The following is a 69158-nucleotide window of genomic DNA, read 5'->3' as shown; positions in this document are numbered from 1 at the left end:
TTGAAGAGCTACGCTCACTCGTTCCAATACTGGAGCGAGTGCCTATCGATGGCAGAGTTTGCCATTAACAACTCAGTGCATGCCTCGACCGGGCATACACCGTTCTACGTGAATGCCATGCGGCATCCACGCCTATCGAGTTTACTCGGAGTGATGGCTCCCACTTTAAGTGGGGGAGGATCTACGACTGCAATGCAGCAGCCGCAGAAAACCGCTGACACTTGCACAGTGTCAGCTGCAACAATGGACAAACCACATGAGTCTGCGCAGGGCGCTGACTCCCCCAACAACAAGGCCAACGACCACGGGTCTGCGCAGGGCGCAGACACCGCAAAGAACCACGCAGAGGCCGGGCCTCTAGCGGAGAGCGAGCTGAATGACTTCAGCTCGGATGCAATCAGTTTCATCACCAAAAGACAAGCCGTAATTCGGTTTGTCCAAGACACAATAGCAGCTTCTGTTGATCAACAGAAGCTGAACGCAGACAATGCGGGCAGAGGCAACACAAATGAATTTAAAGTTGGTTCGTTAGTTTTGTTAGCTACACAAAACCTGCCTAGACATGCAGTTTCGGATTTCGGAGCAAGCAAGCTTGCGTCTAGCATGCGCCTCCATCCGACCTTTTACGTCGGACGGTTGAAGCCATACCTGCAACACGAGCCATCTAGCTCGGCTGACCCGAAGCCTCAGCAGGAGCCGAGGCAGAAGCGGAGGACTTGCCCTCGGCGACGAGCAGCCTCTCCTCCAGCGCGTCCGCGCGCTGGAGCAACCCCTTCATCTGGGTCCCCAGCTCGACCTGGATGTTCGAGGCGGTCTGTGAGACCGCCGCGACTTGGGCCTTCTGGTTCGCCAGCTCCTGTTTCAGGGCGGCGAACTCAGCGCCCTGCAGAAGCTCCACGGCGGTCACCCGGTCGTGGAGAGGCGCCTACTGATCAGCCCGGGGCTGATCATACCCGGGGCGTGTTCCCACCCCCGCCACCGCCGATCCGTGACGCCCGCGACTCAACCCGCTCGATTGTTGAGCGGATTGTTGACCATAGTATCCCGAAAACGAACCCTCACGGGGCTCGTTTTCGTATTCGTTGGAGAGGATTTCCTCCCCCATCAAGATACATGGGAGCTGCGGAACGTCTTGCTGGAGGACCTTCCGGAAATGGTGAGGGCGAACGAAGAGCAGTACGCGCTGGCGCAGCGGAAGTAGTGCGAGCGCTGCGGTCATCACCAGCGCCCGAACCCTCACGTGCTAAGAATTTAGCACGGAGCTCTTTGAGACTTTCGGGCACACGGAACGACGTGTATCCGTTCAGGTCGCGGTCGCCCAAGCGGACCGCGCCCGGAAAGCACTTCGTGCACTGAAAGCCCTCGGGCACAGCGCACGGCACATTTGCCTCCTCAGCAGCAACATGAAGTTGCTCCAGCTTTCCACGCTTCGAGTATGTCTCGAAGCGATCACGCGCTTGCTTAATCCGATCACGGTAAGCACTCGGCCTCTTGTTGAAGTTTTCAACAAAGGCGTTCCAACTTTGACAAAGTGCCTGCCACTCGGGCACTTTGCTGCGAGAAGATGTCTTCTTGCTTTGAAACCATCGGAACTCATGAAAGAGTCCGATGTAGTAATCGCGCCTTTGATGCGTTTCCGCATCAAAGTGCAGCTCGGCAGCCACAGCGTCATCTTTGATGGCGCTGCATACGTACAGCGGTACCTCATTCGGAGGTACCGAGTTCCCATACCGGTCCGCGATCTCGGACGCGGACGGCATCCACGGATCGCGCGCTGCAGGTGCAGCGCGCGGAGAGCCTTGAGCTTTAACATCACGCGCTGCAGCAGCAGCGCGCGGAGTAATGAGAGCCCCAGCGGAAGCGAGTGGGGTATCGCTCTCAGTACGCGAACGCTTCGAGCTCGAAGCGTCCGATTCGTCCCCTTCACGCGGGCGAATGTTCTTCGCGTGAGGGTCGAGCGATTCACTCGACACTGAGTCTTTGCGCTTTGAGGGAGAGTTCTCCTCGCCCTCCATATCTTCATCGTCGTCGTCGAAGTCGACGACGTCGCCGTACTTCGCCTTCTGGCGTTCGGAGTAGTCGTCGATGGAGAGATGACTTCCCACCGACGTAGAAGACTTCTTCTGAGGCGCGCTCATCGTTGAATGAGCGCGGATTTCTTCTCCAAACGCGGAGAATTGACGAATGGTCAATTCCAAAAGATTTACGTGCGGGGACCCCGCGCGTCTAACCTTAAGGGGGGGATGGTGTAACGGGGTTACACGCACAAGTGGCTGCAAGCCACTTGTGAATTTAACAGATAGGTTATCTGTTAAACGTTTTGGATACTTCCTCACATTGGTGCAAGACACACCGATGGATACATTGAAGTGGACCACCACAGTAAGTGGTCCACACCTACCCAAAGATCCTATTGGTAGAAAGCAGCATCTTTCTACCAATCAGAGACATGCATATTAGCGGGGCTCTGACAGCCAGCCGCTGCCAACCCTTTCATAGATGATAAACAGTTTTTAGCAGATTTTAGAGGAAGATCAATTTACAAACAATACAGTTCTCATTTTACCTAATCTAAGTCACTTGGAATCCTTTCTTACTTAACTTATATTTGTGTATTCAAATATAATTAACCTAAGTAATTACTCAGTACTTACGCTTCCTCATACACGTTGTGCAACGTGTAAGCTAAAGTAGTGAGTCAAGTTAGACCCACTACACCTGCCGTCCTAAGAAAGGACAAGAAGCTGTCTGCTCGTGCCGTAAAGTGCCGGTTCCTCGGAATGTCGGAGGAAACGAAGGGTTATCGACTCTGGGACATGTACAACAACAAGCACATCCAATCACGAGACGTGCTGTTCGATACGACCAATGTAGCCACCATGGTCCAGCGAGCGTTTGGACAGACTGATGAGGCCCTCACAATTGAATCTGCCGCGCGAGAGTTACCCGCAGCAGAGGGAGTCGATGCACTTGCAACCGAGTCTACGGGAGTAGTGGGAAGAACCTGTGGGAGGGTCTACTGGTGCAATGGGAACTGAAGAACCTGCGCAGGCCAGTAACCCAGCAGTGGGAGCTAAGAAACGCCGACGTGCGGGACTCGTGGATACGCCACCAAGGCGCGAGCCCCGCCCACGTCGAGAGGCGAAGAAACCGAAGAGATACTCGGACTATCAGTGCTTCCAGACAATGTTAGAACACAACGTTGCGCAAGACATTCTACACCACGATCGCTCAAAGACGCGTTGAGTGGGCCTTATAGAGAGCAGTGGAAACAGGCTCTGGAACTTGAGTACGACTCCTTGATCGAGAATGGGACGTGGAGACTCGTACGACTGCCACCTGGGCGTAAGGCTTTGCCATGTCATTGGGTACTAGTTGTAAAGTATAACGCTGACGGGACTGTCGAGCGGTTCAAAGCACGCCTCGTAGCACAAGGCAACCACCAGGAGTTTGGGGTAGACTGTGACGAGGTATACGCACCCGTGGCACGATTCGAGTCACTGCACCTAGTGCTGGCGATTGGAACGATATTGGACTGTCATATCCATCAGATGGATATCCATACGGCGTTTCTGAACGGCACGATGGACGGAGAGCAAAAGATCTATATGAGGCAACCTCACGGATTTGCGAAGCGAGGCCATGAGCATTTGGTCTGTGAACTTCAAAAGAGCATCTATGGCCTGAAGCAAGCCCCACGCATCTGGTATCGAGTTTTACATACCTTTTTGACGTCGATGGGTTCTGCACGCTGCCACAAAGAGTTTTGCATCTACGTGCAAAAAGTGGGAGAAGAATGGATCATAGTCGTGGTATATGTCGATGATCTGACGATCATGTCGCGAGACATGCGACTCATTAACAGGCTGAAAGCCGAATTGTCAAACCGGTTCAAAATGAAAGACCTGGGCGACATTCATTATAGCCTCAAGATGGAGGTGCACCGCAATAGAAATCAGCGTGTGATGATGATCTCACAGCGCAAGTACCTTGCAGAGCTGATTACAAAGTACAAACTGGGCGATTGCGCGCCAGTAATGACACCACAAGTGTCTGGCCTCGTACTCGTACTCGAGCCCGAGACGAAACTAAGTGCAGAGAAAATTGCTGCGCAGCCCTTTGACTACAGAGGTATTGTTGGCTCACTCCAATATTTGGTCCGAGGCACACGCCCGGATATCACCAACGCGGTTAGAGAATTAAGCAAATTTCTATCTTGCTACAACCGCACGCATTGGGATGCAGCTAGGCGGGTACTCAAATACTTGAAAGGGACGTCAACGTACGGTCTGTTTCTCGATGGAAAAACGAGAGACGTGACTTACGAAGTGTACACTGACGCGAGCTTCGCGTGTCAATCAAAAGAACGTAAATCCGTAACTGGGTACGTGATCCAAATGGCCGGAGCGAGCGTGTCATGGTGCAGTAGCAAACAGGGAGGCGTGTCACTCTCGACTGCTGAAGCTGAACTTATCGCACTAAGTGAGGGAGCCAAGGAAAGTGAGTGGTTGTGGAATTTGATGGGAGAAATGGGATTTCCTCAAAAGGTACCAGTGCAGGTATGGTGTGACAGCAACGCTGCCATCAGCATTGTGAAAAAAAACCTGGAAATCACAAAGCAAATAAGCACATTGAGATCCGCTATCTGTTTACGAGGGACCTTGTTGAACTCGGTCGCCTTAAGATAGCCTATTGCTCTACAACGGAGATGACAGCGGATATTCTCACTAAAGCTCTTCCCACAGAACAATTCCTGAAACTAAGAGAGAAACTAGGCGTTCGCGAACTGATATTGTCCCCTAGTACTTAGTGGGAGTGTTGAACGAGGAGGCGCGCAGCGCGCGCCCCGCTCGTAGAATGGCAGCAGGCAACGCCTGTCTGCCAGTCGAGTAATTGAATAATGAAAGAAAAACCTCGTTAAGTTGTTAATGTTTATATTAGCACGTACGAGAGGAAAATGTTCGGATCGCCAGCTGCGATCTGGATTGTACAGGCAGAGAGCTGCCTGCCATCCATAGTGCGATGACGACAAGAGGCCGAGGAGTGAGCTGTCGAGGACGCAGTCCGAAGACGAGCTCACTTCCTCTTTTGCCTCCAGGTACCGAGCACGGACCTAGAGTAGTAGGCATAGGAATAAGAGGTTAAGAGTAATATATTGTTGAGAGTTACCAACAGTATTCTGTTCATTTTAACATGAACTCCACGCTTGCAGACGACACACGGATCGGTCGTCGTCAACTCTGCGAACGAACAGTCGGGTTAACACACGTCATGCGGATGAAGGGGGACAGGTCGAGAGGGTTCTTGGTCGTTGCTGGCGGTTCTGGTGTTGCTGAAAACTTGCAGAATGAGGGGTGAAAAGTCTGGATCTGCAAGACTGGCGTCACCAGCACGACAACTGGCTTGCTCGTCTGACGATTGAGGTCTTGGAAACGCTGCTCGGACGCAGACACCCCACTCGTCGCCCTATCCGTCTCCAATGAAGTAGTGATTCACATGAGCTTGCGTGGGGGGGGGGGGGGGGGGCGAACCAGCTTTGTGGAAGCGGGGGATTGCCACACGCCTCTGGATTTCTTCAAGTGCGCGACAGTAGTTTATAGTAATTCACGGGGTCGATCTGAGTTACTAGTTACTACAGTAGTATCAGATGGTACCTCGTCCCAAATTACAATCATTTTGAGCATCATTTTAATATAGGTATCAGTGGAGTAGTAGTTTTAGTCGAATTACTGCCAATCCCTGGTTGTAGGTCCGGTGTGTTAACTATGGGGTACAAGACATCCCCTACTAAGTACGTTCATATAAGCACCGACATCACAATATCTCCCTCCAGGACGGCCGACGGAGCCACCTTTGCACGCTTGTTTCTCTGCTTCGGCGCATGATCCAACTCCTCATCCTGCGCGCGGCAGCTTCTGCCTCTTCCATCCAGCTTAGCGTGCGATTTACGCCCTTGAAAATGTACATTGGTGGCATCCGGACACCAGACGCACTGATGCAAGCCATAATGCTGGGATTTTCGCGGTCGCTGGCAGCCTGGACGTTGGCTCGAAGCCCTTTAGGGCAATTAACACGCTCGCCACCGTACCCTTGTGGCTTGTAGGCTATCTCAAGCAGCCCTCGGCCGCCGCCTTCTGAAATGTACAAAAATTGGGGTCCTGTACGAGCGTCTACAGAGACGAGGCCCTGGTAGCGCTGCCTGAGTGGCTCCCTAGACACACCGTAGACAGCGGCTGCCTTTTTCAGCGGCATACCGCTGTTGACTACAGCGAGCGCGGCCACCCAGGTGTCGGCTGAGACTTTCTTTCGCTTGACCTGCTTATTTGCCGTCTTCGTCATAAAGGGGGTTCTTCTTGGGGACGTTGTGCAGGCTACTGAGGTCGGAGAGATTTGCGGGATGGCTCATTTGAAAGAGGATTTTCCCGCCTTTTCGTACGGTACGCGCATCGACGGATATCTGGATGGTTTTGGATCTACTGGACAACAACTTTGACGCCTTTTCGTCCTTATTGACTAGAATTTGTATGTGGAGGCATGAACTTGAAATGTGTCTGAACCTGAAATATGTATTTCCCGGATACCACGCCAACGGATCTCTGTGCTTTCCTGACAGCGGTATCAAGACGTTACTGGCACAGCGTGTACTACCTGCACATGTATTGTAGTTACGGCACGGGCCCTGTACTTGCAGGAACTGAAAATGCAAACTGTAATCTCCAAAACTTTCGCACCTTATTTTTGTACCATAGTGTGCATTAAAATAGCCTTTTGGGTGGTGCAAATTTCGGATTCGCTGTGTGCTCGCTCCAAATTGGGAGTGCCTTCACGCTGATAAACCGCTTAGCAAGGTGTCGCGTTTTTCGACTCCATAGTATATTCTGATGATGGCGGTGTGTGGGTGTGGGTGTGGGGGGGGACTCGAGGTGTATCATAATCAGGGTTTGGTAGTAGTCTACAGAATAGTAGCATTAGTAGAAATAATATCTATACTATTACTACTAAGGTAGTACTGGGGTGCACACCGCCTCCCCACTTTGGAGACCGAGGTGCGCCAAGACTTGTGCATGCTTGAACAGGCACACCTGGACGTGAGTATTTCAGCTCATAGCAGTAGGCATCCGACATAGGTTTGGTTGATTTGCCGGCTTAACGACCGGCTCGGAAATTAGGATTCTCTTAATTAAGTAATCCAATATACCTCAACGTAAAAATAATTATATATAGTACTGGGGTTGAGGTCATTAGTAGTGCTAACTGAATAGTAGCCAAAAAATCATATATAGTAGTGCTATTATCACTACTACATTATCCATACTTATTATCGTGACCTCCGCTGCTGTTAGAACCCTTCATCCCTCGATTTCGCCACTAGATTGCCATATCGGAGACCTCTCCTTGTTCTGTGCTACCACTAGACAGCCACGAACCGCGTACCAAGGCAAGCTAACACTAATGCTCACAGTCGCTTCTGGTCATGATGGTAGTACGAAGACAGTCAACAACCAGATGCAGTCGCGCGTGTTTTCGTCAGGTTTTCTGCATAAAATGCTAGTGATGGACACAAAGGGGGCATGGTGCCTTGCACTTGCGATTTAGGCTGCACTGCTCGCAGATGAAGACGGTTTGAGCGAAATGGCGAGTTGGGCGCCATGGATAACGCGGAAGTTTCTGCAACTACTCGTGCTTGGTACGACCAGCACTCAGTCGCACCACACAATACCACCGCAGAAGTTGCTTTTTTAAAAGGAGGAGATGGGAAAGGATGAGAAGTCGTAGGAGGTGGAGGAGGATGGCAAGGGGAGGAGAGGTGGAGGAAGAAAAAGAGATCAGAGCGTGAGTAGTTGACTTACACAGCTCAGACAGAAGTTGATATGCTTGCGTCTACAAGAAATAGAGGTGTAGAACCGACAATACATTAATGTGCTGCGAGGTATACCACATTTTGACGGCGTTGGGCATATCGGCATGCCTTTATTACTACCACGGTGAATAAGTAAGTTTTCCACAGAGTAACGGAAATTATTATTGCAGCATTTACCAAGCCAAGAGGCACTAGCAAAACCAAGCATAATACGCCAAGAAACTAGAGCTAACGTGTGAAGATGTGATTATTAGATTTGTTACAGGCCCTTTGTAGGTCTGCTAGATGTAGCTCACCGATTTCGCTTTACTCGCGCATAAGACAGTAAGTTTACCTAAGATGGTGGAGTATTGTCGAGTAGGAACACGCCCTAAATTATATATTGGCACATTTTCCCCACCACCAACACCCACCAAGTCACCGAAGACTCAATGGGCTTGTTAGGGTTAGAACCTGAAGGCCCAGGAACTTTCCCTTGCACCGGGTTGATGTTTCCCCTGTGTACCGAGCTTCCGCTAGTCGACCGACGGAAGACTCAGCATCACTAGCCACGAGCAAAGGCTAGCACGCTCTCACACGCAAAATATACCTCGCAGGCCCTCAGAAGGAAGGGTCCCGGCCTTTTACGGCGTGATACGAGGGTGCCGGAGCTATACTCCGGCGGGAAGAAATAAATGGAGTGCGCTCTCGCTCCTCCAGTTCCTGGCGACGACTCGTCGCTACCAATACACCGGCCACTACTCTCTTGGCCCTACCAGGGATGAAAACACGCTACACTAGTAAATGTGCCCACCGACAGTCATAATCCTACCTACCAGGTTTACCTTGAGCTGCAGGTCGTTCACTGCAGGCACCGGTGTCGCCCTTGCGTGGTTGGGAGGAAAGTTGTTCTGTTATTGTTGCCCGAAGACTTATCTTGCCTTCTCTGAAGTTTCCTATCGATCAATACAAATATCAAGTATAAACGCGTCCGTTTTTGGACCGCCAGTTGTAAATCACGACTCGTCGGCGCTTTTTCTGCGCCGTGGTGGCGTTACCGACGAGTCAAACGGCCGCTGAAACGCCACCGACGACTGGGGACAGCGCCGACGACTCATAAGTTCGGATCTTGCCAGTAGGTTCGCACCGTGCAACCGCCCATGATCGACTTGGGACCGTCGACGAGTCATCGTCGCCGACCAATTTAGGCCAATCAGCGACCGGGGCGTTTGGTCGAATGACTGGCGATGGGTTGTGACTTGCCAGTTGGCGCCGGCGCCTCGAGTCTTCTTCGTCCCTTGTCTCGGCTTTGGGTTTTGGCTTCGGCTTCATTTCCCGATACCACAGTATACCAATAGATGAGGATGCAAACGGCCAAGAATCACACAACACATGGTGCAAAACGATAGAAAGTAGGCCCCACGTCAGCGATACCTAGGCCATCGTCCAGAACTTTGATGTAGGCAACACGCGCCGATCCTCTGAGTACTCTGAGCATTTATTATATTCGCGCTTTTACTTTATCTCAGACTTCGGTTCTGCGGATAGTAGACTGTGGTGGCCATATTCGCCATCCGAGTTAGCGCATAGAGAAAGCCGGTGTACGAGTCCGAGTTGGCGAACTGTGGCGTTGCAGAACACACAAATACCATCAGATGTGGATTCCTTAGCACAAACCACAACAATCGCCGAGTTAGGTCGGCGTTTGTTGGCCTGCGCAGGGGTTGCCCCCTCACGGTTCGGCCCAACCGGGACAGCGGGTGTCTCGCCTCTCGCCGACACCTGCCAACCAAGATTCACTCTTCCGGAGATCCGCCGAGCTAGCGGACCCCGTTCATAAACTCCTGTGCCCTCCACAAAAGGATGGACGGCGGCGCGCTAGCGCTTTTACAGGCCGCCGGGGCACAAGCAACCCGACTTGAAGAGTAATGGCACCCGGACTGTCCGGCGTACCGGCTCGCTGAGTTAGTGAGACTTTTCCTTCGCACTTGGCGAGCACCCAACGCCCAATCCCGGGCCGACCTAATCACTTGGCGCTGCCAGTCGAATACCCTACAAGCTGTGCCTCTCGGGTACCGACGGCAGGCATAATCCGACCCCGTGCAGAGACTTACCGGAAAATGTGCACGTGTTGTGGCCTAGAAAATTCTGCTCTGTTTGTTCTTAAGTCTCCTGGGCGCCCTGAAAGGGCGCCTCCACTATTCCTAAGGTCCTATACAAATATCAAGTGAAATGGAGTGGTTTCGGATCTTAGCCGACCCTTCACCCTCGCTCAACGCCACGACCTCGGCAATGCCGGATAAGCTGTCCGGATAACCCGGCGAGCTCCACGAGGAAGTCTCGCCGACTCGGCTGAGCGCTGCTGGGCTCGCCGGGCTCACGCTTGGTCCTCTTGTGCGGCTTCCGGCCGTGTCTCGCGTCGTCTGGGCGGCCGGGGGCTCTGTTCAGCCGAGCTCAGGGCCTGGAAACTCCCTTGAACTCGGCTGAGCGCCTCCTAGCACTCCCCGCGCTCGTGCCGTCGTACGTGCGTCTCCCCATTGCGTGGCGCCACCCGTCCTTGGTCTCCGGTGCTCTTGGATCCTCGTCAGTCGGTCGCAGTGCGCCCGTGAAGCCTGTGAGCTCGGCGAGCTCGGCGGACTGGCACCATGTACCCATCCACCTGAGTAGTACCGTCGATTCCGCCTTTAGGCGGATTTGGTACACTGTTCCACTTGGGTGCTCCACAAAACTGATGTTTCCTACACCACAGAACTGGAAATCATGCCCCATTGATGTGTTTTCGCAACCGTTGTTTTCATGATGACTCTCCTAATGTCAAAACTAACGACGAACTAGCGGTATCTTTTTATTTACCACAACCGAGTGGAGATAAAGCGTATGGAGACAAGCGCCAGAAATGGTACAGTGACTACAGTAATTAGGCTGGGCTCAAAATTAGTCTGTCTTCTAAATTAGTCAGGACCAGACATTTCATGTGCTACAGAAATCAGGATGTTCATATTTAGTCTGAGCACAAATATTCATGTCTGAACTGGGCTCGTCTTGGTGAAGTGGTATGATTCATGACATGGGCTCGAACCCCCGCACATGATGGTTATTCAACATAGATGTTCCGCGCCGAGGACAGACGTTTCTTTCTTTCTTAGATGTGGGGTAGATAGATGTCGCTAAATAAGCAGGCGGTTATACACAATAAGGTACTTATTTCTTCCCAAATTTGTACCCGTTTCTTTTTTTTTCAAAATTCGGATCCATTTCTTTCTTACTTCCCAATTATTGTGTCTGTTCAGTATTTTATTTTTGTGAGGCACTTGTGGATAGCTCACAGACCATGTTTTTGTCAACATCGCTACTTTTCCCTCACTTACAGGAGATCACCAGAAGTACCCACTGAAAACGAAGGAGGTCGGCGACACAGCAAATGAACAAGAGCCGATCAACGAAGACAAAAGTGAAGCTAGCTGCCGCATAGAGCGAGCAGAAACCGACATCCTCGACGAAGCCATCGTTTGATGTTTACTTAGAACACTGAAAGCGACAGTCTTAACTACATAGATACACGTTCTCCTTACCACCAGCAGACTATTTAGGTATTCAAAATTAGTCAATGTTCAAAATTAATCTGTCCCTTTTGAAGACAGACTAATTGTTGTGAGAGAGAAAAATCGAAGTTCAATTTTAGTCTGGCCAGACTAATTACTGTACTTAAGTAAGTACTGTAGTTCGATCTCAGTGATATCAGTAGGCATATTAGTAGTCATATTAGTACCGTCGATGCATCACTACAAATAGATATAGTATTATAGTATTGCCCGAATTTGGATAGTAGTAGTATGACTACTAGCCGAACCCCACTATTTGATAATATATTATATTAGGGAAATTCCAAGTTGCGTCACCAGGCGTGTGTATTTGTACAAGGTCGACACAAATTAGGACCACCCCCATCCCTATACAAAATCCAATATTAACCGAAACCGTATAACTCGGGCAAATCACTAGGTGAAACGACAACCGCATTGCAAAGCATAATACAGTATACAGTATATATATATGTGTAGAGCTCAAAAATGGTGCTGGATAAATGCAAATTTGTAGGAGCTACGATAACGCCAGTCAGCAATTCATACGCGGAGAATATCTGGCCGAGCGCTGGACACTGTAAGTGAACTCAATACGCACTTACATTACTTTGAATGACAAAAGAGAACTATCGCACGAAAAATTTGGATGACTGGGTGGCTAGACAATAGGGTGCTGCGGCCCTCTGGGGTGGCGAAAACTTTGTCGTGAATACGACGCGCACATGCAATATTCATTAACCAGAGACCATTACTCCGAGCCCACCGCGTCAAATATTTCATTCCCAAACACCGTCAGCTTCGTCTATCAATTCAAGTGTCAACATTCGTAATTCTTCGTTGGATCGCAATAATCTCATACTCGTTGTCTTGCGTTGGTCCGCCAGCTGAGACCGCTTTCTCATTGCTTCTCCCACTTTCCTCGACAGTTCATGTAACTCCTGGAATTGGACATCACGGGTACGAGAATCAGGTTCCAGCCTATTGTTAATATGAAAGGCGTGGATCTCTTTCTCGTTGCTATCCAATCTCATGTGTATCGCCGCTAGTGTTTCGTGAGAAGCGCTCGAGGTTGCGTCGGTATGTTCTTCTAGGAGTTGCGCCAGCCTTTCTTGCTTTCCTTCCCATTCTTGCGTGAGTACAGTAGCTAGAGCCGTGTCACGACGTCGTTTCGCCTGATTGATTATCACCGCCAACTCATCGATCTGTTGTAAGTTCTCAGCACTTTCTACCTTGTCAAGACGCCCATTTATCTTCACATACATGAGAGCATCCTTCATGGCCAACTCGTTGAGCGCAATGTTCGTGTAGCGTCTGATCAGGCACTCGTCAGGACGGTTTGCCTTCATTTGCTTCACCTTCGAGAGCATAGCTGATATATTTTCAGTTGTGCGCTGCCAATGTTGATGGGGCAAGTTGCCTCCGCTGGCATGAGTTCGTTCACTTTTGTCACCGTCGTCAGCTCATCTGTGACGGATTCATGTAACTATGCATGATTCGTCAATTTCTTCATACGTAAATTGTCAATTGGTACATTTGGTGTACACGTCAATTGATAACTGGACCAATGATAGTTGAGAAGAAGTTCTTGTCAATAGTTTAGCGGACGTAGCTACAACAGGGTAGTGCAGCAACATGCTAGCGACAGTTAAAACTTAATGTCACTCTTCAATTTTCCATCGTGAGCGCTAGTACCATTACATCATCCGCAGCATCGGGGGTAGCCTTTAGACTATTGTTGCGTGCATGGATAGCTACAGCAACGTCATCGCTCACGTTAGTCCGTCGATATTTTACACTGTCCTCGAGCTCAGACACACTCGTACTTCTCTTCCGGCTCCAAGTGAGTGGCAGTGCATCGAGGGCCGTCCTAAAACGTTCTCGCCTCGTCAAACTATAAGCTCTGACTCGCGCGAAGCATTTTCGATAGCGTCGCTTTTTTTTTTTCAGTTTCGAGCATATCAATCGATATTTGCTTGTTTGCTAGCCACCGCTTAAAATTGGCCTCGTATTGCTCAACCGACTCGTAAGCATTCAAGACAATTGAGATTTGTCTCAGCCGCTGATTGACCATCACCCGACCATTGAGCCCTTCATCTTCAATAGCCTGGAAGTACTCCTCGCTGGTCATCACGTCAGTTGCCAGTAGTTCTGTCCGACTTCGGATCCCATATTAGCGGCTCCTGGTTGGTATTTTTTCGGGTTTGAGGCGCTTCAAATTTCTTCTGCTTGCGCTGATACGCTTGTGCGACGCTATGACGTCGAAGCTCCCATGCTCTGGAGTCTGCAAAGTCAAGTCGAAATCGACGCTCAACGTCCGGAGCACACAGCAGCATAAATGCCTTCGTCAGATTTCATCTGAGCAGCCAACTCTCGAATTTTTCCTCGTAGGCGGTAGTTGTCTCTCCAGGCAGCAGCAGCACAGGGATCGGTCGGAATGGAGTCCCCTCGACGCCTTCCACAGCCATGACCTCTTCTTCGAACAGAAAATCATCCAATGTCATGATCCGGGTCGCCAGCACGTTAATGCCGCAGCGCTGGTTATCTCGCATCGGAGGAGATAAACGTCGCCGCCTCGATCTCGAGTAGCTTCCATTTCTCATCGTGGTAACCAGACAACAGCAAAGCGAAAAGATTTATGACCTCTAGGGCGTCCATTCACAAACTCATGAACGGACAGGAAGATCTGCAGCACTCGAAGATCACACAGCCACACACGAGATATTATGTACGTTAGGAAACTTATTACATAGAACCTTGGCAATGCTTGGAAATCCTAGCTGATGACACTTACCGAAGTATGGTTAACTTCTTCGTTCCACTTCATCGCTAGCGAGAGGACCGCTCATTCAGCAAGGACCTGGCGATCAACTCGGTTGTCAGCTTGCTAACTCTTGCAGGTCCGAAGTTTGTCCATCTTTGTCACTGTTTTCAGCATTCACGGAATGCAATCGGGCGTTTAGATGGCGTTGCAACGCCGACACCTCTTCAGTTTTCTGGTCTTGCTTGCGGTGGATGGACGTCGGCTTTTCGTGGAGAGAACGCGGGATATTTTTCCCGGCTGAGCATTGCAAGAGTCGACCCAGCTCCTTCTGCCTCCCCATTCACAGCAGTTAGCGCAACGCCTCGACGCCGGTTTTCTGCCTTGAGCGTCTCGGTCAATTCCTGGATCTGGAGGACGAGACGTCCACCTTGTACATGTAGATGTCCATAATCGTTTTCGCGTAGGTCAGCGCGTCATCAACTGCGATTTCGTTCAGCGTTCTCAATTGAATAGCGTTCACGACTGGCTCAATGCGGTGCCGCATTCTGCAAACACAAAACTACAAGTACACAGTAGCCCCGAAGGTTGAAAGGTTCCAGTGCGGTCACCGCCCCCATCAAATCCAATATGAAGCGGTGATCCTTCAAGTCGCCGACGGAGCTGTCCCCCACGGAGCAGTGTAGTATAGCTACGGGCAAAATTTTGGGCGCTCAACCGCAAGTAGTAGTCGGTGAGACGCTTCTTGGCTGGGCCGTTCGCCTTTCTCCAGGATTTCTGTCGCGACTTGAGCTGGAATTCTTCCGCCTTAACAACCGGGGGAGATATCGACGGTAAGGATCGGGATCCGGTTCAAACGGCACGTAATGCACATATCGATTCTCCTTAGCTTCTATGGGATTGTTTTGTGAAGTGTTGCTATCATCAGAAGAAGATGGATCATGTGGCGAGGTAGGTACGAAATGTGGGTGCACCTTGGCCGGCTGAAGCACCTCATGCTCCATCACTTCCTCAATGGCCAACACATGACCAGCCCCAGTGTTTACATCCCCAACCACAAGACTCCTGATTTCTTGCTTCAGCGCTTCACAGCGGGACTTCACTTGCGTCTTCAGCTGTGCCAGATGCAAAATCATTTTTTGGGTGATGTCGTGAACAGGCTGAGGTAATGAACTGTCATCAGTTGGGATCGAGGAGATTTTTGCGCTTTATCGGCTTCTTAAGGCGTTTCTGAGCGCGACCGTGTGCGCGCATCGTTTGCCGCTCAGATTTTGGTTTTTGGCTGTTTGAGTTTTCAATAAAAAAAAGTTTGCCGTGCTCACTCCATGCGTACGTGATCCATTGCTCCGCAGTACGCAAAACCCTGAAGGTAGCTTACTTTCTGGGGCCGCTGGGGGCCCGTTGTTCGCCGATTTTGACAAACGAGGCCCTGTCGACTTGTCCGTGGAGAGTGCTTTCTCTGCGGTGACCTTCATTTCCGATTGTTGCTCCAGCATCGTCTTCTCCACGTGGGATCAGTCCTCATCGGTCTGAACTGCTGACGGATGCTGGTGCTGCAACCGCGCTGCGTCTGATACGAGACTTTCCTCGACTTGGCTGCACCCTGCGTGGACTTTCAGGGAAAGACGACGGAGCTCTCCTACCAAAATGCCCATAGCCTCGTCACACGTTGCACCTCAACACTTCCAGCGCCGGTCTGTTGCTTGGGGTGGAGTCTCAATGCGGGTCGAACTAGAGTCGGGTTGTTCGTCTGAGGTACTGTTTTACCTGGGTTCGTATTCCACCTCGTATCACCTCTGCGAACTGGAATTTTTCCGCTCACGACAGCAAAACACGGGAGAGACTGACTAAGCGTTCGGGGGTCCTAAGATAGTAAGTAAGGCATGAATTATGTGATAGACTCGGCCGGTATAGTGTAAAGATGCAGCGTCGAAGACGTGTGCAGGGTGTTCATTAATACCAGCTTTTCACCTTTATTGGCTATTGAGTGGATCGCAGTGAGGCGTCGTACTGGGCTTCTTTGATCAAACTGACCGTCTGCATCCTGATGCTTTCGTTTGACTGTAGCAAGTCCATGCATAATGCTTGACGGCACTCTTCCATCCGAGAGAGCACAGATAGCGCAGTCACCAACTTGTTCGACAACTGCCGCAGTTCCTGAAATTGGGCTTCTCTCCCCTGGTCGTCAGCTTTGAGCCAGCTCAATCGGTTCTTCAGTTTCACCTGTACCGCTAGCGCTTCTTCTCGTTTTTGCTGTAACTTCACGAGCATCGCCAATAATCTGTCGTGAGAGGCGTTGAGCTTCCCAGCTCTGTCAAATTGCTGTACAGCACGAAGCAGCCCTTCGCTTCTTCCTTTCCACTCATGAGCCACCATAGCAGCAAAAGCTGCGTCTCGCCGCCTCTTTTCTTGATTAATCAACACCGTCAGTTCTTTGATCTCAGTCAGCTGCTCCGTCGCTTGGGTTTCGTCAATGTTCATGATCGCTTTGAGATATGCGAGCGCATCATCCACCGCGGTTTCGTTCAGTGCTATTTGGTCGCAGATGTGAGTGTAGGTATCGTTCAACCTCTTCCTTGCGAGATCGGCATCCACTCTCCCAGTAGTCCTGAGAATCTCCGCCGATGCAAAAACGATAGCGGCATTTGTTGGATGCTCCTCATTCTTCTCTTCGCTCCCAAAAGTACTGCTAACGTCAGCTTGCTTAAAGCTCTCCTTAGACGGTGAATTATGATTATCACTGCTATTTTGCGTTCCAACTTGTCGGTCCAAATTTTTCAAGTTTCGCTTAATGTCTTCGAAGCGGCGAGTCACAAGGTTTTCCACCCTTATCATGAGTTGAGGAATCTTCTCGGTGCAATCTTGAGATGTATCAACACTGGAACAGGATGTTTGGTCGCTCGATGCAGGTGCCGACTCAGCTTTCTTTTTGTCAGGTTCGACTCGGGGGCGCTTCACTTTTTCACCGCGGCCACCACGAGTCGTTTCTCTTGAAGGACTTCTCTTCCTTCTCTGTCGACTCTGGCTTTTGCTTCCGCCCCTGGATTGCACTTGAACCGTGGTGTCCACACAAACATACGTGAAGCATTGGCGATAACGACGTTCCTCCTCCGGGTCCTTTTCCAGCATCTTTAGCGTGACCTGTCGACCAGCGAGCCATCTCTTGAAGTTCATTTCGTACTTCTCAGTCGATTCACCAGGTCGGAGAATTATCGCGATGGGTTTGAGCCTTCCATTGTACATAGCATCATTGGGGCCGTAGACTTCTAAGGAATCCTGGAGTTCCTCCGCCGGCATCACACACGTTGCAAGGAGCACGCTTCGACTGCGACGGCCGTGATAAATGTGCGTCTCGGGTATTCGGTCGTTCTTGGACAATGAGTGATGATGTTCAGTCTTTCTTTGGTGTTCGAGCGTCGAGTTCCGGCAGTTGGAGATGATTTCTTGAGCGATTTAGTGTCCTGTCGGCGGGACCGAGGACGTGATGAAGATGGCGAGGAACCTCGCGATCTCGAGCTGGTCATGACACATTGGGACGTACGATCTTCGCCTCGATATTTTGAGTGGAAAGCATTTATTCAAGTAAGTTGAAACAGTCAATCACAAGTTGTGATTGACTACAAGTGAGATGCTCTTAATGCTAGTTGTTAGAATTTGGTGCATCGAGTACTGCATCTTCACACAGCTCGATGACCTGCGCCCAAATTCCCTCGTTAGACTTGAGAAGATCGACACACAGCGCCTGGCGTTCGCCTTAGATCTGCGACTTTGCGGACAACTCCGCTGACAACTTGCTCGACACCTCCGATAACGTCAGAAGCTGGGCGTCGCGTTCAGTGTCTGTCGCCGTCAGGCGGCTCAATTGGTTTTTAACCTTCGACTGCAACCTCAGCAGCTCTTCATTTTTCTTGCCCAACTTGCTTGGAATCGAAGCCAACTTGATGTGGGTTGCAGTTGGCGCCTCCGGGGATAGTGGTCGAGCGAGAAGTCGATCAAATTCCTCTCGATTCCCACCCCACTCGCCAGCTATCATAGCAGCCAACGAAGCATCACGTTGTCTTTTGTCCTGGTTTATCGACACGGTCAGCTCCTTGATCTCACCCAGATGCTCTGTCGCCTTGGCTTTGTCAATGGTCATGATTGCTTGGACGTACGCCAATGAGTCTTCCATCGCTGTTTCGTTCTGTTCAATCCGCTCCGTCAACCGCGTGTAGTCTTCGACCTGTCGCGTCTCCGTACGATTGGTGCCGCCTTGCACGAGTTTCGTCAGAACCTCGGTTGACGCGAATAGTATCATTGCATTGCGAGTCTGCTGTGCTGCCCCCTCAGATAACGAGTCGACTGAGAAATATGAAAAGAACTTCAGGCGGTGGCTTGCTGGTATGAACTGAAAGACCCCGAAGAGGAGCGTCGTTATCGGCAGCGTTTCGCATACGTACAGTCGATCGTTTGTCGTGTAGGAGCCACAGTCCCCGGCGTTCACCTCCTCGCCGCTTCTCACTGAGTCGAAGCCGAAGACCAAGTCAAAGCCAAAATCAAGAGCAGAGGCGAAAGCGAAATGCCAGAGGAGATCCCAGTGGCCAAGCTGCCAGAAAAGATCAAAAACGCCGTCGACTTGAGGCAGAGGAGGATAAAACCCCACAGCACTAGAAACAAACTCACAATGTTGAGCTTCGCCGAAGCAATCATGAATCGAAAGACGAGTACTCGCAACACGTGGCGAAATTTGAGCAGCTGGCCAGCTCTCAATCGAGCACGAAATCGAGAAGCTGCGCAGCCAAATCGCCGATGCCGGCATCAGTACGATGGGAATCGGTTGCAGAACTCTTGAGTACATGGGGCCATTTGGTCCGTAAGCCTTCGAGACCCGTAGAACAGCCTCGGCCGTCATTATGCAAATTGCAAGAAGTTCACTTCAGCTGCGACTACCGAAGTAGAGGTGCCTCTCAGGCAGATCGCAGCTGTCGGTAACACTCTTCGACAGCGATGCAAATCTTCCACCTCGACGCTCTAGCTGGGCTTTCTCTCGGTCGTCGCCCTCGTCACCACTGGGTATGTCAATTACGACTGCCCTGGGTGTTTCTGTTTCCCTCTCCTCGGAAGACGAATCCAAGGGAGGTCTTGAATTCCTCCTCGTGCTGTAATGACGGCAACCCCCTCGTCGACCACGTGCACGTCTTGGGGGCTGAGAAGAAGGGCATCGATTCTCCCTTGGACCTGACGGATCCACGTCCATGGTCCGTTCGCGACGAAAGGTTACACAATCTTTAGTGACTGTACTTGGCCTGCCACCGTGTGATTGATTTGGTCACGACAACCAAAGGTGCGCTTCTTCGATCAACTCCACCGCGAGCTGATATATCGTCTCATTCGACCGCACCAACGGGAGGCAAACCATTTGCCGCTCATTATCCAGAGCGGTTCTTTCGTGTAACACTGTAGCCAGACTGCTGGATAGCCCTTCCAACTCTTTGAATTTGGCGTCTTTATCAGCGTCACCATCGTTTAGCTAACTGAGTCAGTTTTCTTAGCTTAGACTGGAGAGCTAGCTTCTCTTCTCCATTCCGGCCAAGCTAGCTGTAAGTTTCCGTCAGCAGTTCATGGGATGCCTGTGCACTATCTCCCGGATCCACTTGCTGTACAAAACGGTCGAAATCTTGCTTTCCTTTCCACTCCTGTGCGATGACGGCTGCATGAGCCGTCTCACGTTGCTGCTTCTCACTTTTAATCAACACATTCAATTCGTTCGTCTGGCTTAAGTGTTCTGCTGCCTCCGCCTCCCCAGCACCTTCCAGCGTTTTAACGTACGCCAGTGAGTCCTCTCATTCACAGCGACCTGATTGCTTAAGCGAGTGTAGTCCTGCGCAGCCTTTCTTCACCGTCTCCGTTGCCACGCTGAGAATATGTGCGTTCTGTAGTTTGTAGTCGCCACTCTTCGTGCCAACCGGTATCGCAGCAACCGATCGAATTTTAGTAGTGTATCAGGTTGTTTGTGTGGCTTCGACACTTCTGCAACAGCCGCTGACGATGCAGCAGCAGCAGCAGCAGCAGCATCGGTCTGCTTTGCAGCTCCACCCCGCGTCTTCAAACCCTCCACGTCTCTCTCAGGCTCCCGCTTAACCTGGTCTTCCAGCTTCGCCACATTCTGCGTCATCGTGTCCGCCCAGTCTCGGTCATATCTTGACTGCTCTGCAACACGCTTCGCCACCGACACCTCATCCACTCGTGGGTCGTGGCCGCTTCAGGCTTTCACCCCGACTTGCGGAAGTGTAGCCATGTGGATGGATGTTGACACGCATAGATGTGGTCCACATGTATAATTGGTGTACAGCACGTAAAACTATTTTCAACCAGCCAAAAGTCAGTGGCCATTCGGTCGAGCGGAAGGTCAATTGAGCTCTCGGACTCTCGGCGCTGTGACGCCCGTAACTTACCATGCCGCGTAAAGGAGGCAAGCGCGTACGTATGATCTCGACTGCCTCGATCGGTCACGTGCAACCGTGCAAGAGTCTCCCTCCGACGCGCTCTGTGGGCGACAATGATTGCAAGAAGCTGGTAGGCTGACCTGTTCATTGATTGATCCATTGCAGAGGAAGACCCGCACCCACGTGGTGGAGGCCCCGAGCGTGGAGAAGGATGACTCGCCCATGAGCTTCGTGTTCAAGATGGGCAAGGTGCCCGGCGTCGTGAGCACGCTGGTGCAGGACATGCGCCGCGTCATGGCGCCCTACACGGCCGACAAGCTGCGCGAGAAGCGCAAGAACACGCTCAAGGACTTCGTGCACGTGGGCGCGCCCATGGGCGTCACGCACTTCATCTTCTTCACCAACACGGAGGCCGGCACGAACCTCAAGATCGCGCGCATCCCGCGCGGTCCCACGCTGTCGTTCAAGGTGACCAAGTACTCGCTCATGAAGCAGATGCACCTGGTGGTCAAACGCCCCGTGGACGCGTCGCAGGCGCTCAAGTCCAAGCCGCTTGTGGTGCTCAACAACTTCACGGCGCCCGACGACCACATCAAACTGATGAACGTGACATTCCAGAACATGTTCCCGGCCATCGACGTGCAGACGGTGGCGCTGTCCGAGTGCAGGCGTGTGGTGCTGTTCAACTACGAAAAGGAGACGGACACCGTCGAGTTCCGACAGTACGTGATTCGCGCGGCGCCGCTTGGACTCTCCAAGAGTGTCAAGACGATCGTGAAGGCCAAGGTGCCCAACCTGAACAAGCTCGAGGATATCAGTGAGTACGTGTTGGGCAACGGTGCGGGCGTTGGATCCGCTTCCGACAGTGAAGTGGACGATGAGGCGTCCCACGTGACGCTGCCGGACTCGTTCCGTGGACGTGGCAACCGCAAGGCAGAGAAGAGTGCGGTGCGGCTAACGGAGATCGGCCCGCGTCTCACGCTGAGCCTTACCAAGGTGGAGCGCGGCATCTGCGAGGGTGACGTGCTGTACCACGCCTACAAGACCAAGACGCCGGAGGAGTCTGCTAAGGCGAAGGCGAAGCACGAAGCCGCCCTTGCTCTCAAGCGCCAGCGCCGTGAAGAACAGGAGGCCAACGTCGCCAAGAAGCAGGAGGCCAAGGACGCGAAGAAGCAGCGTAAGGCCGAGCGCAAGCGTAAGCGTGAACAGGGAGAGGACGACGATGAGTACGATGAGACCACCGCCAAGACTGGTGGCAACGACGACGACTCGGAGCTCGACGACGTGGAGTACTACCGCCAAGAGGTTGGCGAGGAGCCCGACGCGTACATGTTCCCCGACAAGAAGGAGCCGAAGCACAAGAAGCAGAAGAAAACTGCCGAGCCTAAGGCCCCTGCGCAGAAGCCGTCGGAGGTTGCTGCATCTGACAAGAAGAATCGGTTCATCCGGCCTGGTGCGAAGGCCCCCAAGGGCCAGGTCATCCGTCAACGCCAACCCAAGAAGAAGTAGACCACACGCTACGTTGAATCGAGCAGAACCTTATTCATGGCAGGTGTTCTGCCTTCCTAATAGATTTCATTCACTCTCGCACTCATTCCCACTCGACCGACGTTCGAGCTTTGACGTTGAAGCAGATTAACTCGGGACTTGTTTTAAAAAAAAACAATTTACAGTTCCATGTCACTCTTGTTTCTTCAGGTTCGGTGCCTTGATACCATTTCTCAAACACACACGCTAAACTAACTAGCCTACCTTAGCCTACTTATCGAGCCCGAGAGCTCCAATACGCAAAAGATGAAGAAGAGGCGCTCGGCGAAGGCCAGCACTAGCGCTCGCTTCACCGTCTGCCCGGGGGCGGCTGGAGCGACGGATGCTGGTGCTGCTTCGGGTCGCTCATCGGGATCGGGAAACGATCGCGACGGCCAGCCTGCGGAACACCGGCGGGGCCTCCTAGGTTCTTCGGGTTCAGTCCAGCAAGACGCTGCGGTGGTGCCTGCATCTTGTTGCGATCGCCACCGTCCATTGCGTAGCGCATACCGCCCACCTTGTTTTCTTCCTTAATAGGCCGTCCGGGCATTCCTCGGCGGCTATCTTGCTGCATGTGCACAGCCTGCGCGTGCTGCTGCTGCTGCTGCGCCTGCATCTGAGCTTGCATCTGCGCGTGGTGGTGGGCCTGAGCCGCTTGAGCCTGAGCTTGGGCGTGAGCATGAGCCTGCGCCTGAACGTGAGCCTGGGCCTGCGCCTGCTGGTGCTGTGACTGCATCTGCGGGGCCTGCTGGGGGTGCTGCATGCCAGGCACCATACCGCCCATAACTCCCCGGGGCATCATGCCACCGCCGTTCATTGGAGCGCTACGACCCATGCCACGCATCATATTCATACCGGCACTGCCAACAGGCATGCCACGGGCCATACCGCTGCTGGTCTCAGGGCCGCTCACACTCATTGAGTTCGACGTTGGAGCACTTCCCATACTCATGCTCATGGGAGCTTCGCCGCGAAGCATGTGAGCCATTGGGGCTCCCTGGCTTACAGGCGGAGCACCGTTGGGCTGGGGGATGGCTCCTCCTTGTGCGGGGCCACCCGGTTGCTGCTGCTGCTGTTGTTGCTGCTGCTGTTGCTGGTACTGGTTCTCAGCCGAGGGACGTGAGGAGAACGTCGGCATGGGGGAAGTTGTGGGCGGCTCTGAAGGGCCAGGTGCTGAGTTGGCACCCGCCATACCGATAGTGGACTGTCCAGTTTCCCGAACACGTAGGAGCTCCAATCGCTCGCGAATAAATCCGGCGTCCGCGCCAAGCTCCGCAGCCTTCTGGTAGGCGTCGCGAGCGTCACTCGTCTGGTTGCAGGTGTCGTACAGCGTGCCGACGTTGTACCAGACTTCGCAAATGTTGGGGTTGATGTTAATAGCGCGCGAGTAGGCGTCCAGGGCGTCCAGGTGCTGGTTGAGCTGGTAGAAAAGCACACCGAGCGAGCACCACACGTTGGGGTTCTGCGAGTCCGTGGTCACGGCGTGCTTGTACGAGTCGTAGGCCTCCTCGAACTCCTGCACGGCCATGTAGCAACGGCCCAGCAAGTACCATCCCTTGCCGTCCTGCGGGTCGATGGTCACGGCCTTCTTCAGGTAGTCGATCGCGGGTGGGTGCTCGCTGTGCTTGAGGCAGAGCCAGCCGAGCTGCTGCAGCGGCTTGGCGTTGTTGGGGTTGAGCTCCGCCACCTTGAGGTAGCTGGACTTGGCGAGCTGGATCTCGTCCTTGAGCTCGTACACGTGTCCGATCTGGGTCCATATGTCGCTGGCCATCTCGGTGGTCTGCACGTTGGCCTGCACGTCGTGCAGCACGGACTTGAGGCGCTCGAGCGCGCCCTCGTAGTCGCCGCGCTGCTTGGCGATGATACCGAGGCGGAACTTGACCTCTAGGGCCATGTTAAAGTTGGGCTCGAAGCGCAGCACGGCCTCGAAGGACTCCTGCGCGTGCTCGAGCGAGCCGAGGCGTTCGTAGAGCTGGCCGATGCCGTACCACATGTTGGGGTCCTTCTGGCTCATGGGGTTGTTGTACATGGCGTACTGGTAGGCCGTGTGTGCGCTCGTGAGGTCGTTCATCATGAGGCAGCAGTAGCCGAGGTGGCCCCAGGCGTCCGAGTTCTGCTCGTTGAGCGACACGAGGCCGCGGAAGCAGTCGGCGGCCTTGGTGTAGTCCTCCACCTTCTCGTAGCAGCAGCCGATGGCGAACAGCGCCGTGGCGTTCAGGCGGTTGTGCGACAGCACCTTCTCGTAGGCGAGCATCGTGTTCTCGTCGTCGCCCATCATCTCGGCGATGCGGCCCAGGGACAGCCACGCCTCCTCGTTCGCGGCCGAGAGCTGGCGGCCGAGCTGCGGGCAATAATGGATCAACAGGCGAGGAGGGGGGATTAGTTCCACGTTCTACCATGTCCGTCTCTCGGTGCGGAAATACATTCACTCTCGCGCCGACATGCTGTGGGACGCACCGTGTTGTTCTCCTCCATCTTGGGGGTGGCCATGGCGCTGCGTCAGTCGGTCGGTCGGTCGGTGGGTGGGTCAGTCAGGGCGCGGGGGGCGATGAGGGGGAGGATTTGAGCGCTCTCCTTCGTTCTTCCCTCCTCGACTTGCGCGCGAGCCGTCTGTTTGTCTAATGCGCTGATTTGATGGTGGGCGGGCAGCGCTGGGAGAGGCCCCCCGACGTTCGGAGCGACAGGGAGCACCCCTAGCCCGCTTGCAGAACCAGTCCGTTACGTGCTGTAACCGAGCGTGACGGGCGTGACGGACGGACACCCGGGCGGGCCAATCACGCGCGTCGCGACGCTCGGGCGCATCTATTTGGAGCTGTCGCAGCCGAGCCGCGATTGCAGACGGCGAGCACCGGAGGCCCTTGCATGCGGCTGCTGCAGCCAGCGGCGGCAGCGGTGGACGGTTTCCGTCAAGTGGCGGCGCGCGGGGCTTAGTCCAGTAAACCGCCGCCGCCCGCCCTGTTCGGTGCGTGCGGTGCCAGCGGAAGAGCCCGCGCGAGCCGTGGTGGCTGCATCTCTTTTCGAAGGCGTAGAGATGCCAGCGCTGAGTGCGTGCGTGGAAGCTCCAGCGCTCTGAACCCACGGCTGCCATACAATCGGCAGCTGAGCCTCAAGGCGGGGGTGTACCGTACAGCGCCTTGTGCCAGGGGCATCGGGGTGCCCCAATACACACTCACCTGCGACGCCGCCTGGTCGGCACGCAGCGTTAACTCGGATGGTGCGGCGAAGGGCGCCGTCGGCATCATGACAGATCGATCACCTTCGCGCGCGCGCGCCGTCGGTCATTTCCACCACGTGGCGTGCAAGCACACGCGCCGGGCCGTCTGGTGTGGCGGTACACAACCCGGAGTGTTGGTCCCCTTGTTGAAGCGCGTGTTCAGCGTCGCGCCGCCTTTAGTCGAGCGTTGCCGAGTTCAGCGCCGCCACACACACGTTGCCCGCAGCACTGGACGTCCTCTCTTCGAGGCAGGCAGGCTAGACGCCGCAGCGCGTGGGTGAATCCAAAATCACCGTGACATCACCTCCTGGCTGTGGAGACCGCTGGCCCATCCTGGTGTCCTCACTCTACCTCGACACCTCCCTGCGTGCAGATCCGCCCACTTCGTTGCGGAGAACGCGCTGCTGCAGCGCTTCAAGCTGTGAGCAATGCGAGCAGCCTGCCACCGTGGCAGTGCCACACTGGGCGTCCTCCGAACAGCCGTCGTCGGTCTGTCAGCACATCCGCAGCGCGGTGCGAGTCCATCCAGTCTTAGACGAACACTAACGGCCGATCGTTGAAACCCTCTCTAAACGGATCGCGCTGCTTGGTCCGGCAGTTCATTTGACACTTTACTTCGAGCATGTGGCGAGCGCGCAGCAGCAGCGGCAGCGTCTTGGCGGCGCTGCGGCCTCGCGCGGCCGGTGGGCGCGCTACTGCAGCCAGGCTCCCTGCGGCTGTGGCTGCGAGGCCGTGGCAGTGGCAGTGGCGGCAGGACGCTGCGCTCTGGCCGCAGGTGGCCAGCTTCAGCTCCGAGTCATCGGGTCGCGCTCCGAGCCAGGAGGAGGCGACGAACCCGGCGCTGCGCTCCAGCCAGGGCGACGAGGCCATGAAGATCACGCGCGTGGGGATGTACGTGAACGTGGCGATGGCGGCCACCAAGGTGCGGGCTGAGGGGGCGACTAGAACTGCAGATTCGGCCGAGGAACGGCCCAGAATTCCGCTGACGAGCCGTCTGTGCGTGCTTGCAATTGCCGTCGCAACAGGGCGCGGTCGGCCTGGCGATTCACTCCAGCGCTCTCGTTGCCGACGCAGCGCACTCGCTGTCGGACTTGCTGTCCGACGTGGTGACGCTCTGGAGTGTCAAGGTGGCGCGCCTCCCGCCTGACCCCAAGCACCCATACGGTATGCGTGGCTCTGGTGTCATATTTGATGTGGCCGGAGCAGAGCGTCGTGAATAATGGTGTGGTATTGCTAGGATACGGCAAGTACGAGGCGGTCGGGTCGCTGTCGGTTGGAGCCATTCTGGTGCTCTGTGGTGTTGGGATTGGCGCGGACGGGCTGCAGGTCATGCAGGAGATATGGAACGGCGCTGCGTCGGCGCAGCTGCCTGAGTTCGATCTGCCGTTCCTTTCAGGTTGGTGCGCGCATGATCGACTGCACGACGAAGGAGCGATCTTGTCTGACAAAAACCTGTTATAGAAATCGATCGTGGCACGCAGTGGGCACTCGCAGCAGGAGCTGCCGGTGTGTCTATTGCGGCGAAGGAGGCCTTGTACCGCGCAACGGTGAAGATCGGCAAACAGGCGAACAGTAAGGTGCTGATCGCGAACGCATGGCATCACCGCACCGACGCGATTTCCTCCGTGGTGGCACTGGGTGGCATTGTCGGATCGATGGCTGGAGTGCCTCTGCTGGATCCAGGTACGCCATGTACTTGTCAGCTGGTATTTGCCGTGGATACTAACCGCAATGTGTTGTGCGCTTGAATAGTTGCGGGTATGGCGGTCGCTGCGATGATCGTGAAGACTGGTGGAGAAATCTGTCTAGACAGGTACATACGTTACTACAGCGACGTGTTGTTGGAAGGGTGTAACTAAAGCTCTGATGCTAATTGACTTATGGGCACGTTGCAGCGTGCAAGAGCTAACGGACAATACGGTGGAAGCCGAAGTTCTCGAAACGCTGAAACAAGTGGTGCGTCCCAACTAAAGCAGGAGTACTGCAGTAAAGTTGGTGCGCTGGGTACTGACATTTTTGGCGTAATTGGTGACTGCAGTCTGGTAGTGTTGACGATGTACTAAACGTGTCCCAAGTCCGCGCTCGCCGTATGGGACCGTATACTCTCGTGGACTTGCGCGTTCATGTACGTTTGCGTTTTGATCGTGGCGCAAGGTGTGGTTGATTTTTACTTGCCGCGTACTCTTTTTCTTTCTCCTTCGATGTAGCTGGATGCTCGGACGAGTATTTCGATGGCACAACAGGTCAATCTGAGCTGAGTGCCAGCTGAAATTACATTGAGCACTAACTGTGCTGTTTTAGATTGCCGAGCGTGTGCGATCCCACATTTTACAGGAGGTTCCGGACGTATCCGAGGTGCTGGTTCACATCGACGTCCAATTTGGTACGAAGAAGAGGGCGTATCTGCGCGCTTCCGTGTACTACCACCACTAACACCGCAATCCGCTGCAGAGCAATTCGGCTTCGCCGCGGCGACAACCTCTGACGTGTGCACGAAGGATTTCCGCCCGTACAAGGAGATCAAGAACGACATCAGCTATGCGCTAGCCACCATCCCGGAGATCACTGGGACGACGCACATCAACACACATTGGCTTCCGCATCTGAATGGCCAGGGAACCGTCGTCGACGTCGCGATCGTGGTGCAGCCGGACTTGAAGGTCGGTGCAGCCCACGCCGTCGCAAAGAAGGCCAGGAAGTACGTATTAATACGGCTTCTGTCTACTCGTGTTCGCTCCAGTTTGCTCACTGTGTCTGTGCTCTACCCGTTTCACCAGAGCCATCGAAGCCATCCCGTACATCGTGGAAGCGGACATCCACCTCGAGCTGCAGGACGACGACTCGGACCAGACCACCGTCGCCCCATAAGACACCCCAAAAATATACAACGCCCTTGTTCAGCATGTTGCCTTTTTCCTGCGACGTGTGAGCCCAACTTGGATGCAGAGGTACCAAAAGACGGGTACAGTTCCTGTCAGTTCACTGGATGGGGGAAATGAATTGACTTGGGAACGCTTAAATGGCTCTCTCCTATTGGCTAATATTGGATAAAGGCACTCTGACTATCACGCGGGTTATACAGTAGTACAGCGAGCTCATCGCCGTTACCTTGCTGTGCGCTCGAGCGTATCTGCTGTGCTACCACCCGCGTGGTGCCCACTCCCCTGAATAATTATTAGCGCACAAATGCATACATTCTGGCTAAATGTGGTTGTTAGTGAGGCATTGACAACCTTCCTACATTCTAGATGTAGAATGAGCACTCGGTTCATATTTTAAGCTGGCTACTGCGCTGAATTAGTCCGCGTGCAATCCTGTTACAGAAGTATGACGTTTACGGAGGCGTGACAGCGTTCCAGGCTTCCTGAAATTTAGCTGCGCAACAAACCGCGGTAAAAATGCGAGTTGCCATAGCCTGATAAACTCGGGCAGCGGAGTTTGATGCCCGAGTGCAATCGTCGTTGACCGCAAAATATAAAATCTAGGAGGTCAACAAACAGCGAGAACCTTGGGTGTTCTGCTTGGTCGCTGTCGTGCCATGGCCCTCGGTGCGCATTGGCGCGAGCATCCTGCGAGTTGTTCACGTATGCCGACCTGCCCTCGAGGTTATACATGTTGCACGTCTCTCATAGCTGCCGCTGCATGTATCAACTGAGTAGGCTAGAATTCCTGCTCTATTACTTCGTGCGAGAATAGAACAGCATAGATTTTGTTGATTTTGTGGAGCGAACATCGTTGCTAGAATACCCAGGTGTCCTTGAGTCAATCCCCGAGACACACTGCGGTATGATCACCATATTTCAAACCTCGCTAATGTCTACGTCTGTTATTTATCGAATTCCGGAAATCATAAGCCGATATACCTACGTTCTGGCTGGCGGCTCCACATAAAACTTACGTAAGTGGGAGAATGACAAACTGGTTCGCGGGTTTTGGGGACCCGCTTGATTCGCAGTTCGATGATTTTTGTATTTTGGTAGTTGATTGGGTATGTACTTATTGAAGTAGAATTAACAGCATCTCCACCGGTCGTGTGTAGTGATAAGTTTTAGTTTGTGCGCTCCATCGGTTTAAGTAAATTGCGCTAGATTTGCTGAGACTTTACGGTGACCGCGGATTTGAGCAAGTTCGCTCTCGGAGAGGGCCTTGAGTAAATCCATGAGGAAAGCTTAACCGTCGATTTTGCGGTCAAGACTGTGGTGACTGCCACGCACACACAGCCAAGGCCCCCAACGCTCTCCGGATCTAGGCACGAGATCAGGCTGTTTGCACGCCATCGACACGCTGACTAGCGGTGCTAATCCTCCTGATGCAGCTCAGCGCTGGTGATTGTACTTGATCCCTTCTTGCCGAGCCTTGTTTGACTTTACAACTTGCTTCCTTGTTAAGCCCTGTTTGCCTTGTAACTTGCTTTCCGTCGTCTACATTGTTTCTTTTACTGCTGTGGTGCTGCTAAACAGTGCCAAACACGATGAGGGGGTGCAACTTTTGTGCTGTATCGCTAATGTCACCGAATGTAGCGTGAATGTAGCTGAATGTCGTTCTCGCCTGGAGGGGCAAGCACAGTTCTTACGAACTGCGAATTTCCAAACTCTGCGCCAAATGACAAAATCGGACACTAAAAAATTTCTGGCACTCTGCAGTAACAGCTCAGCCACGGTACTGCGCGCCAGGCGGCAACAAAGGCAACAAAAGCACAGCCAGCAAGCATGCTGCAAGAGGAGTACCGTGGCCCCGCAGCACTAGAGGATCATGCTCCTGTTGCACGAGGCGCACCAGTGCTCCGTCGTATAGGTGTGCGTGTTGGCGAAGCCGGCCGAGGGAGAAACGAATTCCTAGGCGAAGCAACTATCGGCAAATCACCGAATAAAGAACACATGCGGACGCTGCGGAAAACCTGGTCATAAGTTATGACTCATAACAAACGTGCATATGGCGAGTAGGCCGTTAGAAGGTGAGGCGAACCGCACGATGTAATGCATAATTCATAATGCACGTTTTATCCAGATATCTACTTCAGCACGGTCTGTACGTCCAAAGCGGGCTCCATCTTTTTATTTTCATCGTCTGCTACTCTATGACCTTCGCGTAGGCCAACTTCTCAACGGTGTACAACATCGGACCCTTCCCAATGCTGATGTCCATCAAGCCTCCTGCTCCACGGTCACCTCGCCAAAACGCACACCTACATGACGGACCCTTGGTGCTCCTCGTACAACAGATGCATGGTCCTCTTGTGCTGCGCGACCATGGTACTCCTCTTGCAGCTTGCTTGTCGGCTGTGCTTTTGTTGCCGCCTGGCGCACAGTACCGTTTACTGATGAGTAACAGAAAATTTTAGTGCCCGATTTTGTCATTTGGAGCAGAATTTGGAAATATTTTCTCACTAACCACAACTCGGAGGTTAAAGGGTGTATTGAATTGAGTTTATATACCATAGGTCCCCTACTAACAAGAGAGTATCACTATTTGAGATACCGCTGCAAAGAGAATTATCTGTACCTCCTAAAGTGCAGCCATTTTGACACAGCGAAATACCACACGGTGAGTGCAGGCAGCGCTCTTTTTAATTTAAAAAAATGCGTAATTGTGGCTACCCGCGATTTGTTGTGCTGGTCAGCTCCTCTCATCATTTCCATAAGATATGCACTGTTTTTGCCAAGTTCGAGGGGGCCGAACTTAGCAAAAACAGTACTTATCTTATGGAAATCGGCCCATCTGGTATGAAAGCACGCCCGTGTCGTTCTTGGGAACAACTAATCGCATGTGAGCATTGTCTCGTTTGTCTAAGACTAGCATTTTCCAGGTACACTATGTACTATTCCATGTACATTGTGCAGTTTTGTGCATACTCAGGCTTGCCGAAGTCGACGGTAATTGAACACCTTCAAGACGTCCGATTTTGCCCGTGATAGCTGCGCATTTCCAATTGTCAGGTTACTTTGCCCAAGAACGCTGAACTATCACCAATCACTCCCGCCTTCTCGTTGAGCACGATGATCTCATCTCCTAGGTTTAGATGCTTTGACGGCGTTCACGTCTTCAGGCTTGATAAGACCTTGGGCGAGTGCAGCCTTGATCGCCTTTTCGCCATTTTCTGCATGAGTTTGCTTCATGCCCGCCAAAACCTCGGCGGCGTGTTTCATCTTTTGATCGTCCAGCTTCTCGATGATCACACTGACGCTCGCAAACTTTCCTCCTCGCTCTTCATCTGCATCTGTGGCAGTCAAGCCATCGTCTCCAGGATCTTCTGGATCTGTGGGCCGAAGGAATCTCTTCTGGCCGATCAAAGCATTGGCCACCAAGTCGGGAGTGGTCTTCGACAAGAGCTTCGACTCGTCGGCATTCGTGAACGCCGCGACGACATTGCTGTGAGCTAAAACCGCGACTGCAAAGGCAACGAAGTATACACAGCGCGTGACTGTGGCGAAGGGATTCTGCTAGAAGGAGGGGCTTGTGATCTTGGAAGCGAAATGAGATGTGACCGCCGACCATTCTTACGTCTGTACGGGTGGCCCAACGGTGGGGCCTCTGGAGCCACCGAGTGGTCCTGATCCATAAAGCATGCCAAAGTAAACAAACAGTAAGCAACAGCAACTACCTGAGCTACCCACATACTGAAGTAGACACCTGTCGTCGAGCCAACAATACGGACGATACTCACATTGATAAAGCACCCCGAAGTAAACAAAAAGCAAACAATAACAAAGATCATTCGCAATACCGAGGTATCCAAATACGAGAGGTGTACCCTCGTCTGCCTCGGGGGCGCATCTGGCTTAGTATCGCGTGCGTCCGTACATGTTGTAGTTCTTTGTATTTACGTCGGCACCGGCTCTGTTGTGGTATCTCATCACTATGATGAAATGTCACAATGTTCGAATCAAGTTTGACACCCCAGGTGATCATTTCCAGAGGAAATACGAGACCCCGGCAAACAAAAAGATGCTTAGCCACCATATTGGATTTCTCGAGATAATCACGCTTATAGTTGACCAATCAAAAGTTGTACATAACCGGATATCAAAATTAAAGCTAAAAACACTCGTAGAAAGCCTTAGCAACTCTAATGCGCTTGCTTCTTACACGAGCTTTCCGGTAATATACAATAAGCTAAAATTGAAAAATATTGAGGTCACACGCCCCAAATAAAATCCCGGATTTCGGGGGTCCGGAAATGGAGATATGTTTTTCGACCGATGTAACCCCACGAGTTCTTAGCATTTTCTAACGATCAATAGCTTAAAAGTAGCACAAGACACAGCTCTTTCGATCCATGCGGTTAAATCGAGATTCGTAGCCACGGGGGGTAGAGAAACTCGATAAATATGAGCTAGACTGCACCCTGAGCGCGAACGGCGTTATCCGCGAAAAATAAAATGACAATTTTGAGAAGGCATGCCATGATCAAGTAAACACGAGTGGATTGAACTAAACCTTGACTGCTTTTGGCAGTACGAACCTTTACAACATAGGTGACTTGTGGGCAATTTCTCAAGATCAATGGTTTGCCAATATTTCTCGATCAAAACGTGCGACCCAGGTTTCGAAAGTGCAACGATTTGGGTGTAGAATAAAATTATCTTTCCAACAACCCGAATAATTTTAGTTCATCGTACGGTCCGCACGAGCCAACACGTTCGTATTATTGACATCGTTCCTTGTGTAGATCCATATGCATGTTCAGTCTTACTAATACAGTATCAGTTTCAAGCAGTGCTCTCTCGGAGTGTGCCTGCTAAAAAGTGAAGGTAATTTTCCCATTTAGTATTGCAACGGGTGCCTTCCAAAACCCTCACGAAAGGTCCCGCATTAAAAAGTTTAATCGCGGGGAATTGTTTGATTTGACCACTTTTTGGTCGGATCAAACAATTCTAATGCGCCTCTTAAGCAGCAACGTGATTAAAATAGTGACTGAACTTCACTATACCCCAAGGTCGCGTACCAGCAACCATTTGAAACGCTTCGGTAATTTAAAATAAATTACCGACCAAACTGATCCGACGGTTTAGTATGGGTTTTGGAAGGCGCCCACTCCTGGGCGATTAATCCAGGATGGCGACCCCAGGCGAGGCCGAGGGCGCGGCTGCGGCTGCGGCTGCCGGTGCGAGATGCGCGCGGGCCGACTGCACGGCGCTGCGCGAGGAGCTGGGGCTGCTGCGCGGCGACCTGCTGGAGCTGGAGGGCGAGAGCGAGCAGCTCCACGAGCAGCTGGGCGCTCTGCAGGCGGACGCGAGCGCGCGCGAGCTGCAGGCGCAGCAGACGCTGCTGCGCAAGGACGAGGAGATCGGCCGCCTGAACGAGACGGTGGCGGGGCTCGCGGCGCAGCTGCAGCAGGCGCTGGACGAGCTGCAGAGCGTCCACGACGCGCAGAGCGCCAAGGCGTCGCCCGAGGAGCCCAAGGCCAGGCCTCTGGAGCGGGACTGGGAGGCGCTGAAGACGCAGAACGAGGCGCTGGAAGCCAGGCTGAAGGAGCTGCAGGCGCAGGCGGAGAGAGAGGCCGCGGCCGGCCTCAAGGCCCAGCGGCAGGTGGCGCAGGTGGCCGAGGAGAGCAAGGACAAGCGCGGCGAGCTGTACGCGGCCCTGAAGGAGAACGAGGTGCTGCGCGACGAGGCGCTGGAGATGCAGGACGCCGTCAAGAGCATGGCGGAGCGGCTCCGGGAGCACCAGGCCTCGATGCAGACCATGCAGGACCAGCTGGACGCGTACCGAGACGCCGTGGACGAGCAGGCGCTGGAGATCACGCAGCTGCACGCCAAGGCGGAGCAGCTCGAGCAGGAGAAGGTGAGCGTGGAGGCCAAGCTGATCGAGATGGACGAGCGCGAGAGCGACGTGGACGCACTCATGAACGACGCCAAGGCCAAGTTCGACATGGAGAAGGCCGTGCTGATGGCTGAGTTGGACGAATTGAGGCGGAAGCTCAAGCAGCAGCAGATGCTGCATGAACAGCAACAGCAACAGTTCCAGGAGAGTAAGAAAGTGGTGCAGGAGGAAGAGGAGGAAGATGCGGCTCGTGGGAGTGCCAGTGCGGGCATGGAAGATCTGGAAAAGCAACTTGAAATGCTGCAAGAGTTGCGCATCCGGGATAAAAGCACCATCCTGGAGCTGAATCAGCGTATTCTCCAGCAGCAGAGCGACTTGGAGAGTCTGGCAGAACATCTAAACGTAGACGCTGTGGTGGAGAGTGCTGTTCAGGCTGCATTGCAAAAGCAGAAGGCAAAGCTGGAAGGCGTTGAGCAGGAAAATGTTACCCTGAAGCGACGTCTGAGGGAGCAGCGTGAACTAGTGCAGGATTTGGAGCTCCGGCAGGGTATTGTTGAGAAACAACTCGTTGAGGCGGAGGAATGGAACGCCAAATATGAACAACAGGCAGGGCTGGAGGACGTTGTAAAGTATCAGAAGAAATTGCGTGCTCAGCTCGAACAACAGCAGCAAATGAATATCAAGCTGCGGCAAGAACTCAATGAACAAGTGGAAGCAGCTGGTAGGCTGCACGTGGCGTTCGAGAGATTAAAGGCTGAGGTTGGCAAACCTGCTACATTCGAGTACGATGATCTCGCGATTGCAGACCACTTAAAGGGCCAATTAGCAATTAACGGAGCAGTGATGAAGCAGATGGAAACTCAGATTCATGAGCTGGAGGCAGAAAGATTGCGGTTCCTGCAAAAGCTGAGAGACCAAGCGCGCTTAACTGGTCACAAGCTTTATGAGCAGCATGGTTTGACCACCGAGCAGTGGAGGGTCGTTGAAGAGTTCATTGATCGCGTAAAGCACACGCCTGAAGTAGCCAAACGTCTTCTGGAGACCAACGCTGGCTTCGCAAGGGCGTGCGATGAAGTGGAGCAGTCAGCTCGACGAGCACAGGATCAGCAGGATGCCATAGAGGAACTTGAGAGAAAACTCGACATCAGGAGCGAAGAAAATGCGCTCTTGCTGAAAGATATTGAACATCTTCACAACGAGTTGGAGGCAGCACAGTCTAAGCCATTGTCTCAAGCATTAACTCAACCCGTCACTAATCCAGATGATGGTAGGGGTGAACTATTACGCTCCCTTGAATCGGTCAAAACGAAGTCCCAACGACAAGAGGGTGTAATCTATCATCTGCGAGCTGAAATCGCATCACTGCGAAAGGAACGCGAGCAAAAGAGTGGTAAGAAAGAGGAGGTGCCTTCCAATAACTCTACTGGGAGTCTGGATGTGACAGTTGTTGCGGCTCAAGCAAAACCTGTCGTCGAGCTACACACCCAGGCGTACGCAGGAACACAAACTTCTCCTCGCGCGGCAGAGAAAAAACTGGCAGTCCCTGTTCAAACACAAACGATCAACAACGATGAAGACAGCGATGCTTTGTCGCTATCAGCTTCGAAGGATGAAGAGGTAGTTGTCGTGAAGAAGAACAAAGGGGCGCCCCCAATGCAAACTGAGCAATCCTCGACAAAGCGCTTACAAGCAAAGCAAACATCCTCACAGGTTGATTCATATTGTAAGTCGGGTGATGGCTGGACCGATCATGCTGATAATATTGCACTGGTCGTGGCAAAAGCGATCGAAGCACAGTTTGCCATACTTCAAGCCCAGCCAGGTTCGCTGTTGACCTCTACGCCACACAATGCCCCAGCTGAAGCTGATAATAACGAACGCCCTCCCCCTACAATGGTATCCGATCGTGTCAAGAATAACGTCGATACCAAGGCAGTCCCTCCGGAAAATTCAGTAACTCCGCGCTCACCACTGTCTCGTGTGACAGTTGATGATATTGCTTTTGAAAGCGAGGACGAAATGATCCAGCAAGTTGACTTTCTACGGGAATTAAACGTGTGTCTAGACGAGCTAGTGACAACGGAAGCGCGAAATGAAGATCTTCAGCAGCAACTGAATCAACATGAAAAAGTATTCCAGTCACTGATGGACCAGCACACGATCTTGTACCAGCATTTCTTTCAGATGCACACACAATACGCCAACGCAGAGATTAAGCTTCGCAATGAACTGGATGAGAAGACGCAAGAAAACAAGGACTTCAAGATCAAATGCCAGCGGTACGAGGCTGGCTTGCATCTGCTTGCCGTTCAAAACGACCAGAGTGTCACAATGTCGACCTACGCTCTTATCAGTGGAAACGAAGCACAGTTACGTTCGGAAGTGATTGAGCTGACCCGAAAAATCGCAACCTATGAGGTGAACGAAGCACGGCTTAAACGGAAGTATCAGCAACTTCATAACGAGTGGCGCAACAGCACAGAGCATAATAAATTGCTGCAACGTGAGTGGGGTGAGATGGAAAAAACACTGAAGTATCGGGTTCTGTACCTTGAAACATGGAAGCAAGGCGCTGACGAGATGATTGAACGCATGGAGAAAACGCTAGAAAAGAGTGTTTTGCGTGAATTTGCGGACAAGCAGCAGCGTGTAATGACGGATGTCCTGAAAAAGTATAACATACTTAGCGAAACGTATGCAAAGATGCATGTTAAGTATCTGGAGATGTACGACTTACCAGCACAGCTGAGTCGAACTCAGCACAGTCTCCTGGTATTGCAAGCAGAAAAAAGTTCAAGAAGTGGTTCTGGAAGTACTGAAAGCGGTGCCCCGCGCATCCTTCAGGATCGGATAGATCAGTTGGAAAGCGAGTTGCGCGTCCAAATAGATCATGTAAGGGAGCTTGAGGAAACGAAGCGAAACAACTTGCTCGTCAAGGATGAGTTGGTACAAACCTCTGCCGTGAAGGAAGGCTCTGGAAACGACACCGACCTGCGCAATGAAAACACGATTTTGTACGAGAGGATCAATGAGGTCGAGCAGCTCTACGAAAGTCTTGCGCTAGAGTGCGCAAAGTACAAGGATATTGCCTCGTTAGCAGCATCTCAAGCGAATGTGCTGACGAAACGCGCCGCTCAGGATCAAGGCAATCGAGAGCAGCAAGAGGAACAGCTGCGCGACTTGATGGCCGCCTCGGAGGATCACGCGATTGTAGGGGAGCTTCAACACCAGTTGATGCAGATTAAGACAACGTACCAACAGTTCCTGGTGCAGTACGATTTAGTAACCGAAGCTCAGCAGCAGACACTCTTGAAAAATCAACGGCTCGAGCTCGAGATGGAGAAGAAAGCTCAAGAGCTATCTGCAATCCGTGAAAAGACCAGCGATAAAGCTCAAGTTCAAGAGAATGCGATAGCGCAAGTCAAAGAGCGTGACTGGACAGCGCGGAACACGAAATGGGAGGCTTTCCGGAAGCGTTTGGACGCTCTGGAAAATGAAATAGTAGTCGAGCAGCAGCGCCGCAAGCAACTGGAAAAAGATCTGGAAGACAAGCAAGCGCAGCTGCCTCTACTTGAACTGAAGCAACAACGAGGTAACCAAAGCGAGGTTGGTCGCCTAAAAAGCCGAGTCGACGCGCTAGAAACTCGAGAGCGGTTGCTTATGGGACAACTTGAAGCTGCGATGAAGGCGACGGGATCGAAGGAAAAGGAAATCCGATTGCAAGCAGAGCTAAATGAAACAAAGGCACTGAATGAAGATCTCATGCGGCAAGTGGAGACTATTCAAGCTCGTGTCTCCGAGCTGCTACGACTAAATGGAGAATTGGAATCTGACAAACGTGAACTTCGGTGCAAATACGAGGATCTGGAGCTGGACCTGCAGTATGCTCGGTCTGGCCTCACGGGTGGAGACAAAAGAGCACCCGATAATCAGCGAGAAGCAGAACGCGGCTCCAGTCATTCCCCATTGATGCGACAGAAAGTGGGTTTGTATGAAAAGGATCAGGCGGAGTTGCAGCAGGCTGCTCAGGCGACTATCGCGAGTCTAAAACAACTCGTCGAGGAAAAAAATACGCTGATCAACGAATATCAGCGTAAGCTTGCGGTTGTACGAGCTTCAAGTGCCCAAGACAAAGCGCAGGATCGACTGGAAACTACCCAATTGAACAAAAAGCTTTATGAAGAGAACCAACGCATGATAGGGCAGCTTAAAGAGGCCATGAGTACTATCAGCAGTATGGAGCGATCTGGCAAGAGTAAAAAAGCTTTGCAAGCTGCACAAGAGCGGCATGATCACGTGCTTCAGGAATGGAAGCAAGCTGAGGTGGCATTGGAGGGCGCTAAACAGTCGACTCGCGAACTTCAAATGGAGCGAGAAGTACTACGGAATGAGAGGGACCTCGCTGAAGCTCGCGCGGGTGAGGCGCTTGAGGAAATTGTGCTGCTGAAAGATAAAGTTGCAGAGGGCGACAAACACAGCCAAAAGTTAGAGCATCAGATTACTTTCGTCAAGCGTGACATAGTGAAGAAAGAGGAGAAACTGAAGTTATTGCGTGACGCGATTATCAAACTGAAGGAAGAGTTCCTCAAGGCTGAAGACCGCCACGCTGTCGAAATTGCCAAAGCGCAGCATGCAATGAATCAAGATTTCAGTGCTCGGAAGAGGAAAGAGAAGGAGCGGCGCGAGGAAGAGGAAGACGAGTGGCGTGAGGAGAAAACGCGACTGCAGAGCCAGGTGCAAATTCTGCAGGAGAAATTGGCTTTGCTGAAGAAAAAACACGACCAACAGCAGCGGCGAAAGAAAAAACTTGAAAACGAGGAGAAAGAAGAGAAGGAAGGTACCTCGGAGGCTGATGCCTACGTTTTGAAGGAGGAAATTGAGCGTCTGAAGCGGCTGCTGAAGGAAAAAGTAGTGAGTGAGGCGAGAGCTGTGGAAGAACTGGAGAAAAAAATCAAGCTGCTGCAGGCCCAGAACCTTGCGCTGCGTGAAGCAGCCACTAATGCAGCACCGGCACCGCCGACCGTATCTGACGAGAAGACTACGCGCGAGAAACTGGGCGGCGAACGGAAGCTTCAGCGCCGTGTTGATATTCTCATGCTGCGTCTCAAAGAGAAGCAGGCCGATGTGACCAACAAAGACAGTGAGCTCGAGCGCTGTACCGAGAGAATATCAAAGTTGGAGTCTGAGTTGCAGTCGCAACAGGCGAGATTTGAGAAGGAACGTTTGAAAACGCAGTCAAGTGCAGTGCCAACGATTGTGTCGGTGCCAATCAAGCAACAACTCGAAGAGTTAGAGCGCCAGAATGCTTTCCTCCAGGAAACACTCGCGCTGAAACGCAAGGAGTGGGAAGAGTCTTTCACTCTGCAGATGGAGAAATATGAAGCTCAGTTGCAACGCCTTCGCCGGCGACTTGTACAGCACGGCATTTCCTCGAATGACGAGGATATCAATGATGATGACACCAATGGCGCAAAGCCTCAACTGCTACTTGAAGAGCAACGCTTCCTCGTTGGGCAGGAAGTTCGTGAAGAACTCCTGGTTCTTGGTGATGAGCTGCGTAACAAGGAGCAGGAAATGGTAGCAAAAGACACAAAGTTGCTCGAACTGGAGCTGGAGGTTGAAAGTCTGCGTCTTGAGTATCGGCGACTTCAACGGAAGAATCAGTATAGTAGTGGTTCACCAAACAACGATGACATGTTGAAACAGCGTCGCCCCCCAAGAAGTGGTTCTGCTGGAGGACGGGGTTCTTCATGGGCGGCACAAGAGCGCCTTGAGCTTGAAGAGGTGATCGAGAACATGAAGAAGGTGATTGAAAAGTTGCGTACAGAGAATGAAAAACTGAAGAAGGCAGCAGCCAAGCAGGCACTGGTTTCTCCCGAGCGGCTGGATACCATGCGACGCAAACTCAAAGAGCAGAAGGATGCGCGAGACCGCCTCGAGGTTCAGCTAGAGAAATTGCAGCTCGAAAACAGCGAGCTGAAGAAAGACAAGTTGAGGCTTCAACAAAAGCTTCGAGCCAAGACCGCGTCGTCGAGCTCGTCAAAGAACGAAACGAATGCTCTTGAGCTCCAGCTTCAAGAGAAGGATCGACAATTGCTCAAGGGGGAGCAAGAGTTGGCCGAGTTGCGGCATCAAGTGCTCCAGCTGGAGCTGCAGCTTGAGCACGGCGCCAATGGTGACAATCCTGAAAACGAGCAGATTAAGCTGGAACAAGATGAGCGTATCAAGGAACTACAAACGCAAGTGCTGGAACTGGAAGACGAAAACACTAAGCTAACCAACGAGTTGGCGGCGTTTGACGAAGACTTCTTCGAGGAAATCGAAGATCTCAAGTACAAATACGCGCAAGCTGTCCGCGACAAGCGCAAGCTGGAGAAACGACTCGCAGGAGATGCATCTCCTGCATCGACGTCTTCACGCCGCAGTAAGAGATGCTAGGGGGGGGTGAACCTAGTAGTAGTCGTCGCCGCGAGACACACTTTCTCGCGCATGGGGCGCAGAGTGATGTGTGTTTGTATTGTGAGGTGTATTTGCCTTCACAACAACAAGAGGCGGGTACGCCGTGACGATGCCCGTGTCCACCAGGTTTTTCAGAGTCAGCAGATACTCCTGGATTAATCGCGAGCCGAGTTATCTACACTCGAGTCGCGAGGTCAGGATCCCAGGGATGCAATGGAAATCAGACCTCAGTGCGTGCGGCAACAGCGACGATATCCGGCATTATCAACAGTTTACGAGCGCCGCCGCCAGTTCACACACCGCGGGACTTGGCGTCATCACAGGCACACTCGAACCAGCCGCCGTCATTGGCAGCGCATGGATGACTCTGAAATCACCGTGACATCACCTTCTGGCGCCCTACCATCACTACAATTGTTAACTGGCTGCTAAGCCTGCGCCGGACACGAGCAAGTGGCTGCTGCTGCTCAAGAACTACCACCAGCTCAACATGAGCAGGCCAATTGGGCTTCGCCGCGGCAAGTGTGCGCGAAGGACTTCCGCCCGTTCAAGGAGATCAAGAACGACTTTAGCTATGCGTCGTTCCGGTGATCTCCGGGATGGTGGCTAGCGCGCATCAACTCCCGCATTTGAATGGCCAGGGAACCGTCGTCGACGTCGCGATCATTGTGCAGCCGGACCTGAAGGTCGGTGTGACCACCGCCGCCGCGTGAGACCCCAAAAAATACAATGCCGCTAAGCCCCTAAGACCACCTGGATGAACAAGTTGCCTTTTTCCTGCGACGTGTGGTGCGCGAAAACAAGGTGCATATTGCGCGCCTATAGTGAACCCTAATCAAAGCAACTGTTTGCTCAATCATGGTGTGGGCCACCCGAGAGACGTTTAACGTCAGCCGCATCATCCACATCGGTTCTGGCCTCGTCGCGCCCAAGCTCAAGCGTCGAGACTCGAGAGGCGATGGCGGAGCGCAGCATCCTCATGGACTTCCTGCTGGCCAGCGTGGCCACCAGCGGCGCCTGCGTGGTGTCCAACCCCATGGAGGTCATCAAGACGCGCATGCAGCTGCAGGGCGAGCTGGCGCACAGCGTCACGCGCGGCGCGGCGCCCGTGGTGCAGTACCGCAACTTCGCGCACGCCTTCTACACCATCGGGCGCACCGAGGGCCTGCGCGGCATCCAGCGCGGCCTGGGGCCGGGCATCTCGTACCAGATCTTCATGAACGGCCCGCGCCTGGGGCTGTTCGAGCCGCTGCAGAAGGTCTTCGGCGCCACGGACCCCACGGCCTACTCGTTCCCGCTGCGCAACGTGTGCGCCGCCGCCACCTCGGGCATGATCGGCGCCTTCATCGGCAGCCCCTTCTTCCTGGTCAAGGCGCGCATCCAGGCCGCCAGCTCCGCGGGCAAGATCAACGCCCAGTACGCGTACAACGGCATGGTGGACGGCTTCCGCCAGATCGTCACGTCGGAGGGCCTGCTCGGGCTCTACCGCGGCGCGTCGGCGTCGATCCCGCGCGTTGCGGTGCGTTGTCGAAGGGTTTAATTGAACTGGTGGGGTGCTGACGTTGTGTTGGGTGGTTGGGGTGGTGCAGATCGGCTCGGGCACGCAGCTGGCGACGTACACGCAGGCCAAGACGCTGGTGATTGCCGCGGGCTTCGAGGATGGCGTGCAGGTTCACTTGGGCTGTGAGTTGGTGGCGCTGGCTGGGTGTGAGCTGATCGGGTGGAGGTGGATGAGTTGGCTGACTTTTCTGTTGTGTGTTGGCTGCAGCGAGCATCCTGACGGGCCTGGTGGTGACGACGGCGATGAACCCGATGGACGTGGTGTCGACGCGGATTTACAGCCAGAAGGTGGTGAACGGCAAGGGCAAGCTCTACTCGGGCGTGGTGGACTGCATCATGAAGACCATGAAGAGCGAGGGCATCCGCGGCTTCTACAAGGGTTGGGCGGCGCACTACATGCGGCTAGGCCCGCACACCATCTTCACTTTCCTCTTCTGGGAGGAAGCCAAGAAGCTCGCGGCCGAACTCGGATACTAATGTGCCTAGATAGAAAGTATGCAGACGGTACCATAAATCCATCAAGTTGCGGGTTTCTCTGGAGGTGTCCATCGTTTGAGACGAGTCGTGGCGCCTTGGTCAGGCTAGACTCTCGATAGATTTGTTGACGCATCAACTTCAACGACAGCCGTGAACAACATCTCACTCGCATCTTTATTGAGTCAGCGGATCCCTCCTCAGATCGCCACTGCTAACTAACTGGGGCATCTACCGCAGCCAAAGCCCGGTGGGGCTCTGGTATCCGTCTGCACGTTTAGTAGCGGTAGAGTTTGGCCGATCGCGTCTGCTCGAGGTCGATCTTGTGGCCGAACAGGTCGCGGATGTTGTTGAGACGGTACTTAATCATCGTGGGGCGCTCCAGCGACAGACCCCAGGCGATGACACGCACGTTCTCCGGCAGGCCCATGGGGCGCAACATCTCCGGACGGAACACACCCGAGTTACCGATCTCAGTCCACTTCTTCAGATCGGGGTGGAAGGCGAAGATCTCCATGCTGGGCTCCGTGTACGGGTTGTACGCCGGCTTGAAGCGCATCTGCGTGATGCCGATCTTGAGGAAAAAGGCCTTGATAATACCGATGAGGTCGCCGAGCGACAGGTCGTAGTCGGCCACCACGCCCTCCACCTGGTGGAACTCGGCCAAGTGGGTCGCGTCCATGCTCTCGTTACGGAACACACGGTCAATGGAGAAGTACTTCTGCGGCGTGAAGCCGCCAGGCTGGTTCGCCAGCTTGTACAGCATCTGAGCCGAGATAGCCGTGGTGTGCGTACGCAGGATGTTCGTCATGGACGTCTCGCGCTTGAAGGCACCGCGGCCGTGACTGCATTCGTCCAAAGTAGCGAAGTTGTGAGCCCAGCTAACATCCAGCAATCTTAACAGCAGCCGGAGCAAATGCGTACCCAATGGAGCCGAAGCCACCGTTCTCGTGCATGTCGTGGACGCGCTTGTAGTAGTCCTCCGGCACCGTCAGGCAGTGCTTGGGCTCTGCAGACAGAAGATAAAGGTAATCAGGATCAGCAACGCATCTACAACCCACCAAGCACCGGCAGCAAACACACGGGTGAGGAAGAACGTGTCGTGAGCGTCACGAGCCGGGTGCGACTGCGGCTGGAACAGCGAGTCGAAGTTCCAGAAGCTGCTCTCCACGTAGCGGTTCGTGGGCATCTCCTGGAATCTGCACCCCAACCGGACAAAAAGAAAATAAAGCATCAGCCTCTTCCCTCGTCCACTCCATCGATCCAACACAACTCACCCCATGTCCATCAGCACGCGCCGGAACTCGGCGCGCACCTTCATGAGCGGGTGCAGGTGTCCGCCGCCGACGCTCAGACCCATGGTCTTGAAGTTGTAGGGCTTGAACGTCTCCTTCTTCCACGCCTCCCTGCACAGTCAGTCCGTCAGTCAGTCTCCTCTGCTGTCAGGCCTCTCTCTCTCTCCTGGTCTCTCTCCTCACCCGTCCAGCATCTCCTTGGTCAGGCCCGCCGCCTGCTTCTTACGCTGCAGCGCGAAGTTGGCGCCCTTGGACAGCGCGTAGGACTTGCGCGTGCGCAGCTCGGCCAGCTTGCGGCGCTTGAGCGTGCTGGCCTCGTCCTTGGTCACGGCCTCGAGCGCGCCGCCCGCCTGCTCCAGGCGGCGCAGCATGTCGGCCACGTCGTCGCGCACGGCGTCCACGTTGCGCAGGAACCTGCCGCTCTGCTTGTCCAGGCGGATCCACCTGTTCTTCATGCACGCGCCCTGGCCCACCTTGAGCGTGGCGGCGCCCACGGCGGCCTCGAGCGCCTGGCGGTCGGCGCCCCCGTCGGCGGGGATGGCCTGGAACAGCTGCACCTCGGGCGAGCCGCGCTCCAGGAACTGGCGCGCCTCGTCCTTGAGCACGTAGAAGGACGTGGCGCGCTCCTCGTCCGCCACGAACGCGTCCACCAGCAGCGACTTCATCACGCCCACCACCAGCTCGTGCGACAGCGCGTGCGCCTGCGCGAACTCGAACGTGTCGGCCACGCGGCCGTCCGCGCCGATGGCCGCCAGCAGCAGCGCCTCGGCGCGCGTCTTGTCCGCTTCCCCGGCGCTCATGGCAGCAGGTGGGTAGATACTGTAGAGAGGGTGGGGCTTCCACTACGTCGCGCTCGTTGGTCAATGGAGCTCTGGACGGGGTGGTGTACGTCCACCACTTCGCACTTAAACGGGGACACACATCTGCGACATGTGGAGACGGAGAATCCTGTTAAGTGCGATCTACCGTTCTACCTGTTCCCTCGCTTTAGTGGTAAACTGCAGCCATGTCACTCTTCCGAGTGTTTTTTGTTTGTTTTGTTTTTTCAAGCCATCAATCAGCCACTGGCGTCCACTCGGCGACTTGGGGGCGCCCTACCTACTGGATCTACTCGGCTTGAGACGTGGGCGATGGAGGCTCGGCGGCAGGGCGGACGCAGCAGCGGCAACGGCAGCGGGCGCAGGTTCCGGCGCGGCGGAGGCGGCGGCGGCGCGGGCCCCGTGTGGTTCAAGGGCGAGGGCTACACGGACCACGAGAGCGTGTGCATCGCCGAGGAGGTGGCGGGCATCTCGGGCTTCCTGGACGCGCGGCGCGCGGGCTTCCCGGGCGTGGTGAAGCAGCGCTTCGCCGACTTCGTGGCGCACGAGCTGGCGCCGCGCTCGCGCCAGCCGGTGGCGCTGCAGCGCGTGGCCCGGAAGAGCAAGAGCCTGCAGCTGGTGTTCCAGGAGCGCGTGCTGGACTTCGCGCTGGGCGTCGTGGCGCCGCGCGAGGAGCTGCGCAGGCTCGAGCCACAGCCGGGCAAGGAGCAGCTGCTGGGCGCCGTGCGCGCGCTCTCGCGCAAGCTGCAGCGCGCGTCGCTGGCGCAGCAGACGCTGGGCCAGGCCGCGCAGGAGGCCTTCCACCTGCGGCAGCTCGTGGCGCTGGTCACGCGCGAGATCGGCGCCAAGAAGGGCAGGGAGTTCGAGCAGTTCCTGGACAAGGTGGAGCGCGCGCGCGGCGAGTTCGAGGCCACGCGCGGCGACGAGGCCGGCGCCAACGCCGCGCTGGCGGCCGCCGAGGGGCTCACGTTCTACCTGGGCGGGCTCAACGAGAAGGGCGACCGCGTGTTCATCCACGAGACCATGCGGCGCTACGGCAAGACGAGGATCGTGGCCGACACGCTGAACATCGGCAGCGACACGGCCGTGATCCGCGTCCGGCCGCAGTTCGCCGTGAAGCTGCTGCCTGGGGAGAGGGACAGCAGGAGGGACTGGCCGGTCGGACAGCGTACGTTGCGGGGGGGGGGGGGTTGTGTGGTAGTAGTAGTAAGTGGTGGTTGATGGAGTGGACTGATGAGTTTTGGGGTGTTGCTGCTTTTGTGACGCAGCCGACTACCTGCAGTTCACGCTGTACAAGCGCAACAAGGACACGTCGGCGGTGATCAATCAGCTGGCGTCCATGCTGAAGATCTCGCCTGCTCTTTTCTCCTACGCTGACGTCAAGGACAAGCGCGGCATCACCACGCAGCTCTGCACGGTGTACCGTGTGCCGAAGGATCGCGCGCAGGTGGTGTTCCGGCCAGGAGGCTCGAAGAAGCTCGAGGACCAACAGTATCTCGTCGGCGACTTGCGCTACGTGTCGAGGAAGCTGGAGCTGGGCGACTGCGCTGGCAATCGCATTGCCATGGTGGTGCGATCCTTGCCTAAAGATGAGAAGGAGTTGTCGGAGGCGGATGTGCGCAAGGCTGTCCACAGCTGGGAAGCGCGTGGATTTATCAACTTTTTCGGGCTGCAGCGCTTTGGCAACGCTAGTACGTCGTACCACTTGCTCGGCCGTGCGATGCTGCGCAAGGACTACAAGCTGGCAGTGCTGCTGTTGTTGCGCCCCCAGGATGGAGAGGCCAGCAAAATTCGTGCTGCGAGAGAACACTTCAGGCGCCACAAGGACGTTGCCGCTGCACTACGTATGCTTCCACCTTTCCTTGTCCCGGAGCGTGCAGTGCTGGAGGGGCTTCAGCAACACGGCATCGATGCTCACGAGCTGGCTTTGAACAACATCCCAAAACCACTGCGCATTGCGTATGTTGAAGCGTACCAGGACTTCGTGTGGAACGAAATGGCGAGTATGCGAGTGGCAAAATTCTCGTCTACGGCAGCTGTTGTGGGTGACCTTGTGCTTGTCAAAAGTGATGATCCCAAGGTTGTTAAGAAGCTTAACGAGTCAAGCGAGCCTTCGAGGAAGCGTCTGAGGACTGGAAAGAGCTCGAGGAGGCAACCGCTTCAGGCAGTTATGGAACTCACCGAAGAAAATGTGGACCAGTACTCGATCGAGGACGTGGTGTTGCCGCTACCAGGTCATGCAATTAAGTACCCGACCAACGAAGTGGGCACGGCGTATCGTAAAATGCTGACAACGGATGGCATCGACCTCAACGCGCACTTTGGACCAGACGGCAGCCAGACCTACCTGCTCGATGGATCATATCGCCACTTGATTAAAAAGCCAACGCGTGTTTCGTTCCGGTTGGAGCGCTACGAGGACCCGACGAAGCCGTTGATCCCAAATGACGTTGATGCATTGCTTGCGAATTCTCCTGGATCAGCGCAGGACTCTTCTGCCGGTGAAAATGCCATTGAATCTTCGTCTAGGCCAGCAGTGGAAGGATCACACCGCGCATTAGTGCTCGAGTTTGATCTGGACTACGGTTCCGATGCAACCATCGCCACCCGCGAGCTGATGAAGCAAAGCAGCAGCGCGCATGTAAATTGGCAAACTTCAACCTCGGAGGCAGCTGGCAGCGAAGCGTCGAAGAACGCGGACAGATCCTCTGCTGCAAATTCTGCTTCAAGGTCCGGTGCGTCGAGCTCACAGGCAATCAAGACTGGCCGTGGCGATACTCGCAAGGTCATCACCGCCCAGAAGAAGACGCAAGTGGCAATCGGCCGTCCGGGTTTCAGTCTAGGCAGGTCATAGGGGCTGACGGTGTCAGATAGTCTCGTGATGTGTCTAAACGATAGGACTCCTGAGTTAGATTTTGAAGATAGTGTGCTTGGCAGTGCGCGCATGCAACTGAAACGGAGACAATAGAAAAACACGCGAGAAAGTTACTTCGAAGATCACAGCATGCGTTCCATCCAGACCACACACATATCTATGAATCAACCTTATTAAAAGTTAAAGTCCATGCCGTTGTCACTTCAACGCCATGTAACTTTTAATAAGGTCCAATAAGAAGTCCATGCCGTTGTCACTTCTCGTTTGCGGAGAGATCACATTGCAACTTCAGGACGCGACTCGCTTTCGTTCGCGCCACTTATTAATTAATAGTGGGTCTGAAATCGGAGCACATCTCAGGATGGAACCAGGCAACTGTCATTTTAAAGTGAGAGAGCACAGTGACACCTAAACCTCGAATTGTTCAGTCATATTCCACATAGAATAACCCAGTGATGACCTTTTCGCAGTAACATGAGGTCACAAGTGAATTGTAGTATTTCATAGATTTGTGACAGTTGCACATCCTCTCTAGTTGCTTCGAAGCCTACAGATAGATGTAGCATGATCATCCAACATAGTTTCGTATCGGATGAACTCATCGGCAGGAAACTGTCGCTTTCTTTTCTTCCCATGTGACATAAAATTATTTATGACGACGATGGAAATAAATAATTGAACTTGACGCAAAAGTTGTCAGAATATGTTATTTTGTCAGAAGGCAAAAAAAAATGCAATACAGTTATTTATTCGGAGGTCGGCCTCAAACTTCATCGAAGCGTTGATAACCTTCTTGAACGGATCGGAACCAAGCTAGGTTCCCAAAGGGTGAGCCTATTAACTATACACCTTTCCTAAGACGAATTCTCTAGCACAATCAACCATAGCCCTCGTAAGTAAAGTCACAGAGTCTTTGTCTTTGATCTCACATCAACACTAAAAGCTGTTCACACTAAAGGATCCCGGCATACTGGGCATGTATCTCTAATTTCGCGCCACTGCTCCAGACAAATGGTGCAGAAGGAGTGACGACACTGCGTTCATGCACGACTCAGGGACTTCGTAGCAAATGGAGCATGCATCGCCCGCATCATCGGAGCGGGAACCAAGTCTATGTCGGCTTGCTTCATTGAGACACTCTTCGCGTAGCGCTGGGCTAGGCCAGCGGTGAGGTGCACGTGGTGGTTCTGAGCTAGGCCAGCGGCGAGGTGCATTGTCAAAACTGGGCAATCGCTGCCGTCCAGGAGTAGGCCAATGATGTGGCTCAAACACTCGTGGATCTCTGTAGTCCCCGTCATCAAAGCTGGGCAAGCGATGCCGTCCTCGCTCTCTACTGCCCCCAGAAGGCCAACGGTATGGCTCCATTTGCTGTCGATCAATGTCCAGGTATTCATACGACCATGAAGTAGACTCGTTCGAGCTCGAACTATCAGCAGTTGAACTTGTCTGGAGACACGATTCTCCCAGTGATCGGGCATTGCCATAGTTCGAAGTGATCAGTGTGGCAGTACGATGCGCTGCGGACACACGCGCAATTTCGTCTTCCAATTCGGCCAAGCTGAAGTGACGAGGTGACGCTGCATCTTCTCGAAGCTGGTGGCTAGCGCTTTCGAAGCTCTCCGTCGAAGACCGCTGGTATAACAGCGACGAGTGCACCGCGGCATCGTCTTCCTCTTCAAGAAGAGACGGCTGGAAAGGAACCGTTTCCGACATTTGTGTCCCAGTCGCTTCCACAGGACTCAAGATATCAAGCGTTTGTCTGCATGCCGGGCACGCGTTGTTCGTCGCGAGCCACCGAAAGATGCACGCGCTGCAAAAGGTGTGGCGACATGTCGTAGTGAACGGATCAGTAAAATCATCACAGCAAATTGGACACTCGTCCTCTTGGTCTGCGCCGTTCGGGCAAGATCTCATTTCACGATCACTTGTCGGGTTCACAGACGTCTCAACACTTAATTGAGGTCGTTCATGCGCCGACTCCCCCACTCCACGCGACCTCGTCGAGCTCCCACGCTCATCAGGAACCGTTGAATTCGATTCTGGAAACTCCACGCGACCACAGGTCGCCGTCGAGCTCTCACGTAGGACGTCGAGGAGGTATCCAACAACACCAAGGTGACCGTTTTCAGCAGCGGCGGCAACAGCAGAATCTGTAGCTGGTAGATTGACATATTCGTGAAGGAATTGGACAAGTTCCAGATGCCCTTTTGACGCTGCTTCAGTCATGGCAGCCTCAAACGTCGCCTCAGTCCAACCGCCTTCACAGTTTGCGGACATCCACTTGACACGATCTAGCTTGCCTTGACTAATGAAGAAAGTCTTCATCCTCGTGCATATCCCCCCGGGGTTGTGCATCAAGTCGTGCCAGCCAGAGGGGTCGCATGCTCCAAGCGCGCACTCCGCTTCGGAGAATTGGGTGACCATTATGTTCTGGTCTGTACTCGAAAACTCGAGTGTAGTTGCGAGGAGCCCGCAAACTGTGATGTGAGGGCGAGAGGTAGTAGGCATCACCATTTGCGCGAGAGTTGTCTCGTACCGCCAAAGGAATAGAAGTAGATTTACATCCATACTACGTTCTTATGCCCTTCGAAATCAACACGGAGTGGATAAGGTCAATGCACCCATCCCGGCACAAAATACTGGTTCACTCGGGTCTGTGGGTAGATTGGACAACTCCGCGCCTTAGGCAGCTTACCTGGTATGATAGCTTTAGTTAATTTGCAACACAAGAATTCACTTGCGATAAAGTGGCTGCTACTACCCTACGGATATCGATAAAGTATATCGTTGATCATCTATAGATCATCAAGGTCGGCAAGTACCTGAGCCTCGAACTTCTCTTTCATGCGTTTCACGACACCAAGCTCGATTTCATCTCGGATCTTAGCTCGCATTTCCACTACCTTTGTTTGCATACTTGCTTCAATTTCAGCGTGACCAAGCGTGTACGTGGGTAAACTTGGTCGCTTTGCATAGTTGGTAGACCAACGCCTGGGGAGCTAACGCTTTATACCTCGAGTTCCTGAGTGGTTTCACCAGAGTCGCGCAGGTCAACTTGGTAGGCTCGTCTACAATCGTCGTGCTGCATCCAGAATCAGCATTTTTATCGTTCTTGTTCGTCTTTGGATTATCGCTTGTGCTGAACAAACCTCAGATCTGTGCCCGTGCAGCTACTGAACAACAGCAAAGTGGCCATATTCTGAAGCTGCTGCAATAGCTTCATTTGTAACGTGCTAGCTGAAATTGCTGTGTAGATATCGAATGATATCCCAGTGACCGTTCGAAGCAGCATTGATCATAGCGGCAGCGCTGCATCCTTCCGACTAATTACCATGCAACCACTGACTGCGTTCAGGTACCCCTAACCAGCAGCACCGATAACGGCTGCAGCGGTGCATCCTTCGTTGCGTCTTCGTGAAGCTGCCGGACTATTGATGCCTGGCCATTAGCTGCTGCTTGATCCATTCCAGAGGCTGTGCATCCTTCGTTACGAATTTCGCGCAACCACTTGACCACTTCAACATGCCCATGGTTCACGGCAGCGGTTAGCTCTCAATGTGATCATATACAGTACTGATCAGGTTTATGAACAGACCTTGACATTTCAGTAGGATGGGAAATGATCGGTAGAGGTGACACTTAGTGTCGGGCCGACGTGAATGTCTGTCGGCGGGGCATTCACTACGCAACAAGCAAAGGCAGACACAGATGCTGGCAGCTTCGACGTCAGGCATGCGTTAGCGAACCCAGGTGTCGACTTACGCGTGCAGTCGGCGATGGTAAATGGCGGTACTGCGGTGTCGGAGCCCGCTCATGACGTGCTACTGCTAAGACTACTGTCGTTATCTCCAACCCGTGTGACCTTCTTGTTACACCACGGCGTAGGTAGATATTTAACACAAGTTGATCACCTCAGCGGTTGGGAGCGCCACGGCTAGCAGGGGAGTCTACCAGTGCGAGGCCGTTCAGTGTCGACCAGACTTTAGTGGCCTGCACGCATGGCTAGGATAGGGATGGCTGGGAGGAAGCATTATCAGCACTAGTGGTCGGGTGGCCCCACTAGCCGCTTCCTGCTCGTAAACCCGGTTATATGCACCGGACAGCAGAGCCCTTCGCACACTGGCACATGCGAGCCCTGTCGTCCCTCGGCCGAGGAGCTCCAACTACCACAGCCCCCGTGGTCTCTCTCCACGGTCCCGCCGCCCTATTCGAACACTGCCCTCATCTGTGCACGAGCCTGCCTCTGCTCACCTGTCTCGACCGTAACCCTGCGTCGGCGCAACTCGTGTATATTAGTCTTGATCCTCCACTAACCAGTGAAAAATCGCAACTGAGGGTCGAGCCGGCCGACCGCCGCTCGCTGCCCTCCTACCCCCCGTCGATCTACCTCTACTCCTACTGCACGGGCGCCTTCCTAGCCTACTGGACCTCTCCCTCACCGGTACTTCAAGGCCTCATAGCCTCACGTTCCTGCTCTTGATCTCGCCTCGCCTCGCTTGCATACTCTTCGCCCTTGTCCTTCGGCGTGTCGCCCCACGCCTGCGATCTTCTACCGTCGCTGTCGCCACTCCAACCTTCCACTGCTTGCTCAACGCCCGTCGGTGGCTGGTGGCACTAGCCCACTGGCTCGCCCTCGTCACCACCCGTATCTTGTCCCACACTACGGCCCTACTTGGCCACTTGTCCACCGTACTCGCCTCACGTCAAGTCGATCACCGCCACGCGATCGTCTGGCAATGCTCGTTCGTGGCCTTGCGCTACGCGACGAGCCAACCTACTACACTACCGTCTGTAGTACAAGTACACCGCTCGTTTGCATCGTCACGTTCCATTGTTCTAAGTTTCAACTCAGGTATTATGGACTTCGTAGGCTACGCGCCCGCACATTGTTGCGCTTGGACATTAAGACGACGACTACGATGATTCGGACGATACGTGCTGAAACACGCTTGCCGCTAGCGGGCACGCTAATGCCGAGGGGGACATGAAGGTTGATACACAGGCTGATACGCAGGCTGTTAGAGATGTCGCGTGACCGGCAGTAGCTCCTCAACCTGTGACTTCGGATGCCAACGTTGCAATGGCTCGTAACATCATCGACGTGTTGACTGTTGTCAACCCGGAGCACGTACAAGTCGCAGGAGATGACGCAGCGTCTACGAAGGTGACGTTCCACCGTTGCGAGCACGTTGCGCAGATCGAGGCGTTGGTCCTGCAGTACGAGTACTGACCGGACGGGGAGCAGCGTCGTGTAGTAGTAGCGGTGACCAGGAAGCTCTCGTAGTGGCTCATGCTCACGCAGGAGCCAGCTCGGGTCCACGGCACACTCGTCCGAGGACAGCAGCACGTCCCGGCAGCCCAAGCACGTGCGCGGCCGCGAGTACTAGCTATCTGTCAGGCCCACCTCTGGCCTGCTGAGCAAGCAAGCCAGTGCGATGCGGCGCAAAGGCTCTGGCTTGCTTGCTAGCGGCCAGAGGCTTGAAGTTCCTGTGGCAGCTACCCGAGAGGGTCAGCCGTCACAGTGAACATGGATTTTGCAGGAAAAACATGAAAAAGAAACATGGAACATGCATTTAGTAGAAAAGAAATGAAAAGAAAACAAAAAGACGCAGGGTAGCACATAGTCAAGGAAAACCCCAGAAATACGCAAAGAGAGCCCTGTGCTCGCGTAGGAGCACAGCGAGGCATGCATGTTAGGCTAACAGTAGCAATTCAGTATTAAATAAACCGTCTACCCCGCACATCGACCACAACTACCGCGCTTCTCGACAGGACCAACACTCGCACCCACTTCAACGACAAACACTCTTCGGGCCCAACGCGACATCTGGTAGCACTTGCGGGGGGAAGGCTCGCTGCTGCACGGCACTCAAGGGGAGGCTTTTTCACCTTGAGGTGTATGTGTCACGTCAGCGTGACCAACCCAGCTGTTGGGGAGACATTGGTACATTAATAGGGCAACCTACTATTGTACGCTGACGTGGGATATAACTGGAGGGCAGCCGTGGTGCAAATTTGTTTTGCATCTGGCCCCGGTGAGAGTCCATTTGCCATAGTAGCTGCTGTTCTCAAAAGACTGCACCGTACTTAAGTCGAGCGCTATAAGTCTCGAAGCCGGTTAGTCAGTTTTTGTTCTTGGTAGCCCGGCACAGCAAAATTTGGCGAAGCGAAGACCAGGACGATAACCGTCACCGCTCGACCTCTCACGCGTCATCGACCTCTCACGTGTCATCGACCTCTTTAAAGTCATCGAAGAAGTCCAAGACCTCCCACAGTGCATAACTCGGCCAATTTTAGGAAGTAGCGTAGGCTATTTTCTTTAACAGGTTTTCTCTTTTACTTTCTTTTAGTCAGTGCCCCTCAAAGTAGATTGATCCCACCGGTATCAAGGTTCAAGGGTGAACACACAAAGTACGAAGTTTTCGCTTGTTCAAGATGGCGGATCCCCTACAACTAACAGAGTCTTCGGTGTGTCTGTCTCCTGTTCGTCGTATCCCGCCCTTGCGGCATCAGCCTGCCGTAGCGCATAGCCCTACGGCCCTGCATTAGCGCATTAGTAACCTGCCCTATGGCATCCCACCATCCTTTTGACTGGCTAATCTATGCCCGATATTACAAAAATAGCCTTGCGTTATATTTATTCATGCTGTGATAGGCTGAAATTGCCTCCCCCCTAAAATTTCCGTTTTTGAATTCGAATTCGGGCGCCGCTGCGAGCCCCACAGGACGCGAGCGCCGCACAGCGACGACGGTGCGCTGCGTGCGCGACATAGCAACCTGTACATGTGCGCGATAGCGCTATAAAGTAAATAGAGGACGACCTTCTGGGCGTGAGATAAATACATAATATATTATTACTGCTCTGTGATTGGCCAAAATCCTCTCTGTTAGAATATATTGCTATTCGGGGTGCCATACACATTTCGCGATACAGCGCGCGAAATACAATACGTGCGCTGGACAGGGGTGAACCCGGACCTTCAAACGCGACTTGCAGGAACTTTAAGCACGCAGGACCTTCAAGCACGCTGGACCTTCAAGCACCGTGCGCGATCGCGTAGTAGTGGAGCGAGCTGGAATAGCAAGCGGAACGGGTTGGGACGAACAGTAGGCCAAGTAGTGGAGCGAGCTGGCACAGCGAGCGTAACGGGTTGCAGCGAACGGTAGGTCAAGTAGTGGGGCGAGCTGGCACAGCGAGCGGAACGGGTTGGGACGAACGGTATGCCAAGTAGTGGAGCGAGCTGGTTCAGCGAGCGTAACGGGTTGGGACGAACGGTACACCCTCCGGAGCGAAGTAGAGGGGGGCTATCTCGATGAGTGGAGCGAGCTGGAACAGCGAGCGTAACCGGCTCCGACTAACCACACACCCACCGCCGCGAAGCGGCGGCGATCGTCTAGTCCGGCCCAATTAATGCATAGTATGTTGGCGGCCATGGAGAAGCAGACAGAATTGATCGACGAGCTGTGCAAGTCAAGGCAGCTGTCGCAACTAAAGCTGGATGGGATAAAATTGCCCAGCTACGGGGGGACGCTCAAGGAATCGTTCCAACTATACCGGGAGCAGGTGGAGCAGTACGTTTTAGCTAAGGGCATAGACTGGAAGGATAGTAAGTTGAGTGGACGCATTTTGGCTGTGTTAGCGGGATCGCTGAAGTATCTAGCCGCGCAGTGGTACATCGTCAAGAAGGACGATGTGAAGAGTGTGAAAGACTTCTTTTTGAAGCTGGAGGAAGTGTTCGTGCCTCCGGATCTGCAAGAACGTCTTCGGGACCAGATGAATGACTTGAAGGAGCGTCAGTGTCGAGACTTGCCCGATTATATCAGCAAGTTCAGGCACTTGATTACTCAAGTCAAGGAGATGAGCGAACTGGACAAGATCATGTACTTCTTGCGTGGTCTGCCGTCAAGTATTCGAGAGGAAGTCCAGTATCGCAGGAGTGCAACGTTGACCGACGTTATTACCGTAGCGCTCGACTATGACCGGTCTCACGCGCATCGTGGACGCTCGGATGGAGCACGCGACAGACCGAGGTACCGATCGTACGACAACAGACGATCGAAGAGCAACAACGATGGACCAGTGCCGATGGAGATCGACAGCGTAAGGGTACCGTCGAAGGAGGAATGTATGCGCCGAAACCTGTGTTTCCGGTGCGGGAGTAGCGCCCATCGGGCTCGTCAATGTCCGATACAGCCGCAGCAGACGCAAATGGCTAAGCGGAATGCGCCGAAGTACAACAACTCGGGCAGTAATCAAGGGCGTAAGCCGAGGATGAACATGGTCCTCGAGGATGACGAACAGGTGGATACTGTCGTCATGGATCGCGTGACTATGTGTGTGGCTGACATCCAGGAACAAGCGGATGAGTTACAGGCACTCATGGACAAGGCACGTGTACAAGTGGAAGAGACTGTCACTGCAGCGTCAGAAATGACGGAAGATGCTGGCTCGTGTGGACTACAGCCAGTTGAAGAACCGAGTTTGCATGCGATGCAACCGGAATTGGAGTCTGGTGTGTGCGGATCGCCGCCAGAGCAGGAAGCTGAGTTGCATGAGAAGCAGCCAGTGAAGTTGGTTCAGCAAGGATCGCAACCAACAAGTACAACGGAGACCTTGAAGGTGAACGCAGTGAAGTCCGAACGTACGAGTAACCTTTTCATCAGGAAGGGTCGCATCAATGGCAGAGATGTCCGAATTCTGTTGGACACGGGTGCAAGCACGAACATGATTATGCCAGGTTTGGCTAGTAATGTGCTTCTGTCGAGACGACTTCAAGCTCAGCACTTTGATGGCACGTTAACACCGGCGACGGATGTCAAACACGTGGAAGCGCCAGTGAGCATGGATGGGTACTTCTTTCCAGCGATCGAGTTCGTGGAATGGAAGTTGCCGGAGTCGCACGACGTCATTATGGGGAAACCGTGGTTTAAGGACTACAACCCTCAAGTGGATTGGCAAAAGGAGGAGGTTGTCATACCTGACCGGATGAAATTCATCGACGTCGATGCACCGTCGTTCTCGCACAACTTGAAGGAAGGCGAGTATGAGCAGGTGTTTCGGGTGAAGATACAACTTGTGCCCGAAGTGGAAGGAATTCCAGTACCGATCTTCAACGTAGTCGGTAAGAAGTTCAAGGATGTGTTTTCGGAGCAATTACCAGACGGATTGCCTCCGATGCGTGAAGTCAACTTTGAAGTGACGTTGAAGAAGGGGGCTCAACCAAGCTCTCGTGCACCGTTCCGCATGTCGAAGATGGAACAGGATGCTTTCGAAGAATTTGTCAAAGACAAGTTGAAGAAAGGATGGATTGAAGTGTCGAACTCGCCGTGGGTTTCGAACATCTTCGCAATCCCGAAGAAGGAACCAGTCACCGGTCAAATGCCGAAAAGGGCTGAATGGTTGCGTAGCGGCAATTTGAAGATTCCGTTGCGTTGGGTGTTCGACTACCGCTATCTCAACAGCGTGACTGTCATTGCCAAGCTCCCGTTGCCATTAATCGAGGAGTTGTTCGGTAAGATGGTAGGTTGTGTCATCTACACGTTGATCGACCTTGCGCAGGGATATCATCAAATGCTGGTGGTGAGGTCAAGTCGTCCGTACACTGCGTTTCGAACACACAAGGAAACGTATCAGTGGTGTGTAGCGCCCATGGGAGTGGCTGGAATGCCAGGGACATGGTCTAGGCTCATGCACAAGCTGTTCGACAAGTACGAATTTGTCGTCGTGTATCTCGATGACATCTGCGTCTTCTCGAAGGGTATGGAGGAGCATGTGGAGCATCTGCGTGCAGTTTGTATGGTACTGCGTCGCGAGAAGCTTTTTGCGCACATGGCAAAGTGTTCGTTTGGTCAGTCCGAAGTGGCTTTCCTAGGACATGTTGTCTCGCAGGCAGGAGTAAGCGTTGATCCGCGTAAAACGGAAGCGATAGCCAAGTATCCGACTCCGACGAATCGAAAGGAGTTGTTGAGTTTCTTGGGTTTGGCAGGATATTATCGCAGATTTATCTGTGATTTTGCCGAGATTGCTCGTCCGTTGAGGGATTTGACGAAGGGAGATGCCCCATGGAATTGGACGAAGCCTGTGGAGGACGCGTATTTGCATCTCAAGCTCGCACTTCAGCAAGCGCCTACGCTGAAGTTGCCGGACTTTGAGCGACCGTTAATCGTGACGACAGACGCGTCAGGACATTGTATTGGTGGAGTTCTGTCACAGAGGTATGACGGAGCAGATCATCCGATTGCCTTCTATTCGAAGAAGTTTGATAAACATGAGCGTGGATGGCCTACGCATGAGAAGGAGCTACTAGCTATCAAAGTGGCTACGGAGAAGTGGAGACACTATCTGCATGGACGCCCATTCGACGTCTACACGGATAACGCAGCGTGTTCGTGGATGTTACATCACCCACGAGTGTCACTAAAGATGGCTCGCTTTTTGACGCACTTTTCGCAATACACGTTTACTTTGCATCATGTGCGAGGTAAGATGAACGTTGTAGCGGATGCGCTCTCACGGCCTCCACCGGATGGACTAGAAGACGAAGAGGAGAATGAAGCACCTCTTCCGGATGTGACGTATACGGTTCATGACTGCGACGACGAATGCGCGAAGAATGCCGCACCAGTTCATGACCACCGTATTAAGTCTGCAGTGTTGCGCAAGTTGTCAACGGATGATACTCACCTGTTACTCGACGATGTCGACTTACGAGGGGAGGGTCGCCCGATTGGCGTAGCACAGCAGCAAGTCAACAGCGTCGACTATCATTTTGTAAGTCCGCACTTGGCCCCTGAGACGAAAAGAGCGTTTCAGGAAGGATACGAATCAGACCCTACTTTCAAGCAACAGTGGTCTAATGGAGCAGGAAAGGAGAAGTTTGTCAAGCACAATGGGCTTCTGTTTTTCAAACAGACGAAAGGCGAAACTGTCTACCGACTTTGTGTGCCGAAGGTAAAAGAGCTTCGCACAAATGTCATGATCGAATTTCATGATGGAAAGACGTCCGCGCATCCTGGAAGCCGACGTACGTACCTGAAAGCAGCGCAATGGTACTACTGGCCGACTATGGACCGCGACATAAGGGAGTACGTTCGCACATGTGAGACTTGTGCACGATTGAAGTCCAGCAGCCAGAAGAAAAAAGGACTACTGATGCCGATACCAGTGCCAAAGGAATGCTGGGAAGTGGTGTCAATGGATTTCATCACGGGTTTGCCAGTGTCGGAAGGGTTTGATGCAATACTAGTTGCAGTGGACAAATTGTCCAAGCGAGCGAAGTATGCACCAACGTATTCGACAGCTGACGCGAAGGACACGGCTAAAGTGTTCTTTGATGCAGTTGTTCGGCATCACGGATTGCCGAAGGTCATCATCAGTGATCGCGACTCGAAGTTCATCTCGGACTTTTGGAAGTCATTGATGAAGTTGATGGGTATCAAACTCAGCATGACAACTGCGCACCGAGCTCAGGCAGATGGCCAGACAGAGCGCCAGAACCTCGTGCTCGAAGATGTATTGAGATGCATGATCTCGTATCACGGTGACGATTGGGTTAAGCACCTAGGGACTATCGAATATGCGCATTCGACCCTCGTCAACGCGTCTACGAAGTTCGCGCCATTCGAACTTGACACAGGATGTAAGGTGTCAAACATTGTGGCAGAGGAGATGAAAGACCTGCTGCAATCGGAGAATGATGTGACGCTCGCGGAGTTCGCGAAGAACTTCGCGAAGGAGCGACAGGAGATCGTAGAACGTGCTCAGAAGAATTTAGAAGAAGCTCAAGCAAGACAAAAGGAGTACTACGATCGCAAGCGCAGACAAGTTGTCTTTAAAAGAGGTGACTTAGTGCTGCTCGACACGAAGAACTTACCGCTGAAAACCGTAAACAGAACACTGAATTGAAGAAAGCGAAATTAGCGGCTAAGAAGGTTGGACCGTTAGTGATTGAACGTATGGTGAACGACAATGTGGCAAAGTTGATACTTCCCCGCATAATGAAACGTCTTAATCCGACATTCAGCGTAGAGTTACTGACCCATTACCAAACGAATCGTGAGGATTTTCCGAATCGACCGATTCCGAAGGCTGTACCTCTAATCTTGGACGAGGACACTGGAGAAGAACTCTACATTGTGGAGAAGCTGCTCAAGAAACGAACTAGACGTCGCAAACGTCAATGGCTCGTGAAGTGGCATGGGTTGCCGGAGCATGAGGCAACCTGGGAAAGCGAAGCGCAGATCAAGCACGTTTCGCATTGGCGTCAACTCTTGGATGAGTATCGACTCCGCCAACGCGAAGTCAACCAGGGGGAGATGTCAGGCCCACCCCTGGCCTGCTGAGCAAGCAAGCCAGAGCGATGCGGCGCAAAGGCTCTGGCTTGCTTGCTAGCGGCCAGAGGCTTGAAGTTCCTGTGGCAGCTACCCGAGAGGGTCAGCCGTCACAGTGAACATGGATTTTGTAGGAAAAACATGAAAAAGAAACATAGAACATGCATTTAGTAGAAAAGAAATGAAAAGAAAACAAAAAGACGCAGGGTAGCACATAGTCAAGGAAAACCCCAGAAATACGCAGAGAGCCCTGTGCTCGCGTAGGAGCACAGCGAGGCATGCATGTTAGGCTAGCAGTAGCAATTCAGTATTAAATAAACCGTCTACCCCGCACATCGACCACAACTACCGCGCTTCTCGACAGGACCAACACTCGCACCCACTTCAACGACAAACACTCTTCGGGCCCAACGCGACACTATCTACGTTCGAGTTGCCAGTGTTGGAGCTCAACGCTTTTGGCCGCGTCCCCCACAGTCGTGGCATCGCTGTTGGCCGTGCTCAGGATACTCACGTCGACGGTCTCGGAGCCAGCACCGCTACAACAACAACAACAGCAACTACTACTACTACTACCACTGCTGCTGCTGCTGCTGCTACTACTACTACCGGAAGTGTCGTTTACGTTGGCCTGGGGGGGGGGGGGGGGGGGGGGCGGAGGAGGGTCGGTGGAGAAGGAGGAATTATCCGTGGCCCCCAGCGGCTTGACCACTTTCATAAGGCTACAGTAGCGTACCGCAACCATATACCTGATAAAGCCTTTTTTGCCTACCACCTATTCGCTGAGCATGACATGTTCAGACGCTACATGTGCATGCACTTTAATGCTCGCTAGCTATGCTCAAGGATGCCAATTGCCTTATGCAAAAAGCCTGTTCATAGATCTGATCAGTTCAGTATATGATCACAATGAGATTCTACAGCTGCACCATCGATAGCCGCATTGATGCAGCCTTCGCGTTGGTATTGTTGCAGCCACCGAACAAAGCTCATATTGCCATTACTAGTAGCGCCGTCGAATGCCACAGTTGTACAACTTTCCGGTCGGTCCTATGCAGCCATTCGAATGACATTTCATGACCATTTTTCGCAGCTCCATCCATTGCTAGTGTGAACCATGCCGATGTGTCCGTTGCTTGCTGCGTTATCCACTGCTGCAGTTGTGCACCCATGGATCACTCATGCCATGGACAACGCTGCGACGAATGGCCACTTCGACGTTGCGCCATGCCTCCATAGCAATCGCTACGAAGGATGCACAAGTGCGGCAATGGATGGCTCGGCGACCAACAACCATTTCGATAAAGTCAACTGTCTCTCCATCGGTCGAGAGAGCGTCGCCGGCGGGCGGCGCGTCCGAGAACCTGCTCTTGCGCTTCTTCTTCTTCTTGCCGTCCAGGTCTGCATACAAATCGCCGCGAGTCTTCGTCACAATTCTTGTGCAGCCAGGTTACATCAAGTAGTTCACGGTGTCTGCAACAGTAGGCGATCATTTTTGAGACGAAGCCATTGCAACCATGTTTGTGCTGGTGCCATTCCGCAGGACCCGTCGCTCCGTATTCACGTTCAACTTCATTTGTCAGAGTCGGCATAGATGCCTGGATTGAGCGAACGATCCACGCCGATATGATGCTGCGATAGAAGTCCTCGTGCCTCGTTTGAAATTGAGAATGTTACGCCCTAGTAGTTCCAGAATGCGTTAGGGTTTATTGAATCTGCCTGCATGCGTTCTCCGAAGGTAGATCAGAACTGAGGACGCGAATAAGTTTCCTCAATTCTCAGCACCAGCGTGTGTACACATTCCTAAGATACTTACGACAAGCTTTACAAGTGCTTCAGGTGCCTTTGAGCATTGAGGTCCTCTCACCTTTACCTCAAGAACAGGCGACGGACCAGTTAAGAACCTACCTATTAAAATAAATAAAAACTGTGGTATTCGATTCAAAAGTTCACAGAAAATACTTATTAGCAGTAAGAGAGAGCATGGGAACGAAGTAGCAAAGCAGTCGTGCAAAAGGAAGTACCAGTACAATAAGTGATGAAAACGATTCACAATGCCAGCGCACCAGATTGGCTTATGTTGAAGTGTCTGGGGCTAACTAAACATCCATCTTGTAAAATAGTCACGTCTGTCTAAATGCTTGATACGCTTTGGATCTATCTGATCCTCTAAGCCAGGGCGGGGATAGCTTGCGGGTCCGTGTTGAACACCTGCTTCGGGTCGTACTTAGTCTTGATCTGCTGCAACTTGGCGAAGTTGCCACCGCCGTACAGGTACTCGGCCATCTCCTTCACCGTCCACCTCTCGTCACGGTAGGTCGTGAAGCCGCCGGGAACACCACCCGAAGCCTTGTAGGCGTTCACGAACTTGTAGAAGTTGTTGCGCATGGTAGTGATCGTGCTGTCGGCGAACTTGACGTCGAAGGTGGGGGTACGGATGTCCCAACGGATGAGGTGCAGTCTGTCGTCGTGTTTCCAGGCTGACGCGTCAGCCTTGACGCCCTTGGCGTACCTGCCTCCCCAGATGTCCACGAAGCCCGAGGCCGAAGCATCCGGAAGAGCGGGGGCGTACGCCGTGCCGGAGAAGAGCTCCCAGGCGGTGGCGTTGGTGAGAGGGGCAGAGCTAGGGATCGTCACCGACGAGATGTAGAAGTAGCGGCGAGGAGACATCGCCTGCTCCACGATGCCGGGGGTCGAGATGGCCTCCGACGCCCAGAAATCGTTCTCGGTCGTGGTGAGCACCATCGAGGACGGCAGGTTCTTCATGAGCGAGGCAAACACAATCTTGGCTTGCTCCGACGAGCCGTAGAAGAACCCCTGCAGCGTGGCCTTGGTCTTCAGGCTGAAACGGATCGAGAGCAGGTCGTTGTTGTCCGCGCTCTGAGCCCACTTCTGCGTACCAAGGAAGGCGTTGACATTGTCCTGCTGGGTCGGCTTGGCGATCTTGTCGAAGGCGATGGTGTAGTTCGTCACGCGCTGCGACGGAGGCGCGAAAGTCTTGATCTTGAAGTCCAGCACCACACCCATGGAGCTGGCGGCACCACGCACGCCCCAGAACAGGTCCGAGTTCTGCTTGGCGCTGGCGTCCACGATTGAGCCGTTCGCCAGGGCCACGCGGACAGCTTCAATGTTGTCCAGGATGGTGCCAGCATGGCGGGACAGGGTACCGAAACCCGCGGCGGCGACACCGGTCATGCCGACATCGGGGCATCGACCGTGGGGAAGCGTGCGCTTGTAGCCCTTCCACATGAAGTTTGCAGCATCCGAGATCATGACGGGGCCACCGTACGACAGGAGTCCGGTGGCCGCATCATACTTCATGTGCTTCATGTACTTCAGGTTCATGATGAGGGCGCCGTTATTGCGGCCGAAACCCATGCTCGAGAACGACCGGTTGCCACCCAGCGTGGTCACCTTCACACCAGCAGCAGTGGCACATTGCAGAGCGGTCGACACTTCCTTCTCCGTCTTCGGGAACGCAACAGCCGCAGGCACGGGGTTCACACGCGAGTTCCAAGGCTGGATGTCCATCGTCCAGGTAGTGGTCTGAGGCACCGAGTGCTCGATGCCAGCCTTGGTAAGGCACGAGCCGACGTCAGCCGGAGCCCCAGCAGCAGAAGCGAAGCCTCCCTGGGCGGCGATGAGGGAGCAGAGAGCGAAAATCGCGCGGCTAGCGCTGGAGACCGAAACGACCATGGTTTGCCTTGCCTTGACGTCGAGTTGTTGGAGACTTGAGCGCTTGAGGGCAAATGCGGAAGTGATCAAAGCAGTGCCAAGTTGTTGGTGGCAACAAGTTGTCGCGGGAGCTGCCCATTCTCAGCGAGAGGTTGCAGTGTTTGGGAACTGTAGCGCCATCTGTGGTTCTCCTCCTGCCAATCGCGGCATCGTTCATATGCATGTACCTACGGAGCATACAAGCACCTGGAGTCTAGCGTTCCAGCGGGCGAGCTCAGGATCGTGAAACACCGCCTCTCTCGCGGCGATGTGACGAGGAGATTTAGTTTTTTAATCTTCACCATCACAAGTTGTTTCATGCCGGCGGGTAGGAACGCCACATGGCATTACTTTGCTGAGTAAAGTTGCTCTTTGTCTATTAGAACTCCGGTGTATTACTGCACATCCACAAATAAGAAATTATGCTTTTTAGCAACATTAATTAAAAAAGGGTTAACTTTAAAATCTATGAATGTATGCAGTTGTCATCTCGACCTGTGCGCTCCACCATTTCTCTCATTGACGACGTCTTCTTGAGTGAAAAATTGAAGCTCGACCATCAATGGTATTGACTTGAGGCAGATGACAGATTACCTACAGCTGGTGTGGCGGAGTACATGGTTGTACAAGGATGCGGAGATTGCAATGGCGGGCGTTTACGGCCAAATCCTTTGGCACGAAAATTCAGCGCTTGCGATGCCACGTTGTCGAAGCATACATACCAGACGCAATACATGTACTTGCTCAGACATGGTAACCCGGCGAGTTAGCTGGCTAATCTACATACATATATGTACTGCTGTGCCCCGGGGAGGGGGCTCTGCGTCCGGAGATTTGATCATGTTGCATGATTCACGCACAGCACAAGTTTCAATGCCTCATAAGGTACAGTACCATCAGAAAATAGTGTAGAAACACGCGCCCATTCCAGTGAAATCACACATAGGGTGGGCGACATCATTAAATAGACGAGGCGCGCTAGCGCCTCCGACCATCTAAGGCGAGCGGTTACGAGGTCACGTAGCCGCAGCAAACCCGTGAAGCAGGACCGCGCGGTATTTGCGGAGGCGGGCCCAGCGCCGAGGATTCTAGTGAGCCGCGCACTGTACTGGGCTGAACGTACAATCTATAAATCGGGAGCGAAGCGAACAGCGGGGCCGCCGAAGGGACGCCCAGCCAAGCGTAGCGCTGCTGGTCCGCTTGAGACGCAAGCTGCTCCACAAAGGCCGGGTGCTTGTCTCCGTGCGACAGGAATACAAATCGGCGCTCTTGAAGGCTACCTGGACTGGTAGGAGAACAACATGCAGCTGTGGTTGGGCCCGATCTACCTTCTGGAACTTGAGAAAGCCGCGCAACACCCAACGTTTGGAGCATTGTCCCTCGACTACTCTACGAAGCACGTCATCCCTCCCAGTCACTATAGTTCCGCCAAGTCATACGGATTTGTAGGATTTGTTGTGTGCATGTTGGTGCGTTGTTACGGTTCTGTCAGGTACTAGAACACTTTCCATGTTCGGCATTTTCTGGTCAAAGACTGGGTCTTTTACTGGGACCGGGTATAAAACCACTGGGATACCCGGTAGATGGTGAAATATCCCTAACTGCGGGAATAAGTGTTGGTTCTCTGAGGAGGCACAACTTTCTCGAGACAGCAAGCATATCGTGATTAAATCGATCTCCCAGCAAATAACGTTTTTTTCAGCGTGTAGCTGTGTGTTATGCCGATTTACGTAGACTTTTCCATGCCCACATACAAGACAAAGTCAAATTAACAGTGTAAGTTTATCCAGGGCTGTCTGCAGCCTGACGAACCACAGTTAATGATCTCGACCGGTACGCTGATGACTGGACAGATGCCCAGACGTGTTCTTGCATCCTAGCAGTTCATATTTGCTGCTTCGAACCACTCAATACCGTGTCTGTGCATTACCACACCGAGCATAGCAGTAAGCCCCCTCATACGTAGCTCAGAACCCGCGCCTCTACGTGTTGATCTCACTCCCGATCGAACAAGTGCATGCTCGAGTCGATGTACTTGGATAAGATCGAAGGGTAGCGAGCGTAAGCGCGTCATAGTTGTCGTGGGAGCGCACAAATGCAGGAATTCGTGAAAAGCTTGATATTCAAATAATTGCATTGCCTCGCTTGAGCGAGTGATTTGCACACTAAAAACCATAGGTTATCCCGAATTACCTAGTCTTTTGCAGGTTTATAGGTACCCCATGCGATTTGGCATGGTCTCGGGAGGATCTATACTTTATCACTAAAGATGCGATATTTGCCGAGGTGCCAACCAACTCCCTAGATGACCTACTGTACCATAGGGGTTTGCAAAATTTTGACAGGAAACTTGTACTACAGGTGTCCCCGCTGAATCTGCAACTGCCATCGGCTATCTACCGCGAACACAGAGTGTGCGGGAGTCTGCCAGTGCACAAGATTTGCCACAGCTGTCTGGTGAGATGTACTGAATTAGTAAGATAATTGCGGGAAAATGTCTCTCTGCGAGAAACATCGAGTTGCAAGATCACGGTAGAAAATGAAAGGCGCACAATGAACATTATATCTTATATCAGGGCATCATTGCGTGCATCAAGAGTCTCTCCACGCGCATTAAGGTCGAGGATAGCATTGATCGGTATATTGTAGGGTTGCCGCAGGAGAAGATCTCAATCTATACAGCCTTAAGTTGGGCGTCACAGGCTTGGGATACTGTAACTCCGGCCACTATCAGGAACTGCTGGATGCATTCTGGCATCGTATCTAGCGCAAACTCAGCTATGTCGATCCGTAACATTCTTCATTAAAAAGCAGTACACTGGCGTCTATAAAAACAGTACATTAGCGTCTATGCGCAACCTGTGCAGATATTGTAACCTCGCAGTTTTTTTTTGGTCCCACCTTTGCAGCGGGGACACCTGTAGTACATAATAATATGTAGTACGTCTCAAAAATGATGTCCCATCCCACTCTTTTTTTAGTCTCGAACATGATGTCCTCAAACTTTATTTGATTTAACTATGGTGAGTAGTCTGCTCCCCTGTAATGCTGCGACACAATCACGGCTGTTTTGGGGGAGCACTGAAGGCTCAGAGGCAGTCTTCCCTCTTCGCTTTGGCCATGTGAGGAGGCTTGAATACGTTGCCTCCTGTATCCTGAATGCACAAGTCCATCGACCCCTGCAGGCTTAAGAACGCGGCATTATTGTCGATGGCGGCAGCTCCCAGTACGCTGCTGTAACGGCATCAATGAGCTCATCAAAGTGAGCTCCCGCCTTCGCGGCGTGCTTGAAACCTCCATTGGACTGGGAAAGTAGGAGAATGGGCGGAGCTGGACGCTTGGTTTGAGGAGGAAGGGTGACATCTGCGATCTTCCGCCCTGTCCCAGCTCTGAAATCACCTCCGTGGCCATTCATTTCGTCACTCTGCTGTCAAAACTAACCGTGCTGAGTAAATAAGCACACGGTCCAAACCGTGAGAACGCGCCGCGTCGTATTTGCCAAACCGCGCTGCAAAAGACGAAATATTGACAAAACGCGCATCTGTTCTACAACAATGGGACATCAATTTTGAGACGGAGTGGTATTATTGTTATTATGAGACCGCGCGAAACAAAGAGCGTATGAGCCGCCATTTGGAGTTTTCGCGATAATCACGTTTAAAATTGTCCAATCAAAAGTCGTACACATTGCCGCTTTCACTAATGTTGCCACCTATGAGGACTTCTTAATCGGACTTTGAGTACCAATCATAATGGTGCTAAAATCAGACAGATTATGAAACTGCAAAACGGGGGGTTACATGGAATAGTGACCCTGGCACTATTCAGGGATGGCTACAAAAGGTCACTCCCCTGAGTAGTGAAACAATAGGCTTGAGAGCCAACCGATACATTTTATATAGGATAAACTGTAGGGAACTTCGGATTTGTATGCAGGCCATATCTGTACTAATCTATAAATACACTCAGTCTTAGATCTACCATACTTCTGATCAATCAGTCCCCTTAGGCCAGGGACACGTGAACTGCCGTTCACTGAGTGTTTATATACTCTCGTTAGCACACTTCCTCTGTGCAAGGTGCTCGTGTGGCCCCGTCACACTTGGTAGCACTCGTAGTCAATCCTACGCGCGGGTAGATTGGACTACATGAATCCTCTGTGGTCTCAACGAGTGAGCCAAGATGGATAGAAGTAAGTTTCCTCACTTGAACGACTCGCAGTTCGTGTCGGTTCGGAAGATGGCAGGCATCTTTGGAATAGATGCTCTGCGTAGCTTAGCGGCAGCAACGCCGGCTGAGCAGGTCGAGCGCATCAGCGCGTTCGACACCTACGAGCAAGGGCTCATCGCCCATGTTCAAGGATTGCATGCTTCCGCAGCCGCGCCGAAGCTAGGGCAACCGAAGCCGTTGAGGCTGAAGGTTCACCCCTTTGATGGGAAGGAGGGTGAGAACCTTCACTTCTGGGTCCGAGAGGTTGAGCTCACGATGGACGCGGCTTTCGTCTCGGACGAGCGACTCCATGTCGCTTTCTAACCTTAGTGGTCGCGCTAAGAGTTGGGCGTATACGCGCGAAACAACAACGCCGGGATGCTTTGCATCATGGTCCCAGCTCTGTGAGCAGCGGCGAGCCACGTTCCTTCCGGCGAACTATGAGTATCGCCAGCACTCGCGCTTCCTCGCCTGCAAACAAGGAAGGCGCGAGCTGAACGAGTACATACAAGAAATGAGAGTACTCACAGCCTCGCTGGCGGGAACGCTCCTGCCCGAACACATCAAGGTGACCGTGTTCATGGACGGTCTGCGTGTTGGCCCAGCCCGCACGCAACTGTTCCGGGTGTAAGCAAGCACTATGGGGTAGGCGATACAGATCGCCTTCCAGGAGGAGTAAAGCCACAAACAGGTTCGTACCCCTGTCACGGTATGGCAAAGCAACCCTGTACCGGGTGGTGCGCCGAATAGTGGTTCCGGCAATGGAACCTCCAATGGGCCAGTTACCATTGATTTGGGAATGGCCGAGCAGCACGACATTCGCTGCTTCGGCTGTGGCAAGCTAAGGCACATGAAACGTGCCTGTCCTGCGGGAGGATAAAAGAAGAGTTACTCTTCGAAGCCCTTTGGGTCTAAGGGTCGTCGGCAGATGCCGCGACCCAGGGACCAGGGAAACGCAGGACACCAGTAGGGGCGGGGCCCCCTACTGGGGAGTTCCTAAGTATTCATGAGGGGCATGCGGGTGGCGCGCGCCATGGGGACTTAGCCCCTGAGAGTCTATGCACTCTCGAAGCGGAGAAGGGCAGCGGTGGGCTGCTCGTGGTGCACGCGAGTGTACCGGGATACGATCATCCCTTGAGAATCTTGATCGATGCTGGGGCGTCAAAGAATTTTGCGCGCCGCCAGACAGTCGCGTGCAACCGCGGCAGGTATGCCGATGCTCTACGTGGCAGCAAAGGCAACGGCCTGGTCTTCGTAAGGCTAGCCGACGGTACGGTGGTAGAAGTACCTCGGGTCCACATGGGCCTGGCTGT

At 53.3% G+C, this 69158-nt stretch overlaps 11 protein-coding genes across 12 annotated transcripts; 5 read left to right on the top strand and 6 right to left on the bottom strand.

Annotated features, from left to right (window-relative positions):
• Positions 1 to 664: 664 nt before the first annotated feature.
• Positions 665 to 2138, bottom strand: IUM83_03170 (uncharacterized protein; the record flags this gene model as incomplete). Its single annotated transcript, XM_067927155.1, has 2 exons — positions 665 to 883; positions 1284 to 2138. 2 exons carry the CDS (start codon positions 2136 to 2138, stop codon positions 665 to 667), a joined length of 1074 nt encoding a protein of 357 aa, XP_067791922.1.
• Positions 2139 to 17936: 15798 nt separating this feature from the next.
• IUM83_03169 (50S ribosomal protein L17) lies at positions 17937 to 18479 on the bottom strand (the record flags this gene model as incomplete). Its single annotated transcript, XM_067927154.1, has 1 exon — positions 17937 to 18479. The coding sequence occupies one exon, from the start codon at positions 18477 to 18479 to the stop codon at positions 17937 to 17939; it is 543 nt and encodes a 180-aa protein (XP_067791827.1).
• A 2138-nt stretch (positions 18480 to 20617) lies between these two features.
• Positions 20618 to 22116, top strand: IUM83_03168 (SWI4 1, Peter Pan-like protein suppressor; the record flags this gene model as incomplete). Its single annotated transcript, XM_067927153.1, has 2 exons — positions 20618 to 20641; positions 20773 to 22116. The coding sequence occupies 2 exons, from the start codon at positions 20618 to 20620 to the stop codon at positions 22114 to 22116; spliced, it is 1368 nt and encodes a 455-aa protein (XP_067791857.1).
• Positions 22117 to 22444: 328 nt separating this feature from the next.
• IUM83_03167 (TPR repeat protein) lies at positions 22445 to 24624 on the bottom strand (the record flags this gene model as incomplete). The annotated part of the gene is made up of 2 exons (XM_067927152.1): positions 22445 to 24475; positions 24592 to 24624. 2 exons carry the CDS (start codon positions 24622 to 24624, stop codon positions 22445 to 22447), a joined length of 2064 nt encoding a protein of 687 aa, XP_067791831.1.
• Positions 24625 to 25970: 1346 nt separating this feature from the next.
• IUM83_03166 (Cation Diffusion Facilitator (CDF) Family) lies at positions 25971 to 28216 on the top strand (the record flags this gene model as incomplete). Its single annotated transcript, XM_067927151.1, has 11 exons — positions 25971 to 26270; positions 26374 to 26512; positions 26586 to 26744; positions 26810 to 27031; positions 27101 to 27161; positions 27244 to 27304; positions 27387 to 27473; positions 27556 to 27591; positions 27650 to 27731; positions 27800 to 28046; positions 28126 to 28216. The coding sequence occupies 11 exons, from the start codon at positions 25971 to 25973 to the stop codon at positions 28214 to 28216; spliced, it is 1485 nt and encodes a 494-aa protein (XP_067791943.1).
• Positions 28217 to 31350: 3134 nt separating this feature from the next.
• On the bottom strand, positions 31351 to 32063 carry IUM83_03165 (RxLR effector protein; the record flags this gene model as incomplete). The annotated part of the gene is made up of 3 exons (XM_067927150.1): positions 31351 to 31736; positions 31850 to 31898; positions 32013 to 32063. 3 exons carry the CDS (start codon positions 32061 to 32063, stop codon positions 31351 to 31353), a joined length of 486 nt encoding a protein of 161 aa, XP_067791830.1.
• Positions 32064 to 33403: 1340 nt separating this feature from the next.
• IUM83_03164 (putative centrosome-associated protein) lies at positions 33404 to 40549 on the top strand (the record flags this gene model as incomplete). Of its 2 annotated transcripts, XM_067927149.1 has the most annotated exons (2): positions 33404 to 35378; positions 36099 to 40549. In XM_067927149.1, 2 exons carry the CDS (start codon positions 33404 to 33406, stop codon positions 40547 to 40549), a joined length of 6426 nt encoding a protein of 2141 aa, XP_067791723.1. The 2 variants fall into 2 exon arrangements, with proteins under 2 accessions (XP_067791723.1, XP_067791722.1); XM_067927148.1 differs by lacking the exon at positions 33404 to 35378 and having other exon boundaries at positions 37037 to 40549.
• Positions 40550 to 41528: 979 nt separating this feature from the next.
• Positions 41529 to 42607, top strand: IUM83_03163 (Mitochondrial Carrier (MC) Family; the record flags this gene model as incomplete). The annotated part of the gene is made up of 3 exons (XM_067927147.1): positions 41529 to 42089; positions 42160 to 42253; positions 42339 to 42607. 3 exons carry the CDS (start codon positions 41529 to 41531, stop codon positions 42605 to 42607), a joined length of 924 nt encoding a protein of 307 aa, XP_067791724.1.
• Positions 42608 to 42881: 274 nt separating this feature from the next.
• On the bottom strand, positions 42882 to 44699 carry IUM83_03162 (phenylalanine-tRNA ligase, alpha subunit; the record flags this gene model as incomplete). Its single annotated transcript, XM_067927146.1, has 5 exons — positions 42882 to 43449; positions 43529 to 43613; positions 43688 to 43803; positions 43882 to 44010; positions 44083 to 44699. 5 exons carry the CDS (start codon positions 44697 to 44699, stop codon positions 42882 to 42884), a joined length of 1515 nt encoding a protein of 504 aa, XP_067792014.1.
• Positions 44700 to 45029: 330 nt separating this feature from the next.
• IUM83_03161 (Pseudouridylate synthase 7) lies at positions 45030 to 47571 on the top strand (the record flags this gene model as incomplete). The annotated part of the gene is made up of 2 exons (XM_067927145.1): positions 45030 to 45885; positions 45986 to 47571. The coding sequence occupies 2 exons, from the start codon at positions 45030 to 45032 to the stop codon at positions 47569 to 47571; spliced, it is 2442 nt and encodes an 813-aa protein (XP_067791833.1).
• A 14520-nt stretch (positions 47572 to 62091) lies between these two features.
• IUM83_03160 (berberine-like protein) lies at positions 62092 to 63618 on the bottom strand (the record flags this gene model as incomplete). Its single annotated transcript, XM_067927144.1, has 1 exon — positions 62092 to 63618. One exon carries the CDS (start codon positions 63616 to 63618, stop codon positions 62092 to 62094), a length of 1527 nt encoding a protein of 508 aa, XP_067791832.1.
• Positions 63619 to 69158: the final 5540 nt, after the last annotated feature.

This window comes from Phytophthora cinnamomi (genome assembly GCF_018691715.1).
Source record: "Phytophthora cinnamomi strain GKB4 chromosome Unknown Contig38, whole genome shotgun sequence".
Classification (NCBI taxonomy): domain Eukaryota; phylum Oomycota; class Peronosporomycetes; order Peronosporales; family Peronosporaceae; genus Phytophthora; species Phytophthora cinnamomi.
This window is presented reverse-complemented; position numbering and strand designations above follow the sequence as displayed.